This window comes from Peromyscus maniculatus, chromosome 21 (assembly GCF_049852395.1).
Source record: "Peromyscus maniculatus bairdii isolate BWxNUB_F1_BW_parent chromosome 21, HU_Pman_BW_mat_3.1, whole genome shotgun sequence".
Classification (NCBI taxonomy): domain Eukaryota; kingdom Metazoa; phylum Chordata; class Mammalia; order Rodentia; family Cricetidae; genus Peromyscus; species Peromyscus maniculatus.
This window is the reverse complement of record NC_134872.1, coordinates 7,389,421-7,459,607: the sequence shown is the minus strand read 5'-3', so window position 1 is coordinate 7,459,607 and position 70,187 is coordinate 7,389,421. Positions and strand designations below refer to the sequence as shown.

The 70,187-nt window shown below is 50.5% G+C and overlaps 2 protein-coding genes and 1 pseudogene across 11 annotated transcripts; 2 read left to right on the top strand and 1 right to left on the bottom strand.

Annotated features, from left to right (window-relative positions):
* Positions 1-11,758: 11,758 nt before the first annotated feature.
* Positions 11,759-45,873, bottom strand: C21H6orf89 (chromosome 21 C6orf89 homolog). Of its 10 annotated transcripts, XM_076558407.1 has the most exons (11): positions 45,665-45,832; positions 36,361-36,569; positions 34,736-34,920; positions 34,013-34,158; positions 30,431-30,638; positions 29,784-29,997; positions 20,174-20,328; positions 19,931-20,070; positions 17,137-17,266; positions 14,968-15,091; positions 11,759-11,936 (listed from the first exon to the last, which is right to left on the bottom strand). In XM_076558407.1, the coding sequence occupies exons 5-11, from the start codon at positions 30,617-30,619 to the stop codon at positions 11,842-11,844; spliced, it is 1,047 nt and encodes a 348-aa protein (XP_076414522.1). In that variant the 5' UTR covers positions 30,620-30,638; positions 34,013-34,158; positions 34,736-34,920; positions 36,361-36,569; positions 45,665-45,832; the 3' UTR covers positions 11,759-11,841. The 10 variants fall into 10 exon arrangements, with proteins under 10 accessions (XP_076414522.1, XP_015857129.2, XP_015857132.2 ...); XM_016001643.3 differs by lacking the exon at positions 34,736-34,920 and having other exon boundaries at positions 45,665-45,862; XM_016001646.3 differs by lacking the exon at positions 34,736-34,920 and having other exon boundaries at positions 36,361-36,451; positions 45,665-45,804.
* Positions 25,377-25,515, top strand: LOC121824909 (U2 spliceosomal RNA; annotated as a pseudogene).
* Positions 45,874-51,088: 5,215 nt separating the features above from the next.
* Positions 51,089-65,986, top strand: Ppil1 (peptidylprolyl isomerase like 1). The gene is made up of 4 exons (XM_006983090.4): positions 51,089-51,289; positions 55,068-55,222; positions 64,527-64,595; positions 65,070-65,986. Exons 1-4 carry the CDS (start codon positions 51,234-51,236, stop codon positions 65,288-65,290), a joined length of 501 nt encoding a protein of 166 aa, XP_006983152.3. The 5' UTR covers positions 51,089-51,233; the 3' UTR covers positions 65,291-65,986.
* Positions 65,987-70,187: the final 4,201 nt, after the last annotated feature.

The window sequence follows — 70,187 nt, the reverse complement described above, 5'->3', positions numbered from 1 at the left end:
GTTTTTTCTGAGACAGGGTTTCTCTGTGTAGCTCTGGCTGGCCTGGAACTCGCTCTGTAGACCAGGCTGGCTTTGAACTCACAGATCCCACCAGCCTCTGCCTCCCAGAATGCTGGAATTAGAGGCGTGTGCCACCACCGCCTGGCAGAGAAAACAATTTAAATAGAAGGCTTGAGATAGTCATGGTAAATGAAAGAAAAAAAATTTAAAGGCTAGAGTTATAATACAGAGAATGAGTGTAGATAGACTCAAAAGCAAAAGTCCTCACACAGGTAAAATAAGGATTCATCGCATGATGGGGTGGTGGTGTCACCCTCCTTTAGTCCCAGAACTCAACTCGGGAGGCCAGCCTGGTCTACAGTGAGTTCCAGGACAGCCAGGGCTTCACAGGAGAGAGAGAGAGAGAGAGAGAGAGAGAGAGAGAGAGAGAGAGAGAGAGAGAGAGAGAGAGAGAGAGAGAGAGGACTCGTTAAACAAACAAAACAAGGCATACAAAGTGGCTTAGCAGTTAACAACAATGACTGCTCTTGCAGAGGCCCCAAGTTTGGCTCCAGGATCCATGTCTGGCAGCTGACAACCATTAGCTCCTGCTCCAGGGATCCAGTGCCTGCCTTCTGGCCTCTGCAGACATCCAAGGCACAGTATATACACACAGACACATAAACAGAGTTAAATATATTAAATGATAGGTTCCTAAGAGACAGCTCCTAAGAGCACCCACCGGCTGCTCATCCTGAGGGAGGACCCAGGTTTGATTCCCAGCACCCACACAGAGGCTCACAACTGTCTGAACTACAGTCCCAAGGGATCCAACAGCCTGTTTTGGCCTCTGCAGGCACCCGACACTCACATGGTCGGCAGGTATGCATGCAGGCAAAACACTCATACACATAAGAATTAATAATTAAAAACAAAAGAATGTGTGATTTCCACAAAAATAAGCCATTGTGCTGAGGAAAAAAAAAGGCACTTGGTGAGGTATGTCTTGAGCACAGCATCCGGGGGCTCATCAGTGAGATTATTAGGAGACTAAAGAATGTGTCACGTTGGAGGAATGTGCAGTCGTAAAATCGAGCTTAAACGGAGCTGAAAAGGACATGCTAACATTCAAAATGTTATCATGGGGTGGGACTCATAACGTCTAATTAAAACAGCCTGAGGGTGTCACTCAGTAGTGGAGCACTTGCCTGGCAGGTATGAGGCCGTGGGTTGACCCCAGCATCACAACCAATCATATATATATATATATATATATATATATATATATATATATATATATATATATACTTTTTTAAGATTATGATGTGTGTGGTGTTTTGTCTGCATGTATGCCTGTGCACCATGACCATGTATATTCCTTGTGCCCATGAGGCAAGGAGGACTTCAGATCCCCTGGAACTGGAGTTACAGTTATGAGACTCCATGTAGGTGCTAGGCATTGAACTTGGGTCAGCCAGCACCCTTAACCACTGAGTCCTCTCTCCAGCCCTCTTTTTTATTTTTATTTTTATCTTTCCCTTTATTTCCTTTTTTATTTGAGACACTCACATAGCCTAGGCTGGCCGCAGCTGAGGATGATCTTGAACTTCTTCTGGTCCTCCTGTCTCCACCCCGAGTACCAGGTTTACACAGTGCTGGGATTGAATCCAGGTCTTTGTGTAAGCTGGGTGTCTTAGTTAGGATCTCTACTGCTGTGACAAGCACCATGAACAAAAGCTACTTGGGGTGGAAAGGGTGTATTTCAGCTTACAGTTACACTCCATCATCAAGGGAAGTCAGGGCAGGAACTCAAGGTCAGAACCTGGAGGCAGGAGCTGCTGTAGAGGCCATGGAGGGGTGCTGCTGACTGGCTTGTTCAGCCTGCTTTCTTATAGAACCTACAGACCAGGGGCAGCACCCCCCACAGTGAGCTGGGCCCTCTCCCATCAATCATCATTCAAGAAAATGCCCCACAGACTTGCTTACAGGCCAACCCGGTGGGGGAAATTTTCTCAGTTGATTTTCCCTCTTTCTAGATGACCTTGTTGTTAAGCTGACACAAAGCTAGCCAGTGCAGTAGTCAGGCCTACATCTCCAGCCCCCGAAAATAACTGTGTGTGCACATGAGCATGTATCTGGATCCAATTCTATAGCTGCCGTGAAAATCCCAGCCCATACTTGGAGCACGTGTTCTGTAGACGCCGACAGCTGACGTAAGTTTACATTGGGCACCAACCTCAGAAGACCCCACTCAACACAGAAGGAAAAGATGGCATTACTGACATCAGGATTTGAAGAAAAGCCACTGCCGTCATACGGCATCCTCCTTGTAAAAGAATTCAGAGAGAGAGAGAGCAATGGAGAACAGGAGTGAGCCGGGGAGGGACCCACGTAAGTGCAGTCAGCAGGGGTGGCTGGCAGGGAGCAAAAGCAGCTTCATTCATTGTGTGGTAAAGATGGTCTTCAGGACAAACAGGGCCAGGACAACGGAACTGACACAGGAAGACAAGCTGGGCCCAGACCTTTCACCCACCACAGAAGTCAACTGTTTGGCCCCAGCACTGAGGAAATTGAAAAAAAAAAAAAAAAAAAAAAACCAATAACAGGAAAATAAAGAGGTAAAGCCCACAGGATGGATTATGCAGAGTGAAAAACTAAAAACTAGAAGAAAACCTAGAGTTTAGAGGTGGTGTTTAAAAATATTTTTTATTTTATGTGTATGGGTGTTTTGCCTGCATGTATATCACCGTGTGTAAAATACCCACAGAAGCCAAAAGAGGTAAGATTCTCCGGAACTGGGGCCACCATGTGGATGCCAGGAACTGAACTCTGCAAGAACATGGAGCCATCTCTTCAGCCCCAAAGGAGACTTTCATATCCAATATTAAAGGCATAATCCATGAGCTTGACTAAAATACAGAACTTCTCAGCTAGATGTGGTGGCTCAGACTTGTAATTCCAGAGCTCAGAAAGGTGAGGCAGGAGGATTGAGAGTTGAGGCTAGCCTGGGCTTTGTTGAGGCTAGCCTGGGCTTCAGTGGGACTGTTTTAGGAAAACCACACACAGAAAAAAGGTAAACTTCTCTTTTAAAAAGACAATGTCACCAGGTGGTGGTGGTGCAAGCCTTTGATCCCAGCACTTGGGAGGCAAAGGCAGGAGGATCTCTGTGAGTTTCAGGCCAGCCTGGGCTACAAATCATGTTCCAGGACAGCCAAAGCTGTTATATAGAGAAACTCTGTTTCAAAAACAAAAACAGAAACAAAACAAAAAAGACAATGTCACAAGAATTAAACAGACTATGGAGTGGAGGAAATGTACATAAAAGGTAGTTAATAAGAGGTGATTAGCAAAACATACAGAGAACTCTTAAAACACAACATAAGAAAACAAACAATATAACTTAAAAATGGGCAAAAGACGGGAGGGACTTCTTAATGAGTACATACAGACGGCAAACACCGACAGTGTTCTTCATCATGCATCACTGGGGAATCACAAATTAAAACAATAAGACAGTAATACCAGCAACACAGACCAGCCAGAAGAGCCAAAACCCAAACGTGGACGTCACCAAGTGCTGACAGAGACTGAGAGCAACAAAACCTCTCATTGCTTGGGCAAGAGTTAACGCACAGACTCGTGACTGATCAGAGTTCTCAGCCCCTGCTGAGATTGCTATCAGCTGCTGTTCCAAGGCTCAGGGCACATTGCAGATGGGGGGTGGGGGGCACAGAGCGTAAGAGCTGCAGGGTGGACAGGAGGGCTGGGAAACACTGTCTTTCGGGCATGATGTAGTCACTGAACTCACCACAGCAGCTGTAGTCAAAACCTGCCTAAGCTGGGGCCTGTCACGATTTCATCATGGGTGAGGGAGGGGCTGACAAGGCCTCACCCGTCCCTGAAGAGCTGTATTAGCAGTTTACAGTTACTGGAGCTGGGGTCATTTCTTCATCTGGGCAGCTAATGGTAAGCTGTCCACATGTCAATGAAGAGCCCCCTACCCATGCTTTATACGGGCAACCCTAACCAAAACAATAACAAAGTACGTGAAAGTGGGTGCGAACTCATCAGGAAGAAGAGATCGGTGGGAACCGAGTAAAATGATCAAAAGGCATCATATCCGTGCATGGAATTGTCAAAGATTTAAAGAAAACCCAACCTCCTCTCATTGTCAGTGGGAATGCAGGACGGCCATAACCACTTGGTAAGAAGATCTGATGGCTTCACAAAAGTTCACTCTGTGTGCTCTTACTGTAGAGCTAACAATTGTACCCCCAAGTGAACTGGAGATGTGCCCACACAAAACTAGCACACAGCACATCCTAGCAGCTTTATAACTGCTCAAACCTAGAGGCAGCCGAGAACGCCCACCAGTCGATGCCCTGGGACATCTCGGCAGTGGAGTGCACAGCAATGCGGCTGAATCCTCGGGACATGCTCCTGGTCAGAAGCAGGGGCTGAGAGCAAAGAGCAGGGGCAGGAGGTTGCCAGGATCACTGTGGACACCGAAGAAAGAAGGCTTCAGAGCATCAGTGGTGAAGGGGAGAAGCTGAGGGAAGGGGACCAGAGGGAGGGATTCAAGACACACGCAAATGCTCTCAAAGGCTAAGATTAGCACTGAACAGGCTACCTCCCTTCCCTTCAACATGGAATCGAGTGCTAATTGGGGCCAGAGGTGTTAACGTGTTTAGTTCTGAGTAAGCAAATCAGTTATCACTGTGGAGTGCAATGATTTCTGAAGAACGCACATTAGGGTGGTAATGAGCAATAACATCCATTTTGCACAAACAAATACTTAACACCAAGCTTCTCAGTGTATAATGCCAACGGTCGCTCTGCAGGCTGTGGTTCACCAACAGCGGAACAGTTGGATTAACAGACGGATGGACACACAGCCACTCCACCAAGTATTAACCATGAGGAAGGATGAGGGAGAGCCAAGCTGGCAGCCCTAGGGGAACTCTCTCTGTGGGGAGCTGAGCACAGGGCACCAGGAGGAAGCTTCTACTTTGAGGGTCCGGTGATGTGGATCAGATGGTACAGTGCTCACCTGGCATGTGAGAAGCCTTGGGTTTGGTCCTAGGTATCGTGGTCCCTGACTAAATCTCAGTACTCTGGAAGCAAAGGCAGGAGGATTGGAAATTCAAGATCACTTTTGGCTTCATAAAGAGTTCAAGGCCAGCCTGGCTTACATGAGACCACCTTTAAAAAAAAAAAATCCAGGCAGGCGGATCTCTGTGAGTTTGAGGCCAGCCTGGTCTACAGAGTGAGTTCCAGGAAAGGCTCCAAAGCTACACAGAGAAACCCTGTCTCGGAAAAAAAAAAAAAAAAAAAAACCAAAAAACAAAAAACCCATATGATAAAGCAAAGCCCCTCCCCCATCTTTATGACTATGATCAGAGCCCACGAAAAAACTATGAAAAGATCCACACAGCTTAGCAGGGGAAGCTGAGGGACAATGTGAGGAGAAGGGGAAGGACATGGCACGTAGTAAGAACAATGAGATAAGATGGCCTTGAGGCTGGGCATGGCGGTGCACGCCTATAATCCCAGCATTTGGGAGCCAGAGGCAGGCAGAGTTCTGTGAGTCAGAGGCCAAGCCCGGTCTGCATAGTGAGTTCCAGACCAGCCGGGGCTACATAGAGATCTTGTCTCAAAACAACAGTGAAGAAAAGAAGAGAAAAGAAGAGAGGGCTGGAGAGATGGCTCAGAGGTTAAGAGCACCGACTGCTCTCCCAGAGGTCCTGGGTTCAATTCCCAGCAACCACATGGTGGCTCACAACCATCTGTAATGAGATCTGGCACCCTCTTCTGGCATGTGGGCATACATGCAGCCAGAGCACTCATACCTAAAATATATATATATAAATAAATAAAATAAAAAAAAAGAAGGAGAAGATTTGGCCATGTTGTGCATTTATATAAAAATACAAAGGGGTTGGGGATTTAGCTCAGTGGTAGAGCGCTTGCCTAGCAAGTGCAAGGCCCTGGGTTCGGTCTCAACTCCGACAAAAAACAAACAAACAAACAAACAAAAAACATGAATACACACACACACACACACACACACACACACACAAGCCACCTTAAGTTAATGGTGTGCCTGTTGTCTGGTGGCAGGTAGACTGGCAGGTAGACTGAACCAGCAGGGTTTGGGGTCTCCACTTGTGCCACAGGTGAAATGCCACTGTGAGTGTGGCACCCTCGAGGGCATGTGGTCACAAAAGGTTCTGTGTGGCTGCCTGGTGAGGACAAAGGACCCCTAGCTGATTTGAATTGAATTGAAAATCTGAGTAGAATGTGTAAGAATGGGGAGGGGAGTTCTGAGAACTGAGACTGGAACTTGAGGGGTAGCGGATGAGAGCCCGTGGCAGAGGCCACAGGAGGGGCGAGGCTAAGGGTTCGAGGGCAGGAGAGAGAGGCCAAAGGCAGCCAGAGGCCCCGGGGGAGTCACAGACCGGCCTCAATTGTCTACTCACCACCCATCCACTTCCCGGGAAAAGAGGAAAACGGGAAAATTAAAGGACGCCAAGAACAGGGAAGTTCTTGCCAAGCAACGTACATACTTTTAAAAAATAAAAAATAAAAAAATTATTTTAAAAAATAAAAAAATCCATTACATAAAACTTTAATTCACATCCATTCTTTCCCTGGTGCAGTCCTCCCAAGTCTGTAGTATACGAAATTACTGTCAACACTCTAGAAGAGTGGTCCTCAACCTTCCTGACGCTGCGACCCTTTAATACAGTTCCTCATGTGTGACCCCCAACTATAAAATTGCTATCATTGCTACTTCATAACTAATTTTGCTACTGTTACGAATCATAGTATAATATCTGATATGCAGGTCTTAGGCGACCCCTGTGAAAGGGTCACGTGATACCCCAAAGGGGCTGTGACCCACAGGTTGAGACCCACTGCTCTACAGGATGCTGTGGCTAGGACAGGTGAATGCCTCTCTCCTCACATGGCCACCCAGAAGCCACATCACGATTCTCTAGACCGCATTGGTCCCTGAGGACAGCAGGAAGAGGCTGTGTTGGAGCATCCTTGGCTACCTTGTGCCTTTCCTTCCCTACTCTGGGCATCTGTGTTCGTCCTTTCCACAGGGTCAGGGAGACAGAGGGGGAGGGGTAAAAGGTCACAGTTCCTGGGGAGAACTATGGACAGATGTGGAGGGCAAAGCTGCCTTGGTGAGACAGGCTTCTTTGGAAATGCCTGTGTCCACTGGGTCCTGAACCAAGTGCAGCTTGAGGGAGGGACGCCGTGGAATAAAGATGGCTGCCCAGGAGGACCCCACCCCAGAGTGGCTGTGGTGTTATGAAGTTAACGCCTAGCACGAAGCAGATGTTGACTCCCCGATTTGTTTGAAACTCAAAACGCAGCAGGGTGGGGTCCCCTTCTCTGCAGGGTGCTGGCAGCTGTGGCTCTTGGACTAGTGACCACTGCCTGCCTGACAGGCTCTGAGCGGGGGCGGAAGGGTCCCTGCTTGGTTATGTAACATTCTTTTACCCGGCTTGGCTTCAAGAGTCTGGACATTCCAGTCTCCAGAGGGAGAAAGATGACAGATGTATTTAGCACTAATGCTGAAATTATGCAGGGCAAGGAAACCAGACACGGAGGGGCCTGGACAGCTGACTGCTGGCTGCAGGGCTTCTCCAGAGCCCAGACTTGAAGTCACACGGTGCTCAGGCAAGCTGGCTTGGGCACAGAGTGAGTACCTGTCCATCTCCCTGCTGTGCTCTTCTGGAAGAAGCTGCTGGGTACTGGACACAGGTGAGGACCGGCTGCCTGCCCGGGCCTTGTTTCACATTTGACACACGGCTGTCTCCACGAGCACCTACAGCTCCTTCACGGATATGCATGGGTTCTGAGGTACCACGGTAAAGCCCATTCCTTAGTCCCTGGCTGGGGGGTGAGTGAGCCCCCTCCCTTCCCCCCATGGCCTAGCCTCAGCTGGGCAAGGAGACGCTGACCCTTGAACAGTCGCTGTGGAGACGATAGGCTGAGCACACCCAGACCACGGGGGCAAGGCTGAGGTCACCTGTGGGGAAGGAATGGGATGCTGGCTTTCAAGGCAACAACAGTTCGGAAACACTGCGGCCTCTGCTAGGTTTTGGAAGAAGGGGATAGAAAACTTGAGAACTGAAAAACAAGTGATGCAACTCCAACGGGACCCACAACTGGAACTGGACACACATCTGGAAACACAGTGATGGGAAAATGGCTGGATGCAGTTGTGTTCCAGCCACTGACTGTCAGGAATGAGGTTTTACATGGGGAGGGACACAGGGCGGATTCTTATAAAGACTGTGTGGTGAGATTCTTTCCTCTAATGTCTTCCCGAGCGCCTGGAAAGCAAATCCCATGGAGCTCTGTTTTGCTGACCTTCCAGGTCGGTCTCCCACGCCAGTGGGGCATGCCCACAAGCCAAGGGCACGCTTTCTGGGTGGAGCTACCTGCCACCTGCCAGTAACTTCCTGTTCTAGCCTCAGTTTCTTTTCCTTGTGACAGGGATCTGCCCCTACTTCCCAGGACTCCGTGAAGGCTGAGGGATAGTGTGTGCAGCCAGAGGGGCACCAGAGGCTGGAATGACTTGGATGTTACTCCTTAGAAAATGAACCACGTAACTCCAGCACCTGGGAGACAGAGACAGGCAGATCTCTGTGAGCTGATGCCAACTTGTTCTATACAGTGAGTTTTAGGCCAGCCAGGGCTACACAGGGAGACCCCATCTTCAACCCACCCACCCACCCATCCACCCACCCCCAAATTTTCTCTGAATTGCACCCAGCAGGTGAATTCTAGTGTCACAAGGCACTGTCTGCCACTCCCTCTCCTCCTTAAAATCCAGAGTGGGGTGAGGACAAGTCTGCCTCTTCCACAAATGACAACAGCTGTGGTGTCCACTCGAGAGTCGACCGCGTGAACTCCGGCCACGTGGACTCAATCGCTTCAAAGAACACTTGCCTCCCCAGAGAGCTGATTTCTAGGGCCTGGAGTCCCACAAAAAAAATGAACCTAACTCACACAGAGGTCACCACGTCACTGCCTAGTAACCACTTCATAACCTGCCCCGTGCCTGGTTCGCATTGGCACCTGAGGTGAGCTGGTTAGACGGGTCCCTGGCCTTCCCAATGCCAGTTGCTCTTGCCGACCCTCACCCTCCTGTCCACACCACCACACGTGCAGAGGGGCCTTTGCTGCCTCTGTCTCCAGGCCTCCAGCTGGCTGAAGAAGACCCACTGGCAGCCCCCGTCCTTCCTGCAGGACTCCAGGATTCCTTCAGGTGAGCAACTTCTGTGCAGTAGTTAAGAGCAGAGAAGCCTTTGAGAGTCTCTCCCTTGTCTGCAACACACACACACACACACATATACACACACACACATACACACACACACACACACAGACACACAGACACACACACACACACAGACACACACACACAGACACACACACACAGACACACAGCCTGTACTGCTGACTGCAGGACATCTGGGAGGTCTTCCCAGGTGCCTCCTAAGGCCAACCCAGGCAAGGTTTCCTTGATTTCAGCTCGAGCTCTTTTCTGGGCTCCAGAGGTAAACATGGAGTCAAACATGGAAAGAACACCAGGTTCTAGACTGCGACCGTGGCTCTGAACCTCTGAGCCTCCTCTCCAAGGATGGAGCTTCAGAAGGCTCTGGAGGCCCAGGACCCGAGTGTAACCCCGCCCACATGCATCAGGGGAAGCACACTGTGGAAGCTTAGAGCTGGCCTCTCATGGTCCTCTGACGACAACCTGAGTCCCAGCTCTTAGCAGTGGGACTCCATTCCTTCAGGGAAAGCTCCCCCAGGTGCAGGTCACACTTTAGCCTGAGGAGGCTCTGAGCCGTTCCACCCGAGCTCTGTGCAGGCCGCTTGTCTCCCACAAACCCACAGACCACCTCAGCCTCCTCTCAGAACCCTCTGGTTAACCCCACATGTGCTCCACACTGGGAGCGAGGGCCTGGGAGAAGGCACAGGGCCCCTCCAAGGATGGGGAGGACCCTACAGGGGTCACAACTTCCATCACCATGAACCGCCTTGGCCTATACAGACCTCCTGTGCAGTCTTCTGACTTGTGCAATTTGGAAATAGAGGCCACCACTCAGATTGGTTCTCCTTCACCTCTGTGAGGCATGGTCAGTGGTCAAGTACCTAGCCATGGCAATAAAGAACCAATAAGAGGGCAGAGGAAGCTGGGTGTAGTGGTGCACACCTTTAATTTCAGCACTGGGGAGGTAGGGGCAGGCAGATCTCTATGAGTTCAAGGCCAGTCAGGTCGGTCTCCATGAGTTCAAGGCTAGCCACAGCCACAGTGAGAAACCCTGTCTCAAAACAAACAAACAAAAAACAAAAAAGGCAGAGGAAGCAAGAAAAAGTATCCCTTCCAGGGGGTGCTGACACACATCTTTAATCGCAGCAGAAGAGGCATAGGCAGCCAGATCTCTGAGTTCGAGGCCAGCCTGATCTACAGAGTGAGTTTCAGGACAGTCAAGGCTACACAGAAAAACCTTGTCTCAAAAATACAAATGAACAAACAAGGGGCATCCTTCTCTGCACTGTTTGATGAAGACACCCCAAAGCACTCAGGGAGCAGTAAGCACAGCAGATCACCTAGTCAGGATAGTCGTGCATCCTGACAAAACCAACATGACACCTTGCCTCCCCGTACGAAGACGGGATCACGGGAGGACAGAGGGCCACGAAGGGAGCTGCACACTGATAGTGAATGCTTCGGCTCTGCAGCTCCTTCCCCAACCACATTACATCAGCCTTGAGGCTGCTGAAAAATATCTCTGTAGAAAGTCAGGCCTAAAGATCAAACTCAGGGAGGTGCCTGTCTCCCTCCGGCCAGCTAGTCTAACTCATTCCTTCTGAAGGGGGTGGGATGCAGCAGCAGTTGACAAGGGCAGCCTCGGCGAGGGTGCTGGCCAGCTGGGGAGGCTGAACTTCTGAGAAACCAATCTGATGGGCGGTGGGGGAGGGGCATGGGACCCTCTAGGATTTAGAATTGTAAGCCAGTCTCCAGCATCCCTCACCAAGCTCCAGGAGCCATGGGCATTATGAAAGAGGGGCTTTCCTTTTCCTCTGTGACGCTGAGGACTGCACTCAGCGCTTCACACACACTAGGCAAGCCTCCACCACTGAGCTACATCCCTAGATCTAGGAGGTACATTTGGGGCGGTGGTAGTGGGGTGGGTGGGGTGGGGTTTGAGACAGGGTCTCAATCCTTGGCAAACCTGGAACTCACTATGTAGACCAGGCTAGCCTAGAGCTCCCAAGTGCTAGGATTAAAGGTATGTACCTGGTGCTAGCAGGTACTTTTAAAGATACAATTCTGGCTATCTGAGCCCCCCCACAATGGTTCCCAATTCTTTCTGCTTGTCAAACTGTAGTGATTTTTAAAGTCGGCCATGGATTTCCCTTTTGTACTTTTTAGTGCAGGGTGATGTGGCCAGGGAAAGAGTGGGCAAACAGACAGATCCACCCGGTGAAGGATGTGGCGTGAGCACCTATTGCTGCTCTCCACTTTGAAGAAGCCGGTAGAGGAGCCATGTCCACACCCACCGAGGGAGCCACCAGCCATCCCACACCTCGGTGTCCCAAGGCCTGGAGAAGACAATGTGGGCAAAGCCGTGGGCAGCAGCCAGGCTGCAACCCTCCCTGAGGAATCTCGGGACAGAGATTTGGGGTGGGGCCCTGGCTGCTGTCTCCAATGCACCCAGGGCAGGTAACTAAGCAACCAACCCGAGGAAACTGTTTTAGCGATTTATTCCCCTCCCCACTCTTTCCAGCCTGGTGTTCAGCTCTTCAGGTAGTTCCCACGACAGCTGTTTCCTACAGTTCTGAGAGAGTGGTTCCATCGCAGATGATCAAAGGCTGGACCCCTCTGGCTACAATGTAGGCCTTCCAGTCGGCAGCCCCGGCATAGCCTGAAGGAAGACAGCACAGGAGAGAGTGAATGTCAGGGAGAGGGACACTGGCCGGAGCCACGGGTCCGAGTCCTGCTGCTCTTGCATTTGACTGCGAAGGCCTCTGTGCTCTCTGAAGCCTAAGGAAGTATGCCTTGCAATTACTAGTTCTCTGTGACCTGACATTCAAAGAGACACTCCAAATGCAGACATGTCCTCCCCACCATCTTCTGGACAACTGAATCACATTTTGGCCAGTCACAAAGGCAGCCTGTTTTCAATGAGGAAACCATTAGCCACCAGTTCTCAGGCTGATTTTTTTTCCTTTTCTTTTTTGAAGTGGAGTGTGTGTGTGTGTGTGTGTGTGTGTGTGTGTGTGTGTGTGTGAGAGAGAGAGAGAGAGAGAGAGGAGAGAGAGAGAGAGAGAGAGATAGGTTGTTATGTAGCCTAGGCTGGCCTCAAGCTTGGGATCCTCCTGCCTCAGCCTCTTGAATGCTAGGACTTCAGGGTGCATGTCACTATGCCCAGGTCTGGATGGGTTCTGTGGGGAACACATGGCTATTCCTAAGATAATTTGCTCCAGCACACACAGATTTCCCAACACAGCTCTGTAAACAGTGTTCTGAAGATCTGAAGACAGAGGCTTCCTCGGTTCCATAACTTCTCAGAGTCTGTGTATCCTGCATACCATGCATGAAGACAGCAGTTTCCAAAGTCTTACTCAGGAAAGCCTATTCCAGGGCCTTCTCAGGATGCTCTTGTTTCCAGCCTGGGGTCAGGAGTGATGTGAAGAACCGTCTAGAAAACTCAGAGCTATTCTATCTGGGTGTGGGACGGTGCCCTGCTGCTGCTCATAGGGCTGTCCTGCATGCTCTAACACTCAGCACCGTGGATCTCTTGCTGAGTGTGGGGTTACACCTGTATCCCAGCACGTGTAAGGCTGAGGCCGGCCAGGATTACACAGCCAGACCCCACCTCAAAAGGACCAGAGTCACTCAAGTAAACAAAGAAATTCAGAAAAGCTGAGGTGGCGGCACGTACCTGTAATGCTGGCACCAAGACTGAGGCAGAACTACTGCAAGTCTGAAGCCAGCCTGGGCTACCTATGATAGCTAGGCCAGCCAGAACTACACATCGAGACAGTCTCCAAAACTTCTGAGTAGTGAAGAAAACCGTCTCATGCCAGCCCTCAACTGCAGTCTCCAGGATGTGACGGTTGGTACCTGTCTAGACTCGGAGTGCACAGAACAGGCACTGACCAAAACCTGGTGACTGAGGAAAGGTCACATGACCTTGCTGGGACTGTGCCGTGACAGTTGATGCTGTGCCCAATATTTATCATCCTTGACTATGTCTCCATTCCACGATTCCTGGTGATCTGGAATTCCCACCCTCCACTTCCAGTTAAAGAGCATTTTAGTTAAAATAAATAAAGTCATAGAACAGCTTGTCCCCGTGTCGTTCTGACGGGTCCTGAGTGGCCACCCCCCAGCTCCTCTCCTCACCGACAGGTCTGACTCTGACTCTGGTCCTGTCATCTCCCCTCCTCCCAGGGCTCCAGTCACGCCCCCCCCACCCCCATGCTTGTTCTTTCCTCAGGGTCTGCCCCCTCCCTTTTTGGAATTAATTAGTTAACTTAGCATTGGTGTTGTGCCGCACTTATGTCTGTGTGAAGGGGTGAGATCTTGGAGTTCGGGCAGGTGTGAGCTGCCATGTGGTGCTGGGAACTGAACCCGGGTCCTCTGGAAGAGCGGTCAGTGCTCCTGACCGATGAGCCGCCCTCCAGCCCCCTCTGCCCTCTTCTGCACTTGCCATGTGGCTGCCATTCAGGCTCTGCCAGCCAGGAGCCTGGCGTCTGTGTTTCAGGCTGCTCCTGCCTATCAAAGCTTCCTTGGCGGCTGCCAGTCACCTCTTCTTTTCAAACTTTCTAACTGGCATTCCGGATGCTCGTGGGAGCTGGGAATCTAGAGTCTGGAAATCTAAGGTGCTTCTGAAGTGGTCTGAACAACGGTGTTGGTAGAAGACGAGACAGAGACCTGTTTCAGCGTGCCCACAGTTTCAAAGCCTGCCCTCTGTGACAGCCACTCTCAACGCGGGTCACTTCACTGCAGGAACCAGGGCCTGCTGTCCCCACGCACACATTCACTTTACCGCAGGCCTGCATGGCCTGCACCACTGGACCCACGATTACTGCTCAGCTCTGTTATGCTCCCCACACCTACACTGAAACAAAGGTTCTGGGAGGTGGAGCCACACTTGGCACAAGGCCAGCTCCCGGCCTTCCCTGAGGTGAGAGCGTTCTGGCACCCTGGGGCTTCTGATGGCCAATGGTAAAAGCACCCAATGGAAGCTGGCCTCAGCCTGGCAGGGGCTCAAATCTTGTGAGGTACAAACAGGGACACCAGTGGCATCTGCTGCCACCTTTGCTTCTGCCAAGAGGACTGCCGTCAACCGACTGGTCTGGAGTAGACTCAGGATACTGGGTAGGAAGCACGGAGCCAGAATCAGGGTGGGGGGTCAGTGTGAGCCGGGTCTTGGCTGTGGGACACACACAAAGTGGCACCCACGTGATGGTGGCCCTTCACTTGGTGCTGTCTTATCTGCAAAGCAGGCGTGAAGGTTTCCTCGGGCCTTGCCGTGGTCTGGCCTGGCATGCCTGTGTCAGGCCGGGACTCGAGGCTACCTGACTTGACGGTGGGACATTGGGAAGGTCACTTGACTCTCATCTATAAAAGGATACATTCTTCTAAATACCTCCCAGAGTCCCTTCTACCTTGGAGTCGGTAGGCCCAACCGACCCCCCTTCTCAGCGCTGACTGTACACACATCTCCCTGTGCTCCTTCACCTGTTCCCTTCAAGCCCAATAAACACATCAACTGTGTTGATACAATGTTACTCTTGATTTCAACAGACAGAACCATCCTGTATTTCTGGTTGTGAGCCTAGCCTCTAACAGCTGAACCATCTCTCCAGCCCAAAGGCTAAAACCTTCTTGAGAGCAACGTGAGATGCTTAGAAAGACTTCCCCTGTCCTCCCGGGACCCTCCATACCAATGTCTCCAGGCTCTATCGGCATGGCCACGGACTGACAGTGTCTTCGGCACTGGAAAGGAGGGATGAGCTGCAACATGGCTTCCCCGCTGCCAACAGTGAACAAGTCATGCACCTTATGCATCTGGAGTAAAGAATGGGTGCGGGAGAAAGAAGGAGAAGAATGAGGGTTGGTGGACAAAACCCTTTACACATAATGGCTTTTTCTTTCCAGTCTGTCTGTCCTGGAACTCTATGTAGACCAGGTTAGCTTTGAACTCAGAGATCCACCTGCCTCTGCCTCCTGAATCCTGGGATTAAAGGCATGCGCCAAAAAGCCTGGCCTTACATATGGCCTTGAGTTTCCTAGTAGGCTGAGCAATGAGGAAAACATGAATAATAACAAATTTCATAATTATCTCTAAAAGACAAAACAAACTAGTCTCTCCTAATCATGGCATCTCCTGGTACTGAGACCAGGGTAAAAATTTCTTCTCTGGGTTATTCATTTATTTTTAATATTTTTTATTTCATTATCTGTAATGTGTGGGTACTCTTGGAGGCTAGAAGAGAGAGCCAGAGTCCTTGGAGTTTGAGTCCTAGGAGTTGTAAGCTGCCAATGTCGGTGCTGGGAACTGAATTTGGGTCTTCTGCAAGAGCAGAGTGTTCATAACCACTGAGCCTCTCTCCAGTCACCTATGGGTTCTTCTCAAGAGGAACTGCATGACTTACTGGGCAACATCCTCCCTCAGTGACAGCCCAGGAATGTCTCCAAGGCCATACAGAGCCATTTTACTAGCAACCAGGGGCACAGGAGGAGGCCTCTTCTCTTGAGCTGGCTTGCAGGGAACCAGTGCCAACACTGGCGGATGCTCTGCCATCTGTAGTCCTGAAGACGACCTAAGACCACCACCAGGCAGGTGCAGCCCTCACTCACAGACTCAGGACTCGGGCGTGCCCTTCATGCCCAGGATGGAATGGGTGACTGAGGGCCAGCTCTAGGCAACACTGAGGAACAGGAGAAGTAGGGCTGCACAGTGACCAGACCCTACCTCTTCTCTATCCCAAGACTGACCTGGGACACTGGGCCTTGGCTTTCCCAGGGCCTAGGGACCAGGAGGAGGACAGCAGGGTGGAGTAGTGAGGCTGGAGGAAGGAAAGCTTGGGCCAGGGTGGGATACACATGCTCTGAGAAACCAGGCTCTCAGGATCCTAGCCTTTGGGACCACTGCCTTCTCGGAACACCCCACAAGATGACTTTGATAACCACTTGAATGGCTGCATGCGCTCCTCTGGCAGGACTCCTTTGTGTTCAGCAAACTGAACTTCACCTCAGTGTTCCAGTGGGAAAACTTGATAAAGTCCCTCGCCCAGATTCTGTCGTAACTATGAAAATGAAACCCTACCGGGGCCCTGAGTTCTGGCTGGACAGAGCGGCCAAACCAGGGACGTCTGCAGTGAGAGCGCGGCCCTCCCAACACTGCAGGTCTTCCCTCCAGGGCAACCCTCCCTTCCTCCACGGCCACACAGCGGCAGGCAGCACTCAAAGTCCTTCAGGAAGCTCAGCAAGCTGTTACAAGCAAGGAGCATCGGGAGGCTGCAGACACCAGCCAGAGCTGGCTGAAGGCCCCAGGCGGGAAACCCATTATTCAAATCAATCACAATTCTGAAACCTTCCTCAGGAATGGGACTCAACAAAAGAGCAATTCAGACCAAAGTGGACAGACCCCAACACAGACGGTCTTCTCCCCAGCCACTGGCCCTGACCAATGGGAAGGAAGGAAGGGGTAGGATAAACAAATGTCCCAGGCCCTCAAGGGTTGGCCTTTCCTATCTCTGTCCTGACTCTCTTGGTGGTGGTGGGTTTTCAAAGTTCTCCTAAAATTGGGTTAATGGTTCCATTTCTCTATTTACAAAAAGAAAAGGCTGGGACTATAATGACAAACTATTCATCTACGGCCTGTCTACGCTCTGATTTGAGGTAGGGAGGTCAGATCAACTTTGCACTCCTTTAAAGAGGAAAGGCAGCAGGACACAGATCTGCAGGGAGGATTTCTGGGAATGTGCCAGATGCCCGCAGTAGGGACCAAAGTCAGCTCACTCTCCGAGTCCACATGCAGAGAAGGCCTCCAGCGCTCAGCCCATATCCACAGGGGGAAAGAGAGAGCCAGGTCCTGCCAACACCCTTACCTTGCTGCCCACCACGGGTTCCGGGTGGACCAGGAAGCACTTGTCCAAGGAGGCGTCGTTTGGAAATGGAAGTTGGGTAAAAACAGGAAAAAGCTCCCGTAAGATTTGTGATCTGTTCAGAGGTCTCCTCCTGGAAAAGTGTAAAACAGAAACCAGTCAGCAGCTAGGTTAGCCGGCCCATCTGCAGAAGGGACGGGGGCCCCCCCCCCCCCCCCCGAGGTGGCCAATGGCAGCAGGTGCAGATGGGAAAGAGCTGGACTATGCTTTTGTTTTGTCTTTTTTTTAAACATTTCTTTTTTAATTTTTTATGTCTGTAGTTGGGCATGGTAGCACACACCTTTAATCCAGCACTCAGGAGGCAGAGGAAGGTGGATCTGTGAGTCTGAGGTCAGCCTGGTCTGCACAGTGAACAGAACTACAAAGGGAGTAGGAAGTAAACTTACTATCTAATAAGTAATAAAATACATGTGTCTGTGTGAGTATGCCACACGAGTGTGGGTGCCCACAGAGGCCAGAGAGGGAAATAACCTCCAGAGCCAGTTACAGGAAGTTATATGCCGTGGTGGGGGCAATCAAAGCCAGGTCCTCTGGAGCAGCAAGCACTCCTAACTGCTGTCTCCTCAGACCCTGTTTGGTCTTTTTGGGACAGTCTCATGGATCCCAGCTGGCTTCCTATTCACTTTGTAGCTGAGGATAATAACCTTTATCCGATCCTCCTGCCTCCACAGTCCAGTGCTGGGATTACTGGCATTTGTCATCTTTCCCCGCAGGATCATGTCTTAGGTATAAGATCCATGATGACAGTCACGCAGAGCTGAGGAACTGTACCACACACGCTCACCAAGAAATGCCCTCTAGGCAGTTATGTGTATGGGCGGAATGTTAAGTTCCAGCTGAAGCGGTACAGAAAATGAGAATGCTCTCATTCCTCTTTGGAAAGGAGCTGGGGTAACAGCAGGCTAGAGGCAGGGGAAGAGAGACTGACGAGAAGGAGAAAGGGACAAAAAGCGTGACTTCCTTCGCGGCAGAGTGAGGACAGTGGGCAGCCGGAGCACCCTGTTAACGAATTTAAAGAAAGGTGGGGGCTGGGGAGATGGCTCAGCAGGCAACCTGAGCTTGACCTTCGGCAGGGGGAATCAACTTCTGAGAGCTGTTTTCTGACCCCCACAACCGAGGAGGGCCTAGAGAGGGCTCAGAGGTTAGGATCTTATTCTATTCTTTCAGGGGACCCGAGTTCGGTTCTCAGAGCTCATGTAGCGTGGCTCACAGGCACCTGGAACTCCAGGTCTAGAGGGTCTGATTCGTCTGGCCTCGGAGGGCACCTGTGCTCATGGGTACCCCCCTCCCACACACACAGTATAAAATAATAAGAAACAAATCTAAAAGAGGTGGCTCAGTGAATGAAGGCACCCGCTGCCGTGTCTGGTGTCTTTTTGAGTGTGGTTCCTGGAAGCTACACGGTAGAAAGAGAGAAATGACTCCTGAACATTGTCCTCTGACCTCTATGTACATGCTATGGCACGCAAGTATCCCGCCCCCCCATCTAAATCACGTAACAATGACTAGAAACGGACGGCAGAGGCACTGGGAACTGTCCAAAGAAGGGCTGGTGTGCTGACTCAGGCGGCACAGGCATCTATCCGCTGCCAGGCCTGCCACCTTAGCTCCATCCCAGGACCCGGATGATGGACGGTGGGAACTGCCTTCTACAAGCTGGCCTCTGACCTCCCACACATACATGATAGCATGAGCACTCACACACAGGCACACAATAAACGAATGAATGTAATCAAAATTTTAGATGTAAAAAATATTTTAGAAAGAAGTTATCCAACAAAACCCAAAGTGCAATTTTGATTTTCCTTTGAACCAGTTCTCCACGGAAGCTGGCTCTTCTTTCTTGCCAGAGGGAGCCTTAGCCTTAAGGACTGGCCCATGTTTTCTGTAGGACACAAGAAGGAACTGGAAAGCAAAGAGGTTTCCATCGTGAGTGAGCCTGGCAACAAGCTTAACCTGGCTGAATCTAATCTTCTAATCCGAAAAGTGGCTGACGATTCCTGCTTTGCTTGGCCGTGGATCTGCAAAGTGGCTGCGAATTCCCACTTTGCGCCGTGACCACGGATGCCACTCTTCTATCTGCTAAGCTTTCTCTTCAGCCCTCAGCCCCCTGACCCTCTCCTTAGAGCAAATGTTAAGCAGCTGCAAACAGGTTCACGACTGAATGAGAACGTCCTGCCTGGCCGCTGGTGTTGGCACTGTTCGGGGAGGCTTAGGAAGCCGGTCTTGCCAGAGGTGTCACTCTGAGTTTAAAGACTGTCTGCTGGGGACAGGTGATGGACTCTCATTCCTCTGGAAATACAGGCCCAAATACACACTGGTCACAGTGTTCCATCATAGCAACAGGAAAGTAGCTAATGCATGAGCTTCTGCATGGCAGCAGATTGACAGGCAGAGACCCTGTTCTCTTCCTCCCTGCACTGCACGGAAGGTTGACTTGAAAATGTGCTGATTACCCCCACCCCAAAAAGCAAAAAAGCCAGGCCGTGGTGGCGCATGCCTTTAATCCCGGCACTCAGGAGGCACAGCCAGGTGGATCTCTGTGAGTTTGAGGCCAGCCTGGTCTACAGAGTGAGTTCCAGGACAGGCACCAAAGCTACACAGAGAACCCCTGTCTCGAACCCCCCCCACCCAAAAAAAAGAAAATGTGCTGATCAGATCTATGGTACCGGCTCTCATTGCTTTAAACCTGCCCTGCCCCTTCCTCACATACAAGCTAAGCACCTTTCAGACTCACCATGGGTAAGAAAACGGGAACCACCTCTCAGGAAAGCAGCGCCACCACTTGGTGAGAAACCCCTCAGTGAAGCCCTCGGTGGCTTCAGGGTACTGGCATGAGAAGTGCTGAATCTCTGAAGACAACAGAGGCTGTCCTGTCTTGGTGACACAGAAGACCACAGTAAGTCACCACAGCTTTGCAGGGCTTGATCCTGCCTTTTATGGGCAGGCTGTTCACAGGAAAACCTGGCTTCTTGCTTACCTTGATCACCAGAGGACGGAGTCTCTCAAAATTCTTCGGCGTGTCCTCTGGGAGCGTTACTTTGAGGGGTAACATCTGCGCACAGCCAGTGCAGTTGGCAGGGATGGGCTCCGACTCATTCTGCTCACAGTCACTTGATGACCAGGGGTCCAAGTCTGCGAGAGGAAAGAGAGGGCAGACAGGTGCAGAAGGACAGTGGGGAGCCCCGCAGCCCAGGAACAAAAGCAGACAGGGAAGTGCCAGTTCCCTCTGGAGACCTCCGCGAGCAGTCTGGAGGACAGGGTTCTGGGGCGAGAGGCGCTTTTCTCTGCTGCATGCTTTTCTATACTTTGTGGAAAGAATCTTCTAACACGTACATGCATATCCTCAATCAAATCACTCAGCAGAGCATAACAGTTGCAACAAGCATTCAGTTACACAGTTCTTCTGTCTCTACCCTGGACCTGGCATGTCTGAACATCTCCAGCCCGGGGGGGGGGGGGGGGGGGGGGGCGCAGTACACGGGTGCTCCCACACCCTGGTGTGGCCCTAGACCCTCGTTCTTATGCACCCCCATGGAGACCAGGGTGACTCTGGGAAGGAAGAGTGAGGTGAGGGTCACTCTAAGGTAGAAGGGATGGAGACTTCTCTGGCTAATTTTGGTGGACAGTGAGTTGCCTCTGCCCGTAAGACAGTGCTCCACCTCAACTCAGAAGAGATGTGCTACTACCAATTGCTGCTTCCAGTTCCAGGGTTCACGGTGTGGTCAGAATGGGAGTCCCAGACCCAAGTGTTAAGTGCCAGCTAGCTGCCTGGCACCCTCCCTGGCTTCTGAGAGGGTCCTGTATCTACCACCTCTTCTTTCTCACTCCTAACCTATTGCATTATTTCTTGCTTACTTCCAATTCTACGTTCTCTAAGAGCGTGTTTCCAGTGTTTCACAAGACGGTTCTGAGATCCTAGAACAAACTGGCGGAGTCACAGTCAGCTTCTTAAGTCAGTACATGCACATGGAAAACTGTTGGAGTCAGTGTGTTCCAGGACAGCTTGAGCTGCACAGAGAAAACCTATCTCAAAACTACAACAAAACAAAACACAAAACAAAACCACTCCCCACAGAAGTCTCGGAGACAGGCAGGCAGCACACAGAGTTCTTTCGGAAGGCAAGTGGGTGCAGGGTCCTCACCAGGAGGGACTGCACTGGGCACTCCCTGCCCCCTGCATCACCCACCACACACAGCACCTGGCTTTCCCTGGGAGAGACCTCCACTTCCAGGGCTCTCAGGTTGATGATGCACCTTTCCTGGGTGGGGACTCTCCCCTTCAGGGCCCTCCAGGGCCACCTGTTCACATGGCCATAGGGGGCTGCCAAGTTGGACATTTTTCTTCCCTTCTGGAATAATTTCTTTCTTTCTCCCTGCCCCCCCCCCCCAGACAGGGTTTCACTATCCTGGAACTCTGTTTGTAGACCAGGCTGGCTTCAAACTCACAGAGATCCACCTGTCTCTGCCTCCAAGTGCTGGGATTAAAGGCGTACACCACCACCCAGGAAAATGTTTCTTATTAAAGCCCAAATATGATGATTTCTTGTCAAAATACAAGAACTCCAGGAGGCAATGGATACACAAGGAAGCATAAATAAGGAGAAGTTACATTGTTGGGAAAGAGGCTCGTGCATGGAGTCCAGGCCCGTCTCAGGCGGCCTGCGTGGGAGGCCTCCTTTCTCACCTCTCAGAGCAGACCAAGTCAGTAGAGAAGTTCCCAGGGCACCCGAGGGAGGACAGGGAAGAGCACTGGAGACAGTGAGCAAGGACAGAACGGAAGGGGACAGCTGCAGCAAATGTCCATGAGGGCTTTAAGTCGCCCAGCTCTCCTCCCACAGGACCATCAGAGGCTGCTGAGCACTGGCTTCCTGAGGTTTTAGGAAGACTGTTCTAGGCTGTGACTAGGATATCCTGAGAGAGGCCGGCACATGATAAGCAAGCACACTGAGAAGCCAGAGGCTTGGCAGTCTGGAAAGAAAGAAGTGTGGACTGCAAGAGCAGCGGGGAAGACACTGATGGAACGACATGGCACTTCCTGGTGTCCCGGGCCTGGGGAGGTCAGTGTGGGATCTGCATGCACATCTGTCTCAGACTCGTTCTGCAGTAACGTCACCGCCTGGAGAGAACTGGTTCTTACAGCTGTGTGTGCATGGGCTGGAGAGGGCTCAGCTGTGAAAGTTCACAGCTGAGAATGTAACAGAGCCACGTGTTTCCTGCAGGCAGGGAAAACACACATGCAGGCAGAAAGCTAAGGCACAGAGAATGTGGAGTGGAGTACACCTGTGCATGTGTGGATCCGTCTATTAATCTGTGTAGAGGCATATTCTTCTCCCATGAGGAAGGGCGATTAAACAAACATTAAAGACTAGGGATCTCTATTTGTAAGAAAGTAGTTTGATCTCTAATCTTTCAAATACACCAAAGTGAATGCCAGATTACTTAAAGATATAATGATACAATTTAAAGACTAGAGATGATTTTTATTATATTATTACATTGTTTCATTTGAATGGGTGTGTTGTCTGTATGTATGTTTGTATACTATGTGCATAACTGGTGTCTGAAGGGGCCAGAAAAGGGTGTCAGATTCCCTGGAACTAAAGTTACAGAGGTTGTGAACTGCCCTATGTAGGGGCTGGGAATTGAACCTGGATCCTCTGAAAGAGCAGCAAGTGCTCTTAACCAATGAACCATCTCTATAGCACTTGTTTTTTGTTTTATTCTTCTTTGTTTTGAGATAAGATCCTTCTATGTAGCCTTGGCTGTCCTGAAGCTTATTATGTAGATCAGGCTGGTCTCGAACTCAGAGATCCACCTGACTCAGTGGTTGCAACACTACCCTCCCTCCCACTTTTAGAGACAGGGTTGTACTAAGTAGCTCTGGCTGACCTGGAACTTGCTATATAGACCAGGTTGGCCTTAATCTCATAGAGACATATGCCACCACCATGCCTGGTCTTATTATTTTTTTTTTAAATGTGCATTGGGTATTTTTTCCATGGGTGTCAGGTCCTCTGGAACTGAAGTTGCAGCCAGGTGTGAGCTGCCATGTGGGTGCTAGGAACTGACTCTGGGTCCTCTGGAAGAGCAATGAGTGCTCTTAACCACTGAGACATCTTTCCACCACCACCCTTGTTTTTTAAAGACAATGTCTTACTAGGCTGGTGAGATGGCTTGGGGTTAAAGTGTTTTTGGCACAAGCTTAATATAATGTGAGTTCAATTCCTGAATGCCATGGTAGGAGAGAACTGGCTCCAGAAAGCTGTTCTCTGGTCTTCACCTGTGCACTGTGGTACCCACACTCACACAAAAACAAATAAGTAAATAACCAATACTTTAAAAAAAAAAAAAAAAAGAATATCTTACCACGTAGCCCAGACTGGCCATGGCCTTTAACTGTGACTTCTGCCTCAGCCTCCCAAGTGGCAAAACAAAATGTGGAAACTAGCTAAATTATAGGATGGTACAAAACATAAAACCCTTCAAAAGTATTGAAGGGGTTGAACAGCACCCCCATTCCTGTCCTTTCTGGACTTGGAAACTGTATCTTTGCAGAGATAATTACGATGGGGCCACACTGATGTAGAGTGGGCCTTGAATCCAGTCTGATCAATGCCCTCATAGGAGGAGGGGCACAGAAAACCAGAGGAAAGACAGCATGTGACGATGGCGGCAGCCAGCGAGCGGAGCACAAGCAAGGAAAGGCAAAGCTGCTCCCCAGCAGCAGCAGCAGCAGCAGCAGCCGGAAGGAGTGCAGGACTGTGGACAGGGCACAGTCCTCCCAATGCTCCATCTCAGAATCCTCGATCCCAAGTCAGGACTGTGGACGGGGCACAGTCCTTCCAATACTCCATCTCAGAGTCCTCGATCCCAAGTCAGGACTATGGACGGGGCACAGTCCTCCCAATACTTCATCTCAGAGTCCTCGATCCCAAGTCAGGACTATGGACGGGGCACAGTCCTCCCAATGCTCCATCTCAGAGTCCTCCATCCCAAGTCAGGACTGTGGACGGGGCACAGTCCTCCCAATGCTCCATCTCAGAATCATCGATCCCAAGTCAGGACTGTGGACGGGGCACAGTCCTCCCAATGCTTCATCTCAGAGTCCTCGATCCCAAGTCAGGACTGTGGATGGGGCACAGTCCTCCCAATGCTCCATCTCAGAATCATCGATCCCAAGTCAGGACTGTGGACGGGGCACAGTCCTCCCAATGCTTCATCTCAGAGTCCTCGATCCCAAGTCAGGACTGTGGACGGGGCACAGTCCTCCCAATACTTCATCTCAGAGTCCTCGATCCCAAGTCAGGACTATGGACGGGGCACAGTCCTCCCAATACTTCATCTCAGAGTCCTCGATCCCAAGTCAGGACTATGGACGGGGCACAGTCCTCCCAATACTTCATCTCAGAGTCCTCGATCCCAAGTCAGGACTGTGGACGGGGCACAGTCCTCCCAATGCTCCATCTCAGAATCCTCGATCCCAAGTTCTGTGGTTTTGAGCCACCCAAGCTGCCATACTTTGTTTTGGTAGCATTAGAAATTAATAGTGTAAAACAAAACAAAACAAAAACAAACAAACAAAAAAATCAAAAAAGAAATTAATAGTGTGTCTAGGTAACAGTACTGTATATGTACACATGACCCAAGAAGGATCAAATATATGCACATATTTGTGTAAAAAAAGTGGTTTTTAGGCCAAGTGTGGTAGTACATGCCTGTAGTAATCCTAGCACTTGGGAGGCTAAGGTAAGAATATCATGCTGGGCGGTGGTGGCACAAGCCTTTAACCCAGCACTGGGGAAGCAGAGCCAGGTGGATCTCTATGAGTTCGAGGCCAACCTGGTCTACAGAGTGAGTTCCAGGACAGACACCAAAACTACACAAAGAAACCCTGTCTCAAAAACCAACCAACCAACCAAACAAACAAACAAAAAAACTAAGCTAAAAAAGAGTATCATGAAGGGAGCCAGGTGGTGGTGGTGGTGGTGGTGGTGGTGGTGGTGATGGTGGTGAGGTGGTGGTGGTGGTGGTGGTGGTGCAAACCTTTAATCCCAGCACTTGGGAGGCAGAGGATGGTAGACTTGAGTTCAAGGCTAGCCTAGTCTACACAAGGAATTTCAGGTCAACCAAAGATACATAGAGTCCCTGTCTCAAAAAAAGAAAAAGAAAAAAATGTTTTAATTGCTTCTCAGCCTTTTGGCTAAGATCATGTATAAAAATATTCTGAATTTATTTTGTATTATTGTTTATGTGTGTGTACCTGACACATGTGTGGGCAGAGGCAGGAGGGCAACTTGACTGAGTCAGTTCTCTCCTTCTCCCTTCACGTAGGCTCTGGGATCAAACTCAGGCTGACAGCACAGCAAGGCGAGCATCTTCACCCTCTGAGCCGGTGTGCCAGCCCAGCGTACTCTCTTTAAAAACACAATCTTAGGTCTCTTCATGGGGTTTATACTCATTAGGTATCTCCCAGGGAAGATGTCTTTGGAGATCAGGAACACTTAAGGCAAGATCATCAACTGAGCCTGAGTCTCTGCTAAGGCAGTCCCAAGTGGCCCCCGACAGGAGCAGGGGCAGATGCCAGGCTGGTGGCCAGCAAAGCGAGGGGAGTGATAAGGGGAAGGACCAGGTACCACAGCTCGCCCACATGGGGGAGTTACATTTGCTTCCTACAGAGAGAGCCCTGAGATCACTGAGGAGGAATGGCCAGCCATGGATTGGTGGTGATTATGGTGGTGATGGGGCATGGAGATGTGGTCAGCCTCCAGCTGGCCCTCCAGCTCTCCACAAAGGCTTTGTCTGACGTGTCCTCTGTAACAGTGACAGCAAACAGTGGGAAAAAGCCCGCAGCGGCAGCCAGGGCACCAAGCCACCCTGGCTCAGAACCTTCCCTCAGCTCCTAAAACGCTGCTCTGTCTCTTCCCAGCCTCTGGTTCCCACCCACCTGCTGGGCAGCAACAAGGGAAGGCCGCCTTGGGAAGGCAGGCACTTACCACTGCCATCCTTCCCTAACTCCAGACTCTTTACTCCAGACACCCTCCTCAACAACTAGTTATCTAAGAAACAAAACCAAGTGTGACTGCCAAGGGACACCTTGGAGCCACCTCTCAGGTAGTCAGACCTCAGCTAACCTACGTTCTGCGGAGTACCCAACCTCAAAATAAAGATGGCATGTGCCCACCCTCAGGATGTCTTCATCATGATTTCTCCTACTCGGATTTTTTACCTGAAATGTGCTCAATAAAGCTCATGACCTGTATGTATTCTGAGCTCTCCCCAGGGTCTGGATTGTTCCATTGCTTGAAATGTCAAAATCAGTGTCTCAGACCAACACAGCCTTGAAGTGTGTGTGCAGGAGACCTTCCCTCCCACCTGTTCTCACAGACTGGCACTCTGCAGAAGAGTGGCTGGGCTGACCTGCTCCCAGAAGGCCTAGCTGCTGACAAAGAAAAGTGACTCAGGCTGGCTCCATGAGGACAGCCATGGCACAGCCTAGAGTTCTCAGTGGGGAAGGCCTTTTACACATATTATGAGCCTGGCAGAAAGCAGAACTACCGCCTTTCTGGGGAAAAAGGCAGTGAGGAAAGCGAGAGCACAGAGCTCTGGCTCTGCGGCAGAGTCCGTGGGCCTGTCTCTGGTCTCAGGGCTCACTGCCAGCAGCGCAGGGCATACGTGGAGGAGGGTGCCTGACTTTTCAGGATCTTCACCCGGGGAAGACTGTCAAATGAGGAGCAGAGTGACAGACACCTCAGAAGAATGCTGACAGGAACAGCCCGTGATGCACTCATCATGGCTCCCCATGCCAGACTTATTCTAGCAATGTGCTCAGGAGACCTGCGGAGCCCCAGACCCCTGTTCTCATGGGTGTGTGCTCAACATTGAATCAGACTCTGGCAAGTTCCTGCCCTCTGAGCCGGAGCATTGCTGGACTGAAGCCTGTGGATGAAGGTGGCCTTTTCAAGCGCTCTACATCGGAGGCAGCGTGCCTGGAGCCATTTTCACCAAGTGGGAATAGATGCGGCGGCGGCGCCATTCTGCCACCAGCTTTACTTCAGGAGGGCTGCACTCTATAGAGCCCCGGTCCTCATGAGTTCTCATAAGCAATCCTTTCTCTCCAGCTAGCTCAGGCAAGCCAGCCAGTCCCCATCACAGCCCATTCCTCGTTCTGAGGTGGGCACAGACACTGCATGAGTCTGGGAGACTGAGAAATGAGCACGGGGTGCACATACAATGCCCAGCAGCCAGCAGGAGCCGGCCAGCTCTCACCACGTGAGTGTATCTGCAAGTGAGAGAGGAGGGCAGGCTGGGGCAGCTCAGCGAAAGAAAGCACCACCGCAGATCCGAGGATTCCACAGCGGACTGTGGTGAGGACCCTAAGCCTTATTCATTCCTGAGCTCTGAAGCAACCAAGGGCCGCTTGTTCCCTAACCCTCGATGATACTACATCCACGTCCTCCTTCCTTAGAAGGTGTAGAATCCAGAAAGTTCTACTCATAGCTAGCTAGAGACCCAGCTTCCCCGCATGAGGCCAGCTCAGGCCTTCACAGTGTAGTGTGTTCTGACTGAAACCTGTCCACTGACTTTAATTCGGGCTGTCGGGATGAGCATACGTGGAGGTGTTATTTACTGGAGCATGGACGCCAGTGCCTACCCCACTGAGGAAACTACTTCCCCCACCAGCAACAATTAAGTGCCACAGTTCCTCAGAGTGGGTGGTCTCACGAGCCTCTCCTCATTTATGATGGAGTGATGCTGGCTGCGTCTTGTGTAGGCAGCCACGGCTAACTTGAATGTGAGTGTTTTCAGAAACATCCAAATTCTTATATGTCAGAGATCTGTGAGAGAAAAGGTCAATTTGTGTAAGCTGTGCGTGAATTTTCAAACAGAATTGTTAACTGTGGTACTGGAAATCGGTATTCAACTGTATGGCAAGAAATAAACATGGTATTTCCAGTCAGTTTAAAAATAAGTTCCCACAAACAAGAAATCATGGTGCAGAGTTCTTATCAGACAATGTTCCCTTCCTCTGATTTCCCAGGTAATTTGGGAAATCTTTTCATAACTTCCTCAAATGTACACAGACAGCATTCAAAGGCAACCAATCTAAAAGGTGATTTTTATGACTAAAAAAGTCAGGCTTTAAGGAATGACATTATGATTTTATAAAAGTCAGCTTAAACCAGTAAAGTTTTTTTCCCCAAAACATTTTCTAAAACCTATCCTGGGTTCTAAAGGTTTCTGAAGAAAGTTCTAAAAAAATGTGGACAAATGAGATTAATACCACAAAAAAAAAAACCAAAAAAAAACAAACAAAACCAAACAAACAAAAAGCTGGGGTGGGGGTGGGGGTGGGGGTGGCACAACCCTTTAATCCCAGCACTTTAGAGGCAGAGAAGGACGAATTTCTATGAGTTCCAGGCCAGTCAGGGCTGTTACACAGAGAAACCCTGTCTCAACCCCCACAAACAAACAAACAAACAGGGCTTGGGCAGGTTGGCAAGGTGGACCAGTGGGTACAAGTGCTTACCAGGCAAGCCTGACACCAAGTTCAATCCCTAGTCAAAAGGAGAGAACCGACTCCTGAGGGTTGTCCCCTGTCCTCCACAATTGTGAGTGCTACGGCACACACACACACACACACACACACACACACACACACACACACACGATGCACACAATACTAATCAATACAATTGTGAGTGCTACAGCACACGTGCCTGTGCTCACATACACACATACATACATGATGTACACAATACTAATAAGTAATATTTTTTTCAAAATTTTAAGGGGGGTTGGTTGGGAGTCTAGCTCAGTGGAAGGTTCTAGCCTAGACTGTTCAAGCCCTGGGCTTAATCTACAGCATGGAGGAGGAGAAAGAAAAGACAGGACTCATTCCCCCAAACTTCCCTGAGCAATATCCTTCTGTTCTGTCTCAAAATGTGGGTCTGAAGTGATCCCATACTGCACTTTTTCAAACGGAGGCTCCTCTGCAGTCTACAAGACCGGAGTGTTCCTCTGCTGCACCATTGCTAAGGGGTCTCCTGACACACTGCACTAACGTAAGCAGGTGGGAGTGACAAACACCGGCCCAGCAGGGTGACAGCGGTGAGGACCTGGTGAGAGGTGCCCACCAAAGATCCCAGGGGAGGAGGCCGGAAAGAGAGGGGGTCGGCCTTCTGTGACCGTCCATCCTAACATCATGTCCTAACGGTAGAGGATTTGAATTTGGCTCCACCAGACATGTTTCTCTGGCAAGTTTAACTTTCCTAAGCCTCAGTTTTCCTGTCTGCAAAATATGGAAAACACAACTCATCCCCCAGTCTTAGCAAGGGCTGAATGAAGGAAGACAATATAGGGAAGACTCCAATAAATCCCTTTCCATCAAACATCAAGAACAGTGGATCTCAGGCTGGGCATAGTGGCTCACGCCCATAATCCCATAATCCCATAATCCCAGCACTGCTGGGGCTGAGGCCAGCCTGAGACACAAATCACGTTCTAGGACAGGGTCAGCAGGAAGAGACCATCTCAAACAAAACAAACAAAGACAACACCCATCTCCTGAGCAGGAAGCAGCCTTCTACCTGGGAAGGGTTTGTCTTCCTCTCCACCTTGCAGAGGAACGCCCTTATTCTCTGGCATGTACTTCTTGGTAATGGGCAAGGACATCAGGCGAATGTGATGAATGAGGGAGCGCCAGGTGTGAGCTCCGGAAAGCACGGGCTCGGGTGCTAACGAGCTAAAAGGTTGAATTACAAAGTAGGCAGTGAACAAGATTAATCCCAGAGTTAGGAGGACCTAGAAGGAAAGACAAGAGTGACATTAAGAACTGCCCCAACAAGAAAGTTCCGCAACGCTGAGGAGAAGAACAGGCCTCTGGGGCTGCTTCCAGGGTACCTAGAACTAGCCCACTTCACAAAGGAGCCATTTGCTTGCACCTCCAAAGGCATTTAAAGCTTGAGCTCTATGAGCCCTGTAAGGCTCCCCAAGCTTCCATCCCACAACCAGGGGTTGCGTCCACTACACACACACACACACACACACACACACACACACACACACACACACGGATTTCACTTAATGCCGGTCGACCACACAATCACATTTCCTAGTGACAGACAGCAAAAACAATGCTGTTTATGCTAGAAAAACCCAGTTCAGTATGGGAAGCAGTCACAGTAACTGGAGGGAGCTGAAGCACCTGACGGAGGTTCTCCAAGCAACACCTTACCTTATACAGGGCTAAGAGGAGAGGGTACTGGGGTGGTCCCCTTTGAGGTTCATTCTTCTCCAGTAGCTGTCTGATAAATTTTTCGATTGCTTTTTCTGACATTCCACATTGATGGCCTGTCTGTCTCACCAAATCAACAGTCTCTGAAAGCTTGTCATAGATGCTGATCTCATTAGCAGCAAGATCCATGTCTTCCAAAAGGAAATCCCTGAGAGAACAAAAGTAAAATGAGTTTCTTTCTTTCTTTTTTTTTGAGACAGGGTTTCTCTGTGTAGCGCTGGCTGTCCTAGAACTCAACTCTGTAGACCAGGCTAGCCTTAAATTCACAGAGATCTGCCTGCCTCTGCTTCCTGAGTGCTGGGATTAAAGGTGGGCGCCACAACCGCCCAGCAAATGACAGTTTCTTTAAATCCTTCCTGCTCAAGGCTACTTCCTTTCAACAATGTTTCTGGACCCTCTGAGACAACAAATTTTGTGTTTTTACTCCCACACCACACCAGACCAATGCTTCTACCAAACACAGTAAGCATGTAAAGTCAAGGTCAAACTGTTGTATGTACAACACTTTTAAATTATTATTTTGTTTTCTGTTTTGAGACCATATATCTTGCTATGTTGCTCAGGGTGTTAGAGTTCTCGGGCCTGAGTGATTTTCTTGACTCAGTCTCTCCAGTGCTGAGATTACAGTCCCAGATAGGCCACTGCATCCAGTTTATGCATGACTCGTAAAATGTCATTTAACTAGGCTGTGCGTGGTAATGCACACCTTTAGTCCCAGCACTCAGGAGGTAGTAGGAAGTGGATCTGTGTGAGATCCAGGCCAGCCTGATCTATAGAGTTCCAGGCCAGCCAGGGCTACATAGTTAGATCCAGACTCAAAAAAAAAAAAAAAAAATTTAGGGGCTGGAGAGATGGTTCAGAGGTTAAGAGCACTGGCTGCTCTTCCAGAGGTCCTGAGTTCAATTCCCAGCACCCACATGGTGGCTCACAACCATCTGTAATGAAATCTGGTACCCTCTTCTGGCCTGCAGTCATACATACTGTATACATAATAAGTAAATAAATCTTAAAAAAAAAAGAAAACATTAAAAAATTTTTTAATTAAATACGTTTAATATTTTTTCATATAGGAGGAACAGTGCTTAGGATTTTTCTTCCCTTAAAAGCAGAGGGTCCTCTTATTTGCCTGCTTCAGTCTCAAAGTGCTTCTAACCTTGCAAAGCTCTTGACATGGAGCATGTAGATTCACAGTAACAAGATGCTGCACCTGTAGGGTAGATCAAGTCAAGCAGCTCCACGGAGAAGCAGTGGCCTGACATGTCACCACTCAGGGCACAAGCGAGCACAGCTCCTTTTCCCTGCAATGTGCCTCCTGCCTCCCGTGGGCATGGGCATCTTCCGTCTGGTCTCCTTTCCGTCTAAACACTTGGTCCACTGCTCTGAACATAGCCTGCACATCAGAATCACTGCAGAGTTGTTACAAGGTTGCCCAACCTGCCCCTCTTAGGGGCTGCTATGTTCATGCCACACCAGCGGGCAGAGTCCACAGTGAGCTTATGAAGCTCTACTCCTCACCACATCTGACTTCAGAACACAGCCACCCCAGGGGATGGGCAGTGGTGGCTCACTGTGATTCTGATCTGTATTTCTCTGAAGGTTAGTGATGCTGAGCATCTTCTCAGGTGCTTACAGGCCATTTAGATCCCCCTTCTGCAGGAAGGGCTGTCCTTTGTACATTTCTATTGGGCCATCTCATTATTGGTCTATAGGAATTCTCAGTGTGCTCTGTCCCGGACAGCAGGCCCTTATCAGACATTGCAAACAATCCCTTCAGACATCTAAGCTTGCCCTCTTCCTGTTGGCAGTACTAGGGTTGAGCCAAAGACTCAGCTCCATTTCATTTTCCTTCTTTCTTCCTCTTAAAAAAAAAGTCCTGGGCAGCAGTGGCCACGCCTTTAATCCTAGCACTCAGGAGGCAGAGACAGGCGGATCTCTGAGTTCAAGGCCAGCCTGGTCTACAGAGCGAGATCCAGGACAGGCACCAAAACTACACAGAGAAACCCTGTCTCGAAAATCCCCCAAAAATTGTTTAAGAAAGAGGTCTCACGTCGCCCAGCCTGACCTCGAACTTGATATGTGGCAAAGGCCTTCCTTGAACTTCTAATCCTTTGCTGTGCAGCACCACACCAGGTTCTGTGGCTTCCCTTTTGGACCTTTCCTCTTCTTAAGTTACGCTGTGTGCATGAGAGCAGGGATGTGCACGCATGCGCGGTGACGCCCAGAGCCGGAGTTAGTCCAGCACTGCACAGGCTGGTGCGGGACGAATGTGGACCCTAGTGAGGGCCTCCCCACTCCAGCTCCACTCTCGGGTGGCTCCTTCGCTCCACAGCTTCAAGCTGCACAAGTTCAACGTCTCCCTCTGCCACTGGTGCTCTGCAGCACACGGAGGGAACCAGTGCCTGGTGCAGCCTCACAGGGGGTTTTTGTTTTGTTTTTAATAATTTATTTTAAGTTTATCTTATGTGCATTGGTGTGGAAGCATCAGATCCCCTGGAATTTGAGTTACAGACAGGTGTAGGCTGCCATGTGAGTGCTGGGAATTGAACTCGGGTCCTCTGGATGAGCAGCCAGTGCTCCCAACCTCTGAGCCATCTCTCCAGCCCCTCACAGAGGGTTTTTAATTTTTTATTTTTAAAGGTTATTTTATGTATATTGGTGTACAGCTGCATACCCTGTGTGTATGGTGCACTCGGAGGCCAGAGGAGGCATCAGATTCCCTGGTATGGAAGTTACAGACAGTTGTGGCTCTAAGAGTTTTATAATTTTAGCTTATATACATTTATTTTTCTGAACCACCTTAAATTGATTTTTGTGTGATATAAATAAGGATCCAACTTCATTCTCTTATAATGGATATCCCTTTAGTCCCTTACCACAGGTTGAAGACGCGCGCGAGCGTGTGTGTGTGTGTGTGTGTGTGTGTGTGTGTGTGTGTGTGTGTATGTGTTATGCAATGCTAAAGACTAAACCCAGGGTCTCAGGTATGCTAGGCAAGCACTCTACCGCTGATTCTCCTGTCTCAGACTTTTGAGTGCTTTTAATCTTAGTACATAGAATGCTGAGGCAGGAAGATTAAGATTTCAAGGTCAATCTGGGCTTGGCTACACATCAAATCCCAGACCAGTCTGGGCTATCTAGAGAAACCCTGTTTTATTGTTTGTTTGCTTTTAACGGAACACACATGTACCATGTCAGTAAGTTTTGAAGTTAGAATCATTTGGGGAATGAAGTATGTAAAATAGAGCTGAAAAAAAAAATCAGTGAACTACTAATGGGGTGTAAAACAGTGCAGGTACTGTGGAACAACAGCTGTCCGTTTTTACAAGTTAGACAATGAGTTAACACGTCATACAACAACAATTCTACTCACAGGTAAGCACCCAAGAGAACTCAAAACATATGTCCACACAAATACTGGAAGACAAATGTTAGTTAGCATCGGCATTATTCGTAACAGTCCTAAACCAGAAGTAATCCAACGAAGTAATGAATGCAGGAACAAAATGTGATACATTCACTTACGGAATATCACAGGCCAATAAAAAGTGATGGCGTCCTAATACAAGCTATGTGGCCAGCCTTGAAAACACTGCGGTGAGTGGAAGACAATCACGAAGACCACCCACGAGCAGGCGAGTCTACAAGATAAGAAGTAGACTAATGCTTGCCTAGAGAGAAGAGGGGAGAGAACAGAGAGTAACTGGCAGTAGTTAGGGGCCCTCTCTCTGCACAGTGACAAAGTGTCTTCATCTTTTCAAGTGGGTGAACTTTGTGACATATAAATTATATCTTAATAAAGGGCTAGTGCATGTTTATGGATTTGAATTTACCCCTATTGTGGCATTTATTATTCTACACTGTGTTCTATTTCCTACTGCCCAGACACTGGCCTCTGAGGTCTATGAGGGCAGGACACACACGTACATATTACCAGAGGTCAATGTCTGGTGCATATAGTAAAGATTTGCATATACTTGGTGACAAAGAAAATGATAAGCTGGCTGAAGAGCATCAAAACAAGTTATGAAAAGGTTTCTTTTACAAGTCTATGGGTCTGGGGATGTGGCTCAGTTGGCAGGGTGCTTGGCTAGCATCCATGAGGCCCTAGCTTCAATCCTTAGCACTGAGTAAATGTGGGCATGGTGACACACATCTCTAAGGTGGAAGCAGGGGGACCAGGAGTTCACTCTCAGTTCACACAAAGTCTAGGCTGCCTCATACAGCCCTGGAAGGCCTGGAACTCACAGAGATCCTCCTGTCTCCGCCTGGGATGAAAGGCATGTATCAGGGCTGCAGTGATGACTTGGTGGTTAGAAGCACTGGCTTCTCCTCCAGAGGACCTGGGTTTGATTCATAGCCCCACAGTGGCTCACAACTATCAGTAGCTCCAGTACCAGGGGATCTGATGCGCTCTCTGGCCTCTGAGGACACTGCAAGCATACAGGGCACAGACACACATGCAGACTAAACACCCACACACTAAAAAATGAATACTTTTTTTTTAAAAAAAGGTATTTTAAAGGCATTCACCATGCCCAGCCCTCCAACAGATTCTTTTACTGCATGTGTTCCCCGCTGTAAACTACTTGTTAGTATGTGCAGACTGGAACAATCATCACAAGTGACCCAGTTCAATGCTTTAAGTTCTGGGTGAGGAAAAGATGCATCTGAAGCCAGTCAGCTGCACCAGAGCTTCATCTGGACCTCACTCCTTTCATAAAGCTACTCTTGATGAGCAATTAGGAGAAAGTGTCAAGAGCCACTCCGAGGACAAACCAAACAAATGCAGATGCAGTGTTTCCAAGCCAGGTATTGGTGGCACAAGCATTGTGATCCTAGCACAAGTGGGAGGGTTTGGGGGCTGAGGATAGAGCTCAGTCAGCAGAAAGCCCTGGGGTCCAGTACTGTAAGAAATAGCACTTGGAGAGGGGTGGCGGTGGCTTATGCCTTTAATCCCAGCACTTGGGAGGCAGAGCCAGGTGGGTCTCTGTGAGTTCAAGGCCAGCCTGGGCTACAGAGTGAGTTCCAGGAAAGGAGCAAAGCTACACAGAGAAACCCTGTCTTGGAAAACAAACAAACAAACAAACAAAAAAGAAATAGCACTTGGCAGGTACAGGCAGGAGGATCAGAAGTTCAAGGTCAACCTGAAATACATAAAACAGTCTCCCTCCCCCAAACAAAACAGGCACATTCCAAAGAACAATAAGGCAGGTTATCTCTGTAATGATTCTGTAATCATAAAAATCCTCCTGCTACTCTTTCTTTACATTTATTTATTATGTATACAGTGTTCTGCCGGCATGTATGCCTACACACCAGAAGAGGGCACCAGATCTCATTACAGAAGGCTGTGAAGCACCTTTGGGTGCTGGGAATTGAACTCAGGACCTCTGGAAGAGCAGCCACTGCTCTTAACCCGAGCCATCTCTCCAGCCCTCTACTGCTCTTCTTATGGAGCATCACTGGGCACAAAAAGCATGAGAGCTGTGAAGGGAAGACAGCTATGGTGAGCCACGGCACCCCAGTGACTGCTGCAGGAAACACAAGGTGAGGGCCTGGGGGTTCAGAACAGTGGTGGCAAGAACAGGGCGCTGGGCTCAATCCCCAGCACACATTCAAAAGGGAATAAAGTGGTAACACCATATGATCCTTTTGTGACTAGTCATTCCAGCAAAAGCAATTTCCTGTTTAAACTGGAGACTTTAAAAACTACCATACAGAGAGAATATTAGTAGTTGGATATAATGTTATTAGACGACAACAACAAGCTTGCCCATTTAAACACATGAAACACAAAGTCACAGCTAAGCACTGAGCACGAGAAGAACGAGTGAAACCAGCTGAGGCTTGAGGACAGACAATCCATTTACCTCCAGAAGAGGGTCCAGCCTGGCAGGAAGGAGCTCTGTCTCGGAGGGAAGTTCGGAAGAACGAGCTGGACTCTTTAACAGTGGTTTAACTCTGCAAGGGCACAGGCAGGGTCACCGGGAGTCAGGAAACCAAGGCTTCTGTCCCACCCTTGACACACAGTCATCCTCCGTTAGCGATGGGGGAGATTTTCCAGACCCCCAGTGCAAGCCTGAAACCACATTGTACTCAACTGTTAGACACACCAGGTTCTCCTCGTGCACACTTACGAGTAAGTTTACTTTATAAATGAAGCACAGTGAAATAACAAAAATAACTAATGCAGAAACAGAACAATAACACACTCTAACAAAAAGTCAGATGAATTTGGTCTCACTCTTCAATGTCTTGTACTTACCCTTCTTATGATGCTGTGATGGGCTAATAAACACAAATCACGTGAGGTGAAGGACACAGGCATGGGGGCTAAGACACTGCTACGTTCCTAACAAGTAGGTGGCAGGCATAGACAGGCAGGGGGACACTGAACAACTGACGCCTGCCCCAGGCAGGTCAGTGGGAGAGTTCAACTCAGAAGGGCCCACTGAAAACGTACGCACTGCTGACTGCCCGTAGGTACTAAAGCCGGATATGGGAGACTATGGTCTTGAGTTCCTTCCAGCTCTGGGAGTGGGACTCAACAAAATGCTTTCAAGCCTCTTCCCTGCTGGTTAAAAGCACACTCTGGGGCCAGGGGTCTAGCTCAGCAGAAGAGCCTTGGTTCAATCCCCAGCACCGGAAAATGAGCGGAAGTAACAAAGGCGGCTACTTCAGGACGCCAGCTCTCACCCAAGAGTGATTCTGCTCTTGGGGCATTTGCTGCTGTCTGAAGGGTTTTCTTCTCTGTCCTTGTTGTCAAAATTGGAAGAGTCCTATTGGCATCTAGTGGGTAAGGGCCGGCATCACACAGAGCCCAGGCAGTCCTCCCCAATGGAGAATGGCCCTGCTCAAAAACAAAGAGCTGAGCCTGGCTTTCAAGAGAGGCCTGCCGGGGTGAGCCAGGGTGAGCCAGGGTGCTGGTTCACAGTGGAGGAGACCTCAGGAACAGAAGCAGAGCAGCTCTTATGAGATGCTCCCCACAGCTCCACCCAGGCCTCAGTCCCTATGGAAAGAGCCTGGGAGCATGGCCCATGGAGCTGCTGGGACAGAACTTGTCAGCAGAAAGTGTGTAAAGAGCTGAACATGGTGGCACTATTGAGTTCCAGGACAGTCTCAGCTACGAGTTCAAGACCATCTTGGACTATGTGAGACCCTGATTCAAAAAACAAACAGGGGTTGGAGAGATGGCTCAGCAATTAAGAACACTTGCTACTCTTGAGAGAACCTGGGTTTGGTTCCCAGCATCCACATCATGGCTCACAACCACCTATAACTCCTATTCCAGGGAATCTAATACCCTCTTCTGACCTCTTCAGGCACTGCATGCATAAGGTATGTGTGTATACAATATAATATATATTGTATTGTATATTGTACACTGTATATATGTTATATTGTATATTGTATATATATCATATACATATATACAGTAAGTAAATTTTATATAAAAGTCAAACAAGTTTGTGGAAAGCAGAAAAGAGGCTAAGAGAGCAAAATAAATGTAACTGTCACTTTGGCACTAGCCAGTCCAGTGACATGACATGTCCTGAACACTGACATGAACAGCTTTGGCCGACCAGCAACTCTAAGACACAATACTGATCCAATGATGCTTTAGCTAGGAAGCATATATTCCAGCTGCCAACAATGAGAACAATCTGCAGAGAAATTCCTTCTCCTGTTTGGTTCCCTAGTTAGCTGTGGGGTGTGCTGTACACTCTTCATGAATACATTCCATTCAGGGTCATCCCAAGGTTCTCGTGACTGAAGACATTTTACTAAAGAGAATAATGCATCCATCAGATTCCAATTAAAAACTACCAAGAGCCAGGGGTAGTGATGAATGATTTTAATCCCAGCACTAGGGAGACAGAGGCAGGTGAATCTCTGTGAGTTCAAGGCCTGCCAGGACTACACAGAAAGACCCTGTCTCAAAATAAATAAACAAACAAATAAAAACACAAACAAACAAAAAATACCAAGAAAAGCTGAATATATTTAAGGGGAAAGAACTGATAAAACACTAAAATGCTTTATGTGGTTCAAAACAGTAATAATTTAAAACTGTAAGTACTTAAAATTTCTAACACTGAGAATTTTCACTGTTGGTAAGCACGAAAACAGAAAATCCCATGGAAGTGTTGGAAATAACACAGATTGTTAGCATCCAGCAATCCTACATGTGGAGATATATTCAAAGAAAGTGAAGCGTGGTTTCTGAGGAGACATCTGCTCCCCCAAGCTCACTGCAGCACTCTTTACAATAGCCCAGACAGAAGCAATCCAAAGTCCACTCGCAGCTTAGTGGGGTTGGTCTACACTAGTTCAAGAAGAGGTGGCTATAAATACAACGGGAAACTGGTCTTTGAAAAGGAAATGCTGAGTGAAGCCACACAGAATACTAGTTATACGGTGCCACTATAGGACTAATGGAAACCAGTTAACACAGAACCAGCCAGGAAATGGCAATTGTAGGGGCTAGGGAAACCCCAGAAAAATGAGCCAAAGATTAGAAAGTTTCAGGAGGCTACCAAGATGGCTCAGTTGGTAAAGTGGCTCGCTGCCAAGCCCGAGAGCCAAAGTTTGAGCTTCAGGACCCACGTGGTGGAAAGAGAGCGCCAACTCCCGAAGGTTGTCCTCTGACCTCTACATATGCTCCATGGCAGGTGACACACATTATACACACAAAATAAATAAATATAATAAGGTTTCAGTTGTAAAAGAAAATAATTTATAGAGATCTAACCATATGGCAAAGTGCCTAGAGTTAATACTATATATTCTACACTAAAAATATGCTTAAAGGGGATTTTTTGTTTTTGTTTTTTGGTGGCTTTTTTGAGACAGGGTTTCTCTGTGTAGTTTTGGAGCCTGTCCTGGATCTCACTCTGTAGACCAAGCTGGCCTCGAACTCAGAGATCTGCCTGCCTCTGCCTCCCGAGTGCTGGGATTAAAGGCGTGCGCCACCACCGCCCTAAAGGTGCTTTTGAACATAGCAGTGACTGAGCATTAGCCTAGCACACAGAAGGCCCTGGGTTTAATCCTCAAGTCAGAAACAAAACAAAATAACGGGGCTGAGGAGATGACTCTGAAGGTAAGAACATTTGCTATGCAAACCTCAAGAGCCAAGTTCAATCTCCGAAACCCACAGGAAGAAAAGGTGCCAGAGACAGTGGTAGGCACCCCGATGAGCACTGCCATCCCAGCACCCCTGTGGGCAGATGGGAGGCAGGGGCGAGCCTGCTTAGCACAGTGGCTGCCTCCAAGTGGAAGAAGGACACCGACTCCCAGAAAGCCGTCCTCTGACCTCCACACGTGCTCCCCGACGTGTGTGTATCCGCACTCACTAGTACACTAAATAAATCTTGGAAAACAAAGTGGTTTTTAATGTTAAGATAGATCTTGCAAATAATGAGGCAAGAGGAAACTTGCTGATGTGAGGGGCAGGCAAGGCTGTGCGGCAGTTTCGGTGTCTACTTCTCTCCAGCCCCACCAGGCTGCGAATCTCAAGTATACACAGCTTTCTGTTTGCTGACTAGACTCCAGGCATGGTGGTGCATGCCTATAAACCAGCAGAGGCAGGGGGATCTCTGAGTTCAAGGATAGTTTACATAGAGAGTTCCAGGACAGCCAGGGCTACACAGAGAGACCTTGCCTAAAAAACAAACAAACAAAAAACAAAAAACCCAGAAACAAAAAATGAAGTTGGGGGGGTAGTTTAACCCTACAAAAAAATTACAATCAATGAAATGACTTTTTTTATATTCTATCATGTGATCTAATGACCCTCTTTCTATGCATCTGCCTGGCAAGACCTGAGTGTAAGTGCTCCTGCACTCTTCCTAACTTGAGAGAAAACAGCCACCCCATGGATGCACCCTTAATTCTGTATTTCCCCCAAACTTATTGTGAAAGATTTCAAACTTCCAGAAACAAAAAGAACAATGAACATCTACGCGGCACTCACTTAGACCGTCTGTTGTCAACATTGTCCACACCCTGTTTGTTCTGATCAGAATCATCTGAAATTAACTGTGACACACCATTCAATTACCTCTAGATAGTCACCATCTCATAATAAGAATTTCCTATGTAACAGTTAGCATGCTCCATTACCATTTCCACTAAAACTACTGATTTCCTAATGTTACCTACTATTGGGTATGTAGTCAAATCTCTCTCTCTCTCTCTCTCTCTCTCTCTCTCTCTCTCTCTCTCTCTCACACACACACACACACCATACACTTTTCACAAATCCAAGCGCTAACTACTGAGCCTCACTGCTGGCTCTTACCTATTCAGCACTAACACCCCTCTTTTCACTGACTTCTGACCTGCAGCAGAAGTCTGACATCTTTAAACTTACTTCTGTCTACTCCAAGCCTTGTTTTTTCCTGTTTCTACTCCTTAAACATCTGTCCCCTCGGGATTTGTACTAATCTCTCGGTCCCCTCCCTTCAGGGGAGGCACGGCCTCACTTACTTTCTCTTCCTCAGGTCTCCGTTCCTCCTCCGTTAACCTGCTGAATCATATTCCTGCACTCTCACTTGGCCAATTTGGCTCTCACTAGTCACCAGTGGTTTCCCTGGTGCCAAGTCCAAAGGGCGTTTTCAGTGACTGCTTTATCTGACCTCTGCTAAGCACCCGCCATTCCTGCCCGTTTCCCCAAGTCCTCTCAACCTTGGCCTACCTGTCGTGTCCTCACACCGGAAGTTAACACTCACCAGTTGTCCTTGACCTTCTCATTCCCTCCACTGCCTCAACCACGCCTATTAAGGATCCCCAAATCCTTTTCAGTCCACAACTCTCTATGGAGCCCAAGAGCCAACCCTGTGTTTGCCCAAACTGAGCACTGTGGAAGGTGTCCGTCCATCCTGAACTTGTCTTCCTTGTCAGCTCACTCTCCCATCCCTTTTCCTTCTCAAATGTTTACTTGACTTTGTGTACATGCACACATATGGAGGACATGGGGTCAGGTCAGTCCTCCTACAGATGCGTCCCAGAGATCAGCTCAGGTCATGAGACTTTAATCCCGACACTCAGGTAGCTGAAGCAAAGGAAGATCTCTGCAAGTCTGAGACCAGCTTCATCTACACAGGATTATAAAATGGAGATTTTATCTAAAAGAAAGTGAGTAATTAACAAGAAGAACATTTCTACTGTGGGCCATCCCAGAGATAGTCTGTCTGAATTCCCAGGCCTCTCCTCAGTCTGACCTTTTTCTTGTTCACAGCTTACTTACTTTCTGAAGCCAAGTGGGTCAGGGTTAGGCACCCTCAAGACGCTTGCTGCTCTTCAGAAGCACAGCATGGTTGCTAAGGACACAGGGGCTGGAGCTGGGAAAAGCTGGATCCATCTAGCTTCTTCTACTTACGGACAAGCTCCTTAAATCTCACAATTTTCATTTACAATACAGGGATAATGAACCAGATGTGGGCTGCACATCTATAATTCTAGCACTCAGGAATTAGAGTCAGCTACAAAGCAAATCTGAGGTTAGCCTGGGTTACATGAGACCCTATCTCAGAGCGCGCGCAGGGGGGGGGAGCTAATTATAGCTACTCCAACTGAGGACTACACAATCGTATATATGAAATATTTGTTCCACTATCTAAGTAAACCCAATACTTAATGATAACTGTTATAAGATGAAGTCTAAACTACTTACCACAGCCCTTTTTGATCTGGTCACCACCTACTTGGTCCATCTCATTCTCCAGTAACCCTTTCTCATCTTCTCCTGTTTCACAGCTCTCTCCCTCTGTACACATCACTTCCTCTCCCTAAAAAGCCTATCTTCCAGTGCTTTGTCTAAAAAGTTCACATGCGAAGCTCTCAACCTGGAGTCCATATTTGAACCTCATACAACTCTATCACTCTGTGCTGCCTCCACATCTCCCTCCCTCCTACACTGTGAGCTCTTCAGGTCAGGTAAGGGGGGGAAATACAGACCGCAGAGATGGCTTAGTGATCAAGCACACTTACTGATATTTCAGAGGACCTGGGTTTGGTTCTCAGCACCCACAGGACAACTCACAACTGCCTATGACTAACACACACACACACACACACACACACACTCTCTCCAGAGAACCTGGCACCCTCTTCTGGCCTCCTGCACACATGTGGTGCACATACACACACTCAGAATCACACACACATAGTAATTAGAAAATAATAACTTGGGGCTGGGGAGATAACTCAGTGGTTAAGAGCACTGGCAGCCCTTCCAGAGGACCTGGGTTCAACTCCCAGGACCCACATGGCAGCTCACACACAACTGTCTGTAACTACAGTTTCAGGGGATCCAACATACTCATACAGATACACATGAAGATCAAACACCAATGCACATAATAACAATAACTTTAAAAAAGATTTTTTTTTAATGGAGAAACTAACAAGACAAAAAACTAAGCCTAAATATGGAAGTTCACTCCAGTTATGGAACCCGACAGAGGAACAAATTCACAAAAAGGACCCACTAGCCCTGTTCCCAATCCTATTTCCTGGTGTGCTCCCTCTACTTCCTTCTGAAATGCACCAGCCTGGTGAGGGCCAGTCAGCAGCAGTCTTGGAAGCCAGTACCTGGTGTGTTACAGAGTAGATGGGGAGGACAGGGACTCAAACTGGGTCACAAAGTATGTCTCAAGGCAGAAAAGGCAGTTTCAACACAGACAAAGGGATAAATGGAGAAAATGCGGGCTGCCCGAGATGGCTCGGTGGTTATGAGTGATTACTGCTGTTTCAGAGGACCCGGGTTGGGTTCTTTCTGGTACACAAGTCCGAGTCTGTGACTACTCAGCAAAAGTGCAAGGCAGCAAAGGTGAACTTTACACACACACACACACACACACACACACACACACACACACGTATGTACTTTATATATGCATACATGGGGTCTTAGGGTGGGGTTTTTTGTTTTTTAAGATATGGTTTCATGTAGCCTAGGCTGGCCTTGAACTTCTGATTTTCCTGCCTCTGTCTCATCACCAAACCTGACTTAAGTATTTAATCTGTTTTGTTTCCTTTCAGTACTAAGAACTAAACATAGTCATATGCATAGTAGTCCAGCACTTTACCTCATCCCTGCATGTTCTTTTGTTTTGTTTTGTTTTGGTTTTTTGAGACAGGGTTTCTCTGTGTAGCTTTGGAGCCTGTCCTGGAACTCACTCTGTAGCCCAGGCTGGCCTCAAACTCACAGAGATCTGCCTGCCTCTGCCTCCTGAGTGCTGGGATTAAAGGTGTGCGCCACCACCACCCGGCTCCCTGCATGTTCTTAAGAGAGAAATTAAAATAACTTCAAGTTAACCAAATGAGAGAGACATGTCTATAAAAAGTTCTATCTGGGGACTACCAAACCAGCAATGAGAAGGACTGGAATACTAAGTATGCAGTAGTCTGGACTACAAGTGCATGGTAACTAAAGGAACACTCAATGCCAAGGCTGTGCAGGCTTTTAGATCTTAAAGTGTGTGTTGCGGTCAGGCTGTGTGCCCGGCTCTATGTTACTACATGCTGTGTGCAACAACAGCAGCTTTCAGGCTGTACCTTGCCCTACGTGACTCCATGTTAGTGAAAACGCAGAGGCAGGGAGACTACGCTCCCTGCGTATATACGGCACTGCTCCCTGTCAACACCTCCCACAAGGCACAGACTGACAAATCACTCGCTTGTAAAAGTAAAAACCATAACCTTTTTCACCTATAAACTTATCACAGTGGCCAGATGCGGAGGCAGGGGCCTTTCATCCCTGCGCTTGCCAGGCAGAGGCAGGCCTGGTCTACACAGGGAGTTCCAGGCCACCCATCCAGGAAAAACAAAACAAAAACCAACCAACCAACCTATCAAAGTAAACTGGCACCCTAGGAGCGCTAAGTGTACTGAATTCATATCAGAAAAATCACTAGACTGAGGCAAAGACCCAGCACCTTAACTTGGACCCCACGAAGAGGAAGGCTGTAACACTGGAATGTCAACAGCCCCTCTGACTGGTTATTTGACTGAGTGTGTTCCCTAAGAACTGACAGAGAATCCTAACTATCCCTGCCCCCCCCCCCCCCATAGATGTGGCCACCTCTCTGTCCTTCTTTGCCGAAGCTCACCTCCATGGCCAGGGCCTCCCTCAGCTGAGACCCTCACGTCTTATCTGAACACTCGTCTTTCTCTTCACATCTGTGACATTCTCTTCACCTACGGCCCCTTCACTCTCTACGTAGTCATTCAATAACCCATAGAGAGATAATCACTGTGGATGTGTAGTGTCAAGTCGGAGTTAATATTCCCCAGGGAAGCCTGGAATAAAATAGCCTATTTTGGGCAACGGACAGCGGTCAAGGGAAATCTCCCAATTCTTGGCAAAACCGCAGCTAACGGAAGCCAGCTTGGGAGTCTGTTCCTCGATACGCTTTGACACTGAGAAGAAAGGGCAAACGTGTCCCGTCGTGTTTCTAACTCCGCATACTCACGACACGTGGCCTGCAAAGTTAAGTCTGAGCATGCGACCGAACACCCGGCAGGGGGGTCTCTGGCACTGAGCGGCGCTTGCCAACAGCTCTTTAAAACACTCGGGTCAGTAAGTACCCCAGGACACGCTCCCGCCTGAAATCTGAGACGCCGCGGGGGTTATCACAAACAAACAAGGGGCTGGAGAGATGGCTCAGAGGTTAAGAGCACCGACTGCTCTCCCAGAGGTCCTGAGTTCAATTCCCAGCACCCACAAGGTGGCTCACAACCATCTGTAACGAGATCTGGCGCCCTCTTCTGTATACATAATAAATAAATAAATCTTAACAAACAAACAACTCCTTAACAATCAGGGGGAAGATGTCAGAAGGGGCCGGGGATGGACTCTCGGGACGCTAAGGGAGCCGTGGCGAGGGGGGCCGGCGGGGATCAGGGCTTCCGGACACGGCCGCGCCGCCTGCGAACCGAGTCCGAGCACGGCCTCCTCCTCGGGAGCGTCCACCCCGCGGGAGCGGCCGGGGGATGTTGTCAGTCCGCAGAACGCGGGGGGCTCCCGCCCGGGGCTCCCGCAGCGGGACTCCCGGGAGCCCAGGGGAAAGGGGCGGCGGCGGCGGCGGCGGGGAGGGGCGGCGCGAGGCTGCGCAGGCCGCCGAAGGCAGCCGGCCTCCCCCCTCCCGGCCTCGGGCCCCAGTCACTCACATGCGGGCCCGCGCCCTCTCGGGCTCCTCCCGCCTCGGGGACACCAGTCGCCGGGCGAGGAGGATGGGGCTCACAACTTCCTGCTTCCGGCAGCGCGACCCGGAAGCGCTCCGCGCGCCGCGAGCCGGGCCGCGAACACAAAGGGGAACACCTCCCCCTTCGCGCCCCACGCTCCACGACAGATCCCGCGAGGTCGCGGCGCGCGCGCGCCCGGGGCGGGGGGGGGGGGAGGGGGGAAACTCTCGCGGTATCTGGGAAGAAGCGTGCGCTCTTGCGCCCCCTGGCGTCCACCTCGCGCTACTGCTCCTCAGAACTAGAATTTATTATTATTATTATTATTATTATTATTATTATTATTATTATTATTATTATTATTATTATTATTATTATTATTATTATTATTTATTTATTTTGGCCCAGCCTGGTAGACCTCAATCACTTTTTTTGGTTTGTACCTATTACCCGCTGATTCTGTGGCAGGCCTTACTAAGCGCTGCACTCTTACGAAACTGCTCCAACAATTCTACTGTAACATAAACAGTCTCGCCACACTTAACCTTGTAGCAGCCACGCAAGCGTAGGAAGCTGGTTAACTACTGGAGATGTCTCTCGCAGACACGCAGTGGCAGTCGGCACTGGACGCCAGATTCCTCAGCCCGAACTGTCTGTCACGTTAGAACTTTTTTTCAAAGAAAAAAAGAAAGATGTATTTTTACTCATGTTACTTAGGTGCGTGTGTGTCTCCATGTAGGTATGTGCACGGAGTGCATGCGCCCACCCTCGGAGGCCAGGGGCCCTGGATCCCCTGCAACTGGACTAACAGACAGTTGTGAGCAGAATGATGTTGGTTCTGGGAACTCAGATCCTTCGGAAAGAGCAGTGTCCAGGAGCTCTTGACAGCTGAGGCCTCTCTCCAGCCCCTTTGTCAGCGTTTAACTGATTTCCACACGGGACCCGCAGACCAAAACCTGGGCTGGTGAAGCAGGGTAAACCAGAGAAAGGGACTGAAGACCCAGGGCCATCAGGCCACACGCTGCCCTCGCCCCCACGGCCACAGACAATTAAATCTCCTCTCTCCTGACACCTGTTCCCTTAGCTGACCTACTGAGACTGTCGGAGCTGGGGAGATGGCTCAGCAGTTACCAACCCTGGCTGCTCCTGCAGAGGACTGGGGTTCGGTTCCCAGCACCCACATAATGTCTAGAAACTGTCTGTTACTCCAGTTCCAGGGGATCTGATGCCCCCTCACACCTCCATGAGCACTGGGCACACACATGATGCGTGATGCATACATGCATGCAGGCGAAACACTCATACACATGGAAATAAATAAATCTGAAACAAAATTTAACTCCAGTTCCACTATGAACTGGAAAGAATTTGGGTTAATTTAACAATTTTAATTCATGTTTGCACTTACTTCTCAGGCAGTTTGGTACCAAGGAAACTATCTAAAAACACCAGCACATGTAGACAGCACACACATGTGCAGAGACAAAGCGCAGCGCACGAAAGCAATCCTTGCTCCTAAACCAGCGCTTTTTAAACAATCCGAGTTTTCCTAGAGTCCTGGTAGAGAACTAACCGTAGAAACGTGAACTTGGAGCCTGAGCTGGTCACTTACAGGCTTAAGGTACAGATGGACATCTGGACAGATGCATGAGTACAAAACCTGAAGCTAGTCACGTGGGCTTAGACGATCCTTTTTCCTGGTCCCAGAGAGAAATAGCAGAAGAGGAGATGCCTTCTAGATGGAAATGACTTCCACGATGTCACCTTAGGCCAAAGCTTTTTACTCTTAATTAATAGTGAGCTGAGCTTCCTTCCCATGCTTGTATGTGTGTCTAGAACGGTGAGGGGGAGGGGATAAAAATAGAGATTACTGGACCAGGCATCATCTGCTGGTCCTGTGCTCTGGAGCCCTTCCTAGACCAGGCTCTGCAGGCCATCCATTGTCAGCTGTTAGGCCAGCTCGTCACCAAGGCTCAGGCTGCTATTCAGGTCTGCGAGCATCCCCAGAGGCGTTCTCTTCTTCCGGGGTCAGAAGACATTGCAAAGCCAGTGCCATGTTTAAAGACAGATAATGTAGTAACTAGGGCTTTAACCTCTTATAGAAATAAGAACATATGGAGTCTAAATTCATCTATCTTGGCCTTGGAAGTTCTAGAAGCCCCTTCTTCAGAACATCCCCTAATGAGAATGCTGAGGAGGAAGCCAGCAGAGTTCCCGCTCCTTGGAGCTGTGCAGCTCAGGTGAAGCTGCATTGAAGAGGGAAGGTCGCTTCCTCTAAGGGTATGAGCTCCCCCAAAAAGTGCAGGCCAGAGCAGCAGCATCCTTAGACCAAAGGCCAGCAGAGAACGGAGAGCACCTTTAAGATTTTAGTGTCAGGGGGCTGGAGAGATGGCTCAGCGGTTGAGACCATCTCGGCACTCAGGAAGCTGAGGCAGGTGAATCTCTGAGTTCGAGGCCAGCCTGGTCTACAGAGCGAGTTCCAGGATAGCCAGGGCTACACAGAGAAACCCACTTCTCAAAAACAAAACAAACAAACACCCCCCAAAACAACAACAAAGGGACCAAGATAACTCGTAAGCCTTGCATAGCAGGGCAATCCAGCCAAGCAACGCTCAGGGACGCTTACCCACAATGCTTCGGATGGAGCCACGAGTGAGCTCCCAAGATGTCAGAGGTGAAAGTGACAGAGACATAGACTGACAGTGTCACCTTCAACTGCCCAAATCGGTCCACTAATCTTTTAGAGATTTCGACTCAGGCAAACTCCAGGATTCATGACGTGGATACAGCAGAGATTTTCAGGCCTAACTAATTTAAAACAGAGCTGGAGATTTTTATAAAGATATTTTTAATGACTTAAGCCATGAGGATTAAGGGAGCAAGAGGGCGAGGCACTGAGAAAGACAGACATATCTAAGCACAAGGATGCTGTTAGGTGCTTCCCGAGGGAGAGTAGATGAAAGACAGCCTGAGATGAGCTGTGCTCAAGGAGGAGGCAAAGAAGGGAATGAAGGGGGGGGGGCACCAGAGGCAGAGGAAGGGACAAGGGTGTCTACGGGGTAGCCTGCCTGCATGACCCCCCGGATCTGGGGGAAAGCCCCCTGAAGGCCTACTGACTCAGGAGTGACCCAGGCTTACCACCAGCTCCCCCAACCTCACAAACACACAAAAGGCTGACAGGCCGGCTCACTCAGCGCAGGCACAGGGCAAAATGTGGGTCAGAAAGGACTGTGGCAGTGTGGAGCTGAGCGGAGGGCCTGACCCGACACTGGATTTCTAAGTCAACGTGGCTTGCCTTAATAGAACACAGTTGTAGAACACACTGAAAATGCTAGCACTTTAAAAACGTTTCAAAACACTTTTAAAAACTTAAAAAAAAAATAAAAAAGATAAAAAGCACCTATGATATCAGGCTGTGGAAGCCGGGTGCTTTGATGTTTCACTGTGAGCTTCTAACACGCTGGACAAGCGCTCTAACACTGAACTATAGCCCCTGCCTGTGTGTGTGTGTGTCTTACAGTCAGCTCTTTTCTTCCATTGTGTAGATCCCTGATTGAACTCAGGTAATGGGTCTGACCCCTCTGACCTCTCTCCAGCCCAAGAGACTTTTTTTTTTGATTTTTCAAGATAGGGTTTCTCTGTGTAGCTTTGCGCCTTTCGTGGATCTCGCTCTGTAGACCAGGCTGGCCTCAAACTCACAGAGATCAGCCTGACTCTGCCTCCCGAGTGCTGGGATTAAAGGCATGTGCTGCTGCTGCTGCCGCTGCCGCCACCGCCATCGCTGCGAGACTGTTTTTTAATCATTTCCCTTAATCGTGAAAACATGTCGTTCTTGGGGATGGTGAGGTGGCTCAGGTGTTAAAAGCACTACTTTTGTGGAAGATGCAGTTTCTGTTCCTAGCGCCCACATTCCAGCTCAAAACTGCATGTCACTTCATTTCTAGGGGGATCGGACACGCTCTTCTGGCCTTTGTGGGCTCATATGTGCCCATGATGCGCATACACACACCCAGGCATACACACACACACACACACACACACACACACACACACACACAAAATAAATAAAAAAATTAAAAGTCACTTTTATTTATCTAGCCTTTGATAGGGGAGTTCCCCATAAGCTCTTACCCCAGCTCTGTTGGGCTTATAAGGCTGCTACATTAAAGGTTCAGCTTTCTTTTCTGTAATAGCTTTTGCTCCATTTCCTTGGGAACTGAAGGTTAGGGTTTACATTTGCTGTTTTTTGCCTTGCTGCTCAGGAAGTGGGCGGGTGGGAGGGAGGATGCATCTTAGAACAGAAAAAACAATGTAAATATTTCCCTACTTCTTTGTTGTTAATTATGGGATGTTTAATATAAAACATCTATTTCCCTTGTAGCTCACTGAACTTGGAGCACGCTGTCTGGGCTAGACTGGATGACCAGCCAGCTCCATGGATTCTTGGGTCTATGCTCCCCAGTGCCGAGGTCACAGGTGCATTGTCTGGCATTGCCATGGGTGCTGGGGACTTAAACTCAGGTACTTGGGCAGCAGGCACTTTATCCACTGAGCCCTGTTAGGCAAGCACCCTACCAGCTGGCCTACATCTCCAGCCCCAACACTAATTCATTCATCCCACCTCTATCCTGTCCTCCCTCTATGCTGCATTCTCGACTCTTCTTCGTGTCTCCTGTCACCCTGAACAACTCTGGGGTATCAACCTATCGAAAGCTAGTGGGTTTTTGTTTGTTTGTTTGTTTGTTTGTTTTTGAGACAGGGTTTCTCTATGCAGCCCTGGCTGTCCTGGATCTCGTTCTGTAGAACAGGCTGGCCTTGAACTCACAGAGGTCTGCCTGCCTCTACCTCCAGAGCGCCGGGATTCAGGGCGTGAGCCACACCACAGGGCTTTGTATTCGTCTTTCCCGGCCTTTTCCTTTTTCCACTCGGTCCTTGCTTTTGGAGTCAGGAGGACCAGATTTGCCACGTGGCACTCAACGGTGGAGTCTGTTTTCACACCTGAAACACAGGAATACTGTTATTCACAGGATTGCTTTGTGAATAGATGAAATAAGAAAGTGCGCTGGACGTGGTGGTGCACACCTTAAATCCCTGCACTCGGGAGGCACAAGCAGTGAGTTCGAGACCAGCCTGGTCTAATTACCGAGTTCCAGGACAGCCGGGGCTACGTAGTAGTAGTAAAGCTAGTTTCTGAGCCATCCAAGTCAGGGAACTAAAAAAAAAAAAAAAAATCTTCAATGTTTGATGATCCCTCCAATCAGAACCAAGACTGTTGTTCCCGCCTTCCGTGCCTAAACAGACCAATCACCGTTCCGGAGCATGGCGCGAATCGCCGCTGAAGGACTTTGCACTGGTCCGCGTCCCCGCCCTGGGGATCTCGTCTTGCAACCCCCTCCCCAGCTTCGAAAAAAAGATCCTTCATCTTCCTTTCCCCAGCTCCCTAAACCCTATCACCAAAACCGGCTGAGCGGCGGGAACCGGAAGTGTGCCAACCCGGGCCGGGTCCCCAGTGAACCCCGCCGGAAGTAGCCATTGCTAGGGGCTCCTTTCGCTCAGCATGGCGGCGATCCCCCCTGACACCTGGCAGCCGCCCAACGTCTACCTGGAGACTAGGTGAGGGTTGGGGGCTGGACTGGCCAAGGAGACGTGGGTTCGTGCCGCAGCGGCCAGGCTGAGACAGGTCGGCCGGCTCGCACGTGGACCGCACCGAGCTGCGGCCGGGAGTACCCGTGAGTTCTGAAGGGACCTTAGGGGAGCCCCTCCAGCCTCGCGGGAGACCTCGGCGACTTCTGTCTGCTTTCCTTTTCCCACCCGGTTCATTAGTTCATTTATCTGTATCCATCTTCATTCATTCATTCACTCACTCACTCACTTATTCTCAACAAGTGTGTGTTGAGCCCGCCAGCCATGCACGTAGGACCTGCACTTTTGAGGACACAGAACGAGACAAAACAGTGTATTATGGTGGAGGAGACGGGCATGTGAACACTACGGGAAAAGTCGTAGGGCCGTGTGAACAAATTGCTTTGAAAGTAGAGAAAGACGAATTTTCCCCACCAAGAGTGATCTTGGCGCTTGAGGGTATGGCTCAGTCGGTAGAGCGCTGAGCACCCCGTGTGTGGTGTGGTTGGCACATGTCTACGATCCTACCTCTCTGGAGGTGGAAGCGGGAGGTTCAGAAGTTCTAGTCTGGGTCGGGGATGGGTAGAATGCTTACCTAGCATCTAGGCCCTGAGTTGAAACTCCAGCACCACAGGCAAGAGATACACATTCCCCGGGGTTGTGAGGCATGCCTTTAATCCCAGCACCTAGGAGGTAGAACTCCAAGTTCCAGGCCAGCCAGGGCTCCATAGTGAGACAGAAAGAGAGAGAGAAGTTCGAAGTCATTCTTGGCCGTGTATCGAGTTCAAGGCTAACCTGAGCTACATGAGACCATGGCTCTAAAAAGGAAAAGTGATCTCACCATATGATTAAAGCCACCTCCTGCTAGTGCCATGCCTCTGGTGTGTGTGATTGCATTCAGTTAAATCTTGCTAGCAGCTCCTATCATGAAGGCATTGTTTTACACACACACACACACACACACACACACACACACACACACACACACACCAGCTTTAACCAGGGAGATGGCACATTTTACAGATTTACCTGTAACCCGAGTTTCATGGTGAGTGGAGAGAGCCTTGTTTGGAGCCTGGTAGCCTGCCTGCTGACCTTAGCTCCATCCCTTCCTGCTCAAAGATGTCTTTCCAGAGCGAGGCCAGAGATCCTGTTCAAAGATTTAAACAGCCTCTTGCTTCTCTGATAACATACAGTTCAAACTTTCTAGTGAGGTATACAAGGTGATTTTCCTCCCTAACCTGGCCCTTGCTGACTGGGTTCTCACCTGAGCAACCGAGGCCAGCCACAGCGTCTGCCCTTGCTGATTTCAGTCAGAGCCGAGGTCTCAGTCCCTTCTGTATTTTCTCATGCTGTCCTTGCTCCAGCTCTGTCTTCAGATCACATGATATGATAAAATCCTCCTGCTTTTAAGTCCCAGCTTTTAATTGTTTTAATCCTCTCAGTATTTAAAAGAATTTCATTTATTTCATTATTATATGTGTGTGTGTGGGGGGATGTATGTGCACACTATGGCACACGTTTGGAGGTCAGAGGACAACTTGGAAGAGTCAGTAATTGTGTTTTGTTTTGTTTTGGGAGGGTATTTGTTTTTGTTTTTTGAGACAGGGTTTCTCTGTGTAGTCCTGGCTGTCCTGGAACTCGCTCTGTAGACCAGGCTGTTCTTGAACTCACAGAGATCCACCTGCCTCTGCCTCCAGAGTTCTGGGACTAAAGGTGTGCACCACCACCTCCTGGCATCAGTAGTGGTTTTAATCACAAAATACATTGAAAGTTAACTCCAGGTAGTGTAAAAGATTCGGGGTAAGCCACAAAAACCGACTCTCCCGGGAACCACTTGTTGATGGCTGCCCAGATTGCTTTTACATGTATGTTTTATCTCTTAGCAGAGCTGACTCAACAGCATGTAGCTGCCCTGTGGTGTGGTAGTTCTGTGTTATCTCCCTTTTCAAGAGTCTATAAGTTGCTTCTAATTTTCTTTTCCTCCTTTTTTCTTTCTTCCTTCCTTCTTTTTTTTTTTTTTTGAGACAGGGTTTCTCAGCGTAGCCTTGGCTGTCTTGGAACTTGCTTTGTAGACCAGGCTGGCCTAGAACTCAGTAGAGATCTTCCTGCCTCTGCCTCCCAAGCACACCAGGATTAAAGGCGTGTGCCACCATTGCCTAGCTTTACTCCTAGTTTTCTTACTGCGACAGATGATGCATCTGTTGTATCGGGTCATATTTGTCCACAGACTCTTAGGCAGCTGTAACTTTTCTTAGAGAACTGATATTTAGAAGGTGAAATTGCTCAGGGACACATTCGTTATATAAGTACTTCCTGCCTACCATTCTGTGTCATTTATTATCTCTAAAAAACACCTACTAGGGCTGGTAAGATGGTTCAGTGGATACAGGCGTTCGTCCCCAAGCCTGAGGATGAGATCCCTAGGGTCCGTGTGGCGGAAGGAGAGGACTGACTCCTGGAAGTCATCCTCTGACCTCCACACCTGTGCCACGCACATTCCCAGCCACCCACAGGCTAAGTAAGTGTAATTAAGAACAGTACCCATCAATACACAAAATAGGAAGGAAAAAAACCACCAGAATGTGAGCTCCCAGGGGAAGAACACCTCAGATGTTGCCTCTCACAGCATGACTAAACCTGTGTTGACTGGTAGCCACCAGAAAGAGGAATCGCAGGCAGGAAGGCTTCCAGAAAAGTGATTTTCTAGTACATTCTACATGTATTTATTATGGTTTTTTTGAGATCGTTTCCCTGTGTAGCCCTGGCTGTCCTGGAATTCACTCTATAGACCAGGCTGGCCTCGAACTCAGATCTGCCTGTCTCTGCCTCCCGAGTGCAGGGATTAAAAAGGTGTGCACCACACTGCCAGCCTCTACTGGAGTGCTCACACTGCTGGGCCCTCTGTGTCTGGGCCATACAGACTCAACGCAGTCCTCAGGTCTCTAGAGCTCAGTGGGTGAGGGCATGTAGCGTGAACCCCCTGCCTCGTCTCCCTCTTGTTCATCCTAAGAGGTACTGGGGGAGAGAATAAAAACACTCACACTGGGTGTGTACAGACACGTGCAATAGCCAGCCTTGGCGTTTGTTTTACACACTCTCTCTAGATTTTATTTTTATGAGTGTGGATGTGCCTGCAGCGGCAGACCCCCTGGAGCTGAAGGTACAGGTTGTTTGTGGGGAGCCTCCTGACTGACGGTTAGGAACTGAAGCCCATCCTCTGGAAGAGCGGTATGGGCTCTTAGCAGCTGAGCCAACCCAGCCCTGTGTGACCCACTTTTTAACAAACTGCTTTTATTTTTCTATTCAAGTTTGGTTTTAATAGGTGATATATTTACATGATCAAAAAAGACATAAGAGTTAGAAAAGGTATTTCTTGAACATCCTGCCTCTTATCTGGCCAGTCACTACCTCCCCCCGCCCCATGCAAATGTCTATAAACTCCTCACACTGATTATCCTTTTATTAAATCTAGAGATGACATGTGAGGCCCTTTTCTTTGTTTAGGGTTGGTTTTGGAGCGTCAGTGTATGCGCTCAGAATCTTGACTTGTCTATGGTTGTTTTGCTTAGAACATATGCCAGAAGCCGTCCTGTGTGCCACTCGGGGCCTTGGCTGTAGCCTTGTGGCTTTATGGGTTGTTTCTTCTGAGCGTGACCTCTGGTCGCAGTTTGATGCCTCACGAGGCTGAACGACAGAAGTCCTGGTGGCCCCGCGCTGCCGCCTGCTGTGACCCCGCTGACTGCCGTCTTGTCTGTCCCGACTGCAGCATGGGGGTCATTGTGTTGGAGCTGTACTGGAAGCATGCGCCGAAGACCTGCAAGAACTTTGCTGAGCTGGCTCGCCGGGGCTACTACAACGGTACCAAATTCCACAGGATCATCAAGGACTTCATGATCCAGGGCGGCGACCCGACAGGGACAGGTACGCTTAGGCCATCACACGTGTTTGGAGTCTCACTCCGTGACATCCGGGTTGGAAGGCAGCCACAGAGGCTTTTCCGTTGGCTGGATCTGGTTGGTTTTTCTGTTGAGACAGGGCCTCACAGCTCAGGCTAGCCTCCTCCTCACTGAGAACGACCTGATCCTCTGATCTTCCCGCCTTTATGTCCTCAGTGCTGGGATGTCTGTGGGCTGCCATGCTCAGCTTTGGTCGTGCCAGGGACTGAACTCAGGGCTTCCGGTACACTGGGCAAGCGCTCTGCCAGCTGAGCTGCGTCGGTAGCAACACCCCCACAAATAAAAGCTGCCAGCTGAGCTACATTGGTAGCTAGCCCCTCCCCCCCATCTCTCTCAGCTAGGGTTGCCCAGGTTGTCCTTGAACTCCTGGCCTCCTGTTTCCACCTCCCACATGCTGGATTACGGCACACCCTGGCTCTGGGTCATTGATTCCGCTGATAGCGCCTGCCTTCCTCAGAGTCACATGTAACTCGATGGAGAGTAAGCCTCACTCCTAAGCATGATAGTGATGTGCTGTTGGATCAGTCAGAAGGAAAAAAGACAGTCCCAGGTCTCGGAAGATAAAGTTTGAGTTCCTTTATTAACGCGTCCATCTGACAGATGTTGAGCGCCTGTTTTATGTCAGCGACTAAGCTCTAGTGATACAGCTGTGAGCAAAGAGACAAACGCTTGCTCTCAAAAAAGCAGGGGGAGGGTGTGAGGATCCAGTTTCAGAAAAACCAGAAAAGGCCTCCATGGGATGCTGCTGGGGCCTTGACGTGCGGGCGGCGGAGCCCTGGGGCCCTGAGGCAGAGCCTGTGTAGACCTTACAGAAGGAAGAGGAGACTGGGCCTCCTGAGGAGGGTCCCAGCCACTGCTGTGTTGCGAGCAAAGTGGCAGGATCTGGCCTGTGGGTTCAGAGGTCACTGGCTGCTGCTTGGAGATTAGAGGGAAGGGCAGGAATTAGCGCACAACTTTAATCCCAGCACTTGGGAGGCAGAGTCAGGCATATCTCTCAGTTCCCGGCCAGCCGGGGCTGTTTTACAGAGAAACCCTGTCTTAAAAAAAAAAAAAGATGCAGGCCCGGATCACCATGCAGGCGAGAAGTATATGGTAGAGTAGCTGCTTGTGAGAAAGTGGTGAGACCTTCCTGTGTTCCTGCTCCCGCGTTCCCGGATGAGAGTGCAGGCGGATGAGAGTGCAGGCGTGTCCCCAGGCCCTGGGGATCCCGGGGCACTCTACCGTCTGAGCTGTGTCCCCAGCCCGACAAGTTGTCTTTATTGAAGATTTGCTGGCAGACTGAAGAGATGGCGTGAGATGGTGGAGGGCACATCGGAGGCCTTTGACCGACAGTGAAAGGGAGGCTGAGCGTGGAGGGCCGGGTGTGCAACGGGAAGTCACAGCTTGGTCTTTGTGAAGAGTCTGGTGGAAATGCTTCAGAACCCTTAAGGATCATATGAAGCCAGTAGTTGGAGATGAATGTGGAGCTAAGGGGACATATGGCAGGGAGATAGGAACTGGGCGTTCTAGGTACTTAGATAGCAGTTTGGTCTTTGCGTGTGTTGGGGGAGGTTCGTATGTGCGTGCACATGGACGTCACAGGCCAACATCTGGTGTCTCCCTGGAGTGTGCATGACCGTATTCTGTAAGGGGCTGTTGTGGGAGATCTGTACACTGTATGAAGATGTGCTGCTGTGGTTGGTATAATAAAAAGCTGAACAGCCAATAGCTAGGCAGGAGAGTAGAGGCGGGACTTCCAGGCAGAGAGGGAACTCTGGGAAGAAGAAAGGCAGAGTCACTAGCCAGACGCAGAGGAAGCAGGATGGTCAGTATGGAGGTGAGGTAATAAGCCACTTAGCAGAGCGTAGATTTAAAAATACAGGTTAATTTAAGTTATAAGAACTAGTCGGGAAAGAGCCTAAGCTCCGGCCAAGCTTTCATCATTAATAAGTCGGTGTCGTTATTTGCTCCCAGTGATGGGGTGACAGATCTGTGTCACCGTGCCTGCTTTTCCATGGGTGCTCAGGATCCCAGGTCTTCAGGTATCGACAGCAGGTACTTTGCTGGCTCAGACACCACCCCCTTTCGTAGCCCAGGCTTGCCTTGACTCACTGCGTAGCCAGTGATGGCTTTGAACTTTTCTGAACCCCAGCCTCCGCCTTTGGAGTGCTGCGGTCACAGGTGTGGGCCACTGCCCAGCGTGAAGGGCTTTCTTAGTGAACCCGGGAGAGCGCGTGCTCTTTCCGGAGCCCTTGCTCAGTCTGCGTCCGCCCTGCTGACTTGGCTCTTAAAGAAGCATGGTTCCTCCCCCCTCCCCCCGACACACACACACCTTGACTGTTGCCTTCGTGGCTGGAGGCATTCCATGCCTTTCCACGTCTGCACTTACTTCAGGAGAGCAGAGTGCAGGAAAGCGGGAGGGACCTCTCAGAAGCGTGGGTCCTAAGAGTCCTCCCTCTGTTGGCCTGTCTCCCTCCCAGTTTCGCCCTTGAAAAATCTTCCTGTTCTGGTCATCACTGGGTATTGAGGCGAGGCAGGACTAATGCAGACATTTGTGTCCGTCCTTCCTGACTTCTCTCCCTTTTTATTTTTTATTTTTGAAACATGGTCTCTCTGTATGTTCCTGCCTGTCCTGGAACTCACTCTGTAGCCCAGGCTGGCCTCAAACTCACAGAGATCCACCTGCTCTTCCTCCCCAGTGCTGGGATTACAGGCATGCGCCACCATGCCCGCTCCCCTCCCTTTCGTGGCTATAATGAAGTGACTGTTGATCTGTAACGTGTGTGCCCAGAGCCCGTGGCCTCAGAAGTGAACTGCTGGCGCTGCGTGCCTGGGCCTCTGTACTCACTCTGCTGTCTTTCTAATGTCACATTTCATGATGTGACTTTAATGAAACTGCAGCACTCCAAAGATTTCCAATAATGCCGCAGGCTCAAGTATAGCAAATGTTTGCGCAGCCTGCCAGCGCGTCTGTGGGAGAAGCTAGCAGGAGGCCGCCCTCCTGGGCACTAGACCCCGCCCGCCAGCTGACGAAGAGACATTTTTGGCTAACTGTCGCAGGTAGATAGCAGGTAACATTGTAGGTTCTTAGCAAGCTGGGTGGCTGTTCCTGTTGCATGTGGCCTGGCTCCTCAGAAGCCTCCCTTCCCAGTCTTCCTCACGCCTGTCCTTGTCAGATGCGTTCTCAGCTCAGATGCGCCTGACTTCCTGCGTTTCACTCTGAGCCAACCCCCCCCAGCACACACACACACACACACACACACACACACACACACACACACACACACCTTACACTGCCCACACTGGAGTGACCACATCAGCCCTCTCCTCGGCTGTCTGTGAGCCTCACCCGTTTCTGCTCACCTGATTCCCTCCCCTCCAGTTAGGTCCCGAGACCCTGCAGAGCTTGTCTGTGAGGCCGTCTTGCTCTGCCCTTGGCCTTGATTGGTTGCACATGGCTATCCTGCAAGCAGCCTCCCTCTGATGTCATCTCTTCTTGGTGGCCTCAGGAACACCTGAGATTTGTCTTGTGGGACGGAGAGCCATTGTCAATTTTACTCACTTAGCGAATATTGGCTAAGGGTCTGCTGGGTATCCTGCACATTCCAGGGCCTCTGAGGAGCGGTCAAGCGCAGAAGCCGAGGCAGTCTCTTTCCTCATGGAGCCCCCAGCTCCGCAGGAAACAAGCTGTCATTTTAAGAAACAGAAAAGTGGTGACGTCATGAGCGCGCAACTCTGTGCTGGCGTTCTAGAGTTTAGTGTGCGGCAGGTTGGATAATTTATAGTGAGGGGACGGGTCCAATGGAGCAGGGTGCAGAGGAGGCCGTGAGGAGGAGCTTGAAGGAACCGTAGGCCTTGACTCTTGGAAGCCAAGGGCAGAGCGCCTTGGTGCTATTGCAGAGAATAATGGAGGGGAGCCTGCCGTCCCGGGAGTCGGGGGCTCACTTGCTTCGCTGGTCCTGGGACAGAACCCAGCCAGCTGTTCACTCTTGAGACTGGAGTTGGATGACTCTGAGGCCTTCTGGGTCACACGTTTCTGACCTGCATGTATAGAGAGCAGGAGAGGAGCGGTTGGGGCAGATTGATCACCTGTGGCAAAAGGCGCAGGGCCGGGGTAAGATGGGGCCGGTTAATGCAGGTCCCACCAGCCAAGGGTGCTGATTTCATCCAGCATGATCGGGTTTAATTTGGCCCTGGGGGCCCTTGTGACTGGAGAAAGAAGGAAAATACCTGAGAAGCTGAGCCCAGCTGGCGAGGTAGAGTCACATCTAGGCGCCAGGCAGGGCTGTGGGGCCCAGTGTGTGAGACCCGAGTCCTGCCTCACAGCCGCGGGTCACATAGGTACAGCGTAGGTGACTGCAGAGCTCTCGTCAGGAGGTGAGGAGCATGGCTGTCCATTCCTCCTGGGGTTATTGTGGAGTGATGTGAGCTCGTGCTGGTGACGTGGTTGGCAAAGGCTTGCCACAGGAACGGCGCCAAAGAGGATTTACTTTGGTTACGTCACTTAGCATTCACGGGTACCTGCTGGACCCCTCTGTGGCCCAGCTGCTGGGGCTGGGGTCCAGCGGGGAGAAGGTGCCCGTTTCGATGGAATGTCAGGTCGTGATGAGTGACCTGACAACAGTGTCTGTGGGGAGGAGAGCAGAGTGTCTGTCTGCCCCTCGGCGTTATCAGCTGAGGCTGGACAGCTCTGATGTGAGCCAGGCTGGCACCGAGGGATGTTTAGCAGCCGGCCTGGCCTGGCATCTACCCACTAGATAGTAGACCCTTCAGTTCTGACAACCAAAAAATGTCCCTGACATTACCCAGTGTCCCCAAGGCCACAGCCAACCCCTCTTGAGAACTGCTGGGCTGGTGCCCATAGGAAAGGCTGGTAAGGTGGGGTAGAGCTGAGTGCCAGAGTCGGGCAGCGACAGTGCCAGGGGACAGCGGGCAGAGGCCTCGAGCAGGGTGCTCGCCCCAGCAAGGCAGGGAGAGCGAGGACAGTGACCACAGCGTGTCCTCTGGGGTGGGGTGGAATGCACATGGAGGAATTCAAGCAGCCGGTGCAGGGTCCTTCAGCTGCTACATGAAGAGGCTGCCTGGGAAGAGGGGAGCAGGGCTGGAAGGCAGAGCTGGCGGCCCTGGCTGGCAGGGCTGAGATCGTTGTAGTTTGGACCAGGGTGAAGACAACTGTGTTAGTTTTGTGTTAGTTGATCCCTGGAACGCAGATACCCAGGCAGTTAGGTGTTCAGAGATTGACTGGGGGAGAGAACCAGAGGGGAAGAGGTGCGTTCTCAGGCCTGTCCCCTGAGAAAGAAGGCACCAGTGAAGGAGCTGCCAGGGAGGGGGACCCCGGGGCAGTCTTGGAAAAGGGCGACACCAACTGTGAGAGGCTGCTGGGGACCCCGGGAGGCCTGAGGCTCAGTGGAGCTGTGGGGTGAGTGTGTGTGGACAGAATGAGGGTGGTGCCCCTAACTCTCAGACCCCAGGTCAGAGTAAGGAGATAAAGCAGCTGTCCCTGTGAAGGGGACCCGGGACATAGACCAAGAGGAAATATTAATGATGTGCAGACAGGAAGGGGAAACTGAGGCAGGAAGCTTGTAGCTGTGGGCTTCCACAGGTGTGGCCTTGGGTACATGGTGGCGAGAATCTGACAACAGTTAGGAGGAGCATCAGTAACAGGAGGAAGTGAGGGAGAAGTGACTGGGAGGAAGAAGAACCAGGAGAGCCAGGAATGGTGGAGGAAGGGATTGGGCCAGGCTGACTGCTGGCCACTGTAGGTGGTGACTGTACTGTCCCCACTGTCTCTGGTTAGTGGGCTCAGCATCCCTGTAGCTTCTGTGCTGGCTTCCTGTGCACCTCCATGACTTCCCGTGAGAGGGCCTCCGCCCTGCCGTTCCTAAGTGGCTGTTTCCTTGGGTTGCTCAGCCTTGGCTCCAAGTCACCAGCATGGCGGCTATTGTGTCTGTGCTGTTTCCCGAATTGTAAACTATCCTGAGGAAAGCAGTGTCCTCACTGGTCCTCTTCCCAGCACAGCTGTCAGGGCTGAACTCGCTGTACCTCTCTGAATGCCTCTCTTAGCTTTTGGCCTTTGATCTTGAACTTGTGTCTTACACTTTCAAGAGGGCTGCAGCTGCCTTTGAAGGAAGATGAGAGAAGGCTACCAGGAACGTGGAGGGGAGAGCTCGTCTGTGTTTCCACGGAAAGTGCTGCCTTCGTGGGAGTGTGGCCTGGCAGCCTTGTTTATGTTGTAAGACAGAGCTGGGCCATGGCCTCAGGGGCCGCAAAGGAGCTGCCCTGTACCTGTCTTTGAGGCCGGGGAAGGTTGGCAGAAAGTGCTGGGGATGCCCAGGGTCAGTGACCTGAAGTGCTCGTTGGAGGCTTTATTGGTCAGCTGACTAGGTGTCGGGTGCCCATGTGGTCCTCCTTATGGGCTGCTGCCCACCATGGTTCCTTTTGGCTGCCTGTCATGGGCGGATGGGGACAAGTAGCACCAAGCACAGTAACTGTCGTTGTCAGCCCACGTTTCTTGTGTCGTGCGTGCCTTCGACGTCAGTCTGTTCCTCTCCAGGGTTGGGGGGGTGCTGGGGAGTCTTGGAGATAGCTTTATTTATTTATTTGTTTGTTTGCTCTCTAGCTGAGACAGCGAGAAAGGTGATTTATTGCACACGAGTTAGAGTTGGCCACAGGTGAGGCCAAAACTGGTCCAGAATGCCGTAGGTCCAGGGCTGTGGTGGTGGTAAAGCCGTCGGTCTCCCAGTGGTCTCGGAGCAGATGGTGGAGTTCCAGAGCCACTGAGACTTACTACCCACAATACCAACACGGACCAGTGTCCTGGCCTTCAGTATCCCTAGTTTTTGGTTTTTTGGTTTTTCGAGACAGGGTTTCTCTGTGTAGCCCTGGCTTTCCTGGAACTCACTCTGTAGACCAGGCTGGTCTCGAACTCACAGAGACCCGCCTGCCTCTGCCTCCGGGTACTGGAATTAAAGGTGTGCTCTGCTGCCGCCACCAGCACCAGGCCACACCCCCGTCTCTGCTCCTCAGCAGCTCCTCTGGGTGCACAAGCTCACTTACCTGGACCTCTGCTCTGTCATTCTCTCTCTCACTTAAGCTGGCATTCGTTCCTCTCTCCACTGCTCTCAGCGTGCAGGGTTTCAGGGAAGATGGAGCAAAGGCTGAGAGCAGGTGGCTTTATTTTATTTTTGTTTTTCAAGACAGGGTTTCTCTGTGTAGCCCTGGCTGTCCTGGAACTTGCTCTGTAGCCCAGGCTGGCCTCGAACTCACAAAGATCTCCCTGCCTCTGCCTCCTGAGTGCTGGGATTGAAGGCGTGCGCCACCACCGCCACCCGGCTGGTAGCTTTCCTTTTTAAGAACAGCACAGATCATCTGTAAACATCTCCATGCCTCACAGAATCCCTTTAAACAAGTGAGAGATGACAAGGTGGCTTCGAAGGTAAAGGTGCTTGCCACCAGTCCTGGTGACCTGAGTTTGATCCCTGGGACCTGTGCCTTAGGAGAAAACAGATTCCTCTGATCTCCTCCCATGGTGGGCTTGTACACACACGCACAAATGCATAACAAATAAATGTAATTAAAACATCATCCCGACGACGTTTGCAAAGCCTCAGCGGGTGGCAGGAGTTAGAAGGCAGAGTGGCCGGTCAGAGCGCAGAGCGAATGTAAGCCTGGAGTTAGGACAGCTTCAGAGAAACAGTGAGACAGCGGTGTGAGGGGCCGCAGCATAGCACGTGCAGCCTCGGGGTTCACAGCCCCTCTTTCCCAAACCCAAGTGTCCTAGACTGATGTCTCGGGAGCGGGGTGGGGGCCTGGAGGGAGGTGAGGAGCACTCTGGCAGGGTTGCACCGTGTGCACACACCCTTCGTTTAGATTTATTTCATCTTATGAGTATGGGTGTTTCGTCTGCGTGTCTCTCTGCACATTGCAAGCTTGGTTAGGGATTTCTGTCACGTGCCTTTGCAGTGACAGAAAGAAACTGAGCTTGACGAGCCCCTGGTGGCCAGCCAGAGCGACACGACTCTGTGAGACCCTGTCCTAAACGTGAACAGACTAAAGTCTAACCGGCAGACCCGTGGGAGCTGTGGTGCCCAGGGGCCGCCTGCTGTGGCAGCCTCCTTTATAGCAGCAGATGTTTGGGGAGGGCAGACAGACCCTGCTTTCCACCTCGTTTCTGCAGCAAGTGGACTCAGAGCCAGAGCTCGCTCGCCCTGCTGTCTAGCTGCGGCTGCTCAACATGGACAGACCCGTGGCCGGTGTGTAGTCTCTTGGCGATGGTGAGAGCCTGCCTCCTGTTAAGTCTTCCTGTGTGAACGCCGATTTCCTTTCTTTTCTTTGAGACACTGTAGGTCAGGTTAGTCTTAAGCTCGCCAGCCTCCTGCCTCTGTCTCCCGAACGCAGGGATTCCAGGTGTAGGCTTTCATGTCCACCTTCAGTTAGGCCCTTTTGCTCTAAGAGGGGAACCCGCCCGAGGCTAGGTGCCCAGCACCACCCCTGACACACTGGACTGGGTAGTGGTGGTGTTAGCAGGTCACCTTTGCTTTCTTCTTGTCACCCGTCACTGCCCCCTCCGTGCACTCTTCCTGTGTGATGCTGTCCCCCTGTGTCGCTTACACCATCCCTGTCCCCCGAAGCTGACAGCTCACCCTTCCCATCTGTTCGCTTCAGGGACGCAACAGCCATCTTGGATCCTTGTTCAGCAGGTGTCTGGGGTGGTGGGTCGGTGGGATTTGTGGGCAGAGGCTGAGCTCAGCAGGGAGGGTGTGTGTGTGTTAACAGTGTCTGCGGTGGACGCTGGGTTCGGGGCCTGGGCACTCTTGCTGGACTACTCAGAAGTGTGCGTCCTGCTGGCCGTGAGTGGAGGTTTCCTGTAGAGGTGGCCACTGGTGCCACTGCCCTGTGGGTGCTCTTCTGTGCTTCCTGCGTGTTCACAGTGAACATTGACCTCCTGAGCAAATGTTACTGTCTTCCTGAATGCAGCCAGTGACTGGAGCACGGTAATGCGTCTACTGGCAGCTGGGATGCGTGCTGCCTGAAACAGCCCTGTACGCTGGAGAGGTGTGTGACCCCTGAGACAGCCCTCCTGTACGCTGGAGAGGTGTTTGACCCCTGAGACAGCCCTCCTGTACGCTGGAGAGGTGTGTGACCCCTGAGACAGCCCTCCTCTACGCTGGAGAGGTGTTTGACCCCTGAGACAGCCCTCCTCTACGCTGGAGAGGTGTTCGGCCTCAGGCTCCTCCTCTGAGGCAGACTGTGGGACTGGCCGGCTCACTGCTTGTCTTCTGGTTGGACAGGTCGAGGCGGCGCATCTATCTACGGCAAACAGTTTGAGGACGAACTTCACCCAGACCTGAAGTTCACTGGTAAGTGTGTGGTCTGGCTGCCTGGGCAGGAGGGAGACTGCACACCGAAAGCTTGCTTTTTTGGCCGTGATTCAAGGTGTGTGCCTGACACCTGGCATGGTGCCAGACAGCTGCCCGCCATGGCGCCACAGAGTGCCCTGGCAGATGAAAGAAAACAGCGCCTTTGAGAGTCCTTGGCAATTCTGAGTGCTGGTCTGTGTGCCGGACTCTACCCACTTGTTAAATGTCATGAAATGAAGGCTCTCTGGCGCTTCCTCAGCGCCAAGCAAGGCCCTGCTGGGTCTTGAGAGGAATGAGTAGCGTGGTCCAGTGGTTAGTGAGGAGCGGCACAGTGAAGCTGGAGAGAGGCGGAGGCAGGGGCATTGAGGCTTTGGGGTGCAGGCAGAGTCCGCCCTGCACTCTGTAGCCACGGAGCATGGTGCCACTCTGTGGGACTGAGGGTCAGGGTTCATGTTCTTCTCTCTTCTCCCCCAGGGGCTGGGATCCTTGCGATGGCCAATGCAGGACCAGACACCAATGGCAGCCAGTTCTTCGTGACCCTCGCTCCCACCCAGTGGCTGGATGGCAAACACACCATCTTTGGCCGCGTGTGCCAGGGCATAGGGATGGTGAATCGAGTGGGCATGGTGGAGACAAACTCCCAGGACCGTCCTGTGGATGACGTGAAGATCCTTAAGGCATACCCTTCTGGGTAGAGGGATGCTGTCTCGGGCACACCCAGGTCTTCTAAGATGGTCCCAGGGAGCCGTCTTCCGATGCCATAGTGTGCCTTGTGTCGGTGTCATGCATACCTACTCCGACACCCCGGAACAGAAGGAGGCAGAGGGGTCGTCCTTGGGGGCCTTTGTATTCCGGCCAACGTCACAGACTTGAAGCGGGCGGTGTTGATGAGGCGGTAACTGCACAGCCCTCTCAGCCTCCGACGTGTGCTCTTCCAGGAATACACACGCTCTCTATTTCCCCCGCAGAGCCTGAGCATCAACACCACCGCTTCTGACACTAAACATCCCACGCAAAGCCATATTGAATTTTTGCCAAATGAAAAATGCATCCAGCAATCAAGTTGCTAAGGAGGTGTCAAGTGGGGAATGCTAATGTGTAATGATTGAGAAATGGATCTCGGAGAGGAAGCAGGAGCGCTGACCATTTGCCCCCGGGAAGGACTGGCCGTCCTGAGCACAAGGCCAGTCCTTCCAGAGTCTCGCTCACACGCAGGGACACTCTTCAGGGCTTTAGAGAGAGTAGGTAAGAGGATTTTATACATGACATCTTTTTTTTTTTTTTTTAATCTTTCTGCATGTGCAGAGGGTGTGGGGCTGAGAGGAAGGATGTTAATACCTATGTAATACATAGAAATTTCCAGAATAAAGTACCATTGGTGGTCGAAATCAGTGCTGTGGTCTCGGTATTCTTCGAGATTCCTGCCCCGCCCCCGCCCCCCCCCCCCCCTTTTGAGACAGAGTGTCAGTGTGTAGCACTTGCTGGCCTTAACTTACTAAATAGACCAGGCGAGCCTTGAACTCAGAACACTTTAGCCCTAAGTGCTGGCACTAAAGGTACACTCTTGGCCATTTTAATCTTGGTGGTGGAGGGGTGCTGTGGCATTCCTGTCTTCAGGATTCGCAGTGCTGGGTTTGTGAGTCTCCACCCGGCTTTCCCTAGAGAAAGCCACATGTGATGTCTGCTAGCGTCCTGAGGGAGGGATGAGCTAACAGTGGACCGGATGTGTTTTAGTTGGCCCTTCTACTGCTGTGATGGAGCACCGACCAGAAGCAGCCCGGGGAAGGAAAGGGTTATTTCATCTTCCCATCCCAGGTCACAGCCCGTCATCCAGGGAAGACAGGACAGGAGGAACTCGAGACAAGCACTAAAGTGGCAACCGTGGAGAGATGCTACTTACTGGCTTGCCTCCCTGGCTTCTCAGCTACCGCCGCCCCCCCCCCCCCCCCCAGTCAAGTTTTCTCTGTGTAGCCCTGGCTGTCCTGGATCTCACTCTGTAGATCAGGCTGGCCTAGAATGCACAGAGATCCGCCTGTCTCTGCCTCTTAAGTGCTGGGATTAAAGGCGAGCATCACCCCCACCCACTGGGCTACCTTAAATAACCCAGGCCCACCTGCCGTGGGATGGCTCTGCCCACAGTTGGCTGTGCCCTCCTATATCAGTTAATCATCAAGAAAACGCCCGCAGGCCCGATGGAGGCAGCTCCTCAGGTAAGTTTCCTCCTCCCCCGGTGTGTCAAGGTGATTAGCCTTAGCACAAGGTGGCTGTGCTGAGGAACACAATCAGCTCCCTGTTGCTGTGGGCCTGAGGCAGCGGACTGGGTGGCTTTGCTTCCTTACAGGGGGAGCCTCTTAAGGGGCCACACGCCTGTGTGTCATCGCCATACCTTTTGAGAAGTGACCAGAGGTTCCGCAAGCCTTCACCTTCAAGCTCTTTCTTCTCTCAGCAATGAAAAAACCTTGCGTTGTACAGAAGTTAGCAGCCATATAGGTCCAGGAAAGGCTCGACTTGACTGTCTTCCAGTTGTCCAGGGTTAAAGCACTGCATTAAATGTGTAAGGTCTCATCTGCATGGGTTTGAGTGCAGAAACTAAGAAAATAGTCTCCGAGTAATGAAGAAAAAGGGAAAGCCACCAACTGGCCCTGAAAATGGCTTTGGTGTGCAGACCGGTACTCTGTCACGTGTGTCTTCCGGCTGGCCTGGAGCTGGTCCTCAAAGCAAAGCACAAGACTCCCACCCGCCACTTCCTAGAATTATACCTGTCCTGTGTCCACACAGGCCCTGGGCATGATGGGAACATCCCAGCTGCTGTGAAGTTAAGGTTCCACGTACACTGGGCAAGAGAGCAGCCGGGGCGTGGCTCCTGGTTTCTGGAAAGGTCTCCACACACTTGCCAAGGCAGCCACTGGTCGGCACAGGCCTGTTTCCATACAACACGGCCTCAAAAGAGGGAGGCTGAGCGTCTCACAGTTTTTAGTGACTGCTAGAAAGCCTGAGGTGCAGACCCCTGTCTCCTGTCCGGGAGCCTGCGGAATTAGTCCATTAGCTGTCACCCTGTCAGGGTAGGAGGCATTAGACTTGGTGTGACAGCGGGGTACAGGGGCTCATTCCACTGTGGGTGACAGGAAGGGTTTTACAGTATGGACCAGTTTATGACTTAGGAAGACTGAGGCAGGTGGCTGTGGGACTTCTGGGGCTTGACAAAGGACAGGAAAGAGGCGGCCTTGGTGGGAAGAGTCTAGAGTTGGAGAGAAGGTTTGAGGTTGGGGGTAAATAAGGCAGTGGAAGAAGCCTTCAACCAAATGTCCAGAGGAAGGCACCCATGCTGTAGGGTGTGTGACCTGGCGTGTCGTAAGGTGGTGGCTGTCTGGGCTCAGGCTCAGGCCATGAGCACTCAGTCCCCTGGAGAAGGTGACCGCTGGTCCAGATGCCACACTTCGGGTAGCAAGGTCGGAGGGCGTGTTCGCTCTAACACGAACCCGAAGGGGGAGGAGCTTCTGCAACAGCGCAGGGCAGGCAGGCAGGCAGGCCCTTGACCCCATGGTCTGCTTTCGAGAACCTCCTCTGCCTTTTGTGGCCTGGAGAGAAAAGGCCCAGGCTGAGTTCAGCGCTGCATCCCAGCTTTGGCTGCCGAGGACACCGGGGACAGTGCCCTGCTGTGTGGACACCAGTGGAGCAAGTGGCTGTGAAGGGAGGGGCCCTGGGGTCCTAGTGCGGCTGTGAAGTGACCTGGAAACACGTCTTACGGACCGTGTTATTTGTGACAGGTTCACACGTATCCCAGGCAGTCCTTCCCTCTCTGTAGCTGGGAATGATAAACTGATCCTCCTACCTACCCCTGCTTTCCAAAAATCGGGATCAGAGGCCAGCCTTGAACTCATGGCCGTCCTCAACGATGCTCATGGCAAGACAGAGCAGGATCTGGTACTGGGAACATTTTTTAAAGGCAGCTTTTGATAATAGACATTAAAGGCACTCCACACCTCTTCAGCCGCGCATGTGTGTGTGTGTGTGTGTGTGTGTGTGTGTGTGCGCACGCGCTCATTCCACTCCAGTGCTTGGGTAGAACCCAGGACCCCCTGCTTGCTGGGCAAATGCTTTACCACTGCACCCCCCCTCCCACCCCCAGCTTCTCTATGCTGGTCTGCCGGGAGCCTGCCCTCACAGCCTCACCCCTCCCTGCGCTGACCTCAGAGCAAGGCCCGGTCTCATTCTTATTCCATGCTGTCTTCCCAGCACCTGTATAATGCTTTGAGGTTATTGCTGAGTGAATCAAATAAAATATTCTCCACCAGGAAAAGGTGGAGGCTCACTGGCAGAAATAGCTGCTCCCGGAGCCACAGACCCGGGCTCTGGCTGGTGTGACAGCAAAGCCTTTTCCACTCAGCTCCCTGGAAGTCCTCAGCTTCGTTTATTTTTGGATTGTGTCTCCAGAATATGTCAAAATAGCTTTTCCCACAAATGGCAAATGGCTCCTACCTCCAGATCTTGGAGCCAATCTGAGTCTCCCTGTGGCCCCTCTGGCACCGCACCACGGCTGTGGAGGAGGACATCAAAAGCACATCTGTTCAAGCTGCGTGCTTCCTGCCAAGAAGCACTCTGTGCCCTCAGAGCCACGTTCCATAGAAGGGGCTCCTGTGACTGAAATGCCAGGACAGAGGACGTCCCAGCCACTCTGGACAGAGTGCAAATGGAAAGCAAGGGAGATAAGGCTGGTTTGGTCTCATGGAGGAACTGGGTTCCTGTTTGTTTTTCCAAACTAGTGATTCAGAATCCCTGCCTTTGGTGGTAAGCCCGAGACTAGCCTGGTCTACATAGTGAGTCTACATAGTGAGACCCCTGTCTCCAGGGAAAAAGAAAACTAGACTCTGGGTAGGAGAGGCAGCTCAGTGGTTGAGAGCACTTGCTTCTGTAGCAGAGGACCAGGATTCAGCTCCCAGCACCCACATAGTGATTCACAACAGCCTGTTGTAACTTCAATCCCTGAGCGTCTAACACCCTCTTCTGGCTGCATGGGCTCCTGCACTCACATTGTGCACATAAACTCCTGAAAACACACTCAACACATTAAAATAATAATCACTAGATTTAAAGACCTCTGAAACCACAGGGTAAACTGTGTGGATCCAGGAGAGTGAGATCTTTGTGTCACCTTGGAGAATCACATGACATCTGGAATTTGGTTTCCTTGTTCATCAGGCTAAGATTTGAACTAGGCCTTTTGAGCTTCAAGTCTGAATGTAGGTCAACTTGAGAAGATTCCTCCAGCTGCCGTTTGCATTTAGCATGCTATTTTGGGAGTCTACCACTAGAGGCCACTGTGAATACAGTTTAGCCTCCCAGCAGCTCCAAGAAGCTTGCCAACACCTTTCATGGTTTTACGAAGCCAAGCCAGCTGCTCTCGGGATGTGGAAAACCAAAGACTGCTCAGATTGCCACAGGCTAGAACGGGGATGTGATCCCAGCGGAGTAAGCCTAGGAGAGCCGCACAGGTTGAGATGCTGGTCTAGGCAGAAGCTCCCAAGTCCTGGGTTGCAGGAGGCCTGAGCCTGGGCTTGGCTGTGTGTATACCTGGTCCTGAAAATCCAGCTC

Bases quoted from the DNA above. Each gene is read 5' to 3' on its own strand.
- Ppil1 (XM_006983090.4), top strand. From the start codon at position 51,234: ATGGCGGCGATCCCCCCTGACACCTGGCAGCCGCCCAACGTCTACCTG. The intron at 55,223-64,526 runs GTACGCTTAGGC...CTGGTTGGACAG, and splicing joins CGGCGACCCGACAGGGACAG to GTCGAGGCGGCGCATCTATC. The intron at 64,596-65,069 runs GTAAGTGTGTGG...CTTCTCCCCCAG, and splicing joins CCCAGACCTGAAGTTCACTG to GGGCTGGGATCCTTGCGATG.
- C21H6orf89 (XM_016001642.3), bottom strand. The intron at 20,071-20,173 runs GTAAGCAAGAAG...TGTGTCACCAAG, and splicing joins TCCGTCCTCTGGTGATCAAG to ACAGGACAGCCTCTGTTGTC. The intron at 17,267-19,930 runs GTGAGTCTGAAA...ACACTTTTCCAG, and splicing joins TTCCCGTTTTCTTACCCATG to GAGGAGACCTCTGAACAGAT.